Source organism: Mchenga conophoros, linkage group LG22 (assembly GCF_057382185.1).
Source record: "Mchenga conophoros isolate Kocher_MC1m ecotype Shallow Benthic linkage group LG22, M_conophoros_male_GT1.1, whole genome shotgun sequence".
Classification (NCBI taxonomy): Eukaryota; Metazoa; Chordata; class Actinopteri; order Cichliformes; family Cichlidae; genus Mchenga; species Mchenga conophoros.
In genome coordinates, this window is record NC_140546.1 from 7,113,261 (window position 1) to 7,179,290 (window position 66,030).

Below are 66,030 nucleotides of genomic sequence, written 5' to 3' on the forward strand. Positions count from 1 at the left end.
AACTGGATAAAACAGCAATCAGAACAAATTGGGATGAAAACAACAGAACAAGTGAGAGAAACACATTTAATTCATTTTATTTGATTTTATTATATGTGGCGTTTGTCCACTTTTTGTGTTTAAACTCGGGGAGATCCCAAAAACCATTTTTTTTCCATTGCCCTTAAAATTAATCCTATTTAAATTTCACATTCACTGTTTAGACTATGCAACCAGGACAGTGATCCTGGAATTTAATGTTTTTAATCAATAAAAAAAAATCATGTTTATTTATGTTTAGCCTCACAATTGCAGCGCTGTTACTAAATGAATTTAGGGGTGTTTTGGGGTGAGAAAAAGGCATGCATACAAATCTTACATAAATGCCTCCTACAATGAACTTCTTTAGCTGACAATAAAATATTTCAGGACCACTCTGGTCCTGAAATATTGTAGGATATTATTTTTTCCCCCACATAATCATCATAATTATTTCACATCAGTATAGCTTCATACAGAGATACTTTATTTTTTCCCCCTTACCAATATGTGATTTAAAGATTTCATGATGAATGAATATCATAGTAATGAGTTCATGTGTGTATTTCATCTTGTTGTTTTTCTGAGCAGAATTAATCTCCATCATTGTTGTTGTTCCTGTTCTCATCGCTATTGCTGCTGTTGGATTTGTTGTTTACAAAAGGAAAAAAGGTGAGAGCTTCAAACGGGCTGAACTGTTTCTTTAATCAAACTGAACATGTCTGCAATTATTTGTTTCCTTTTTATTTTGGCAACAGAAATTGCACCTCGTAAGTAAACTGTTATTACTTTACTTTGATCTGTGGATTTAAAAAAGGTTGTGGTATAATATTGTACAAGAGAGTCTTATTATATATGTATAAATCCAAAATAGGACCAGTGGAATAACTATGTGTTTTTGATCTTACAGCTCCCGTTGACGTCTATGAATCGTATGAGTCACTGAATTGAAATTGGAAACCCAGCCCACACAGCGCCACATGGAAAGCTATACACACCTGCAGTTAAACACATTAAAAGCAAAGATGTCACAGACTTTGAACTTGGACCCGGGATTTTGATGGGTTGTGATTACAGCATGTGATCCAAACTGCCTCGAAAATACTTTTGTTGTCTTAATGAACCAAATGTTGGCTGTCTCACAAACTTTTTCAATGTTTTTTTAAATTTTTAAAGTTTTGAGTCAGAGGCTTTAATCACTGGAAAAAGAGAAGAAGAAAAAAGATTGGTCAATTCTCCAAAAACACTGTTCTAAATTACTTCATGTTGGCTTGAGTCAGGAGTGTATGACGTCCAGTGTCTGCCCAGATAATACATCATTGTAAACAAATAATCTCAGTCAATATCTTATAATATATTGTTCGGGTACTATAAAGCACGATCAACATACCCATCTGTGATCTGGATTAACTTATGTATTCACTTAGTTACGGTATTTCGGATGACATGTCTGTTATCTGTCTTTAGATCTGTTTTGTCATTTAAATATTAAATTATAATATTTAATTACTGCAACTTATTTAATTGTGCATCATGAGCTTACCTGCAGATGCAGTCTGACAGAGAAGGAGCGGCACCATTAGCTTCTAGCGGGGTTTGAAGGCAGAGGCCTTGGCATTCCAGTCTTTGGTTGCCAAAACTGGCTTTGGGTACAAAACGTCACCTCTCTGTTGGGGAAGAAGCCTGAGCTATTACTTGAGGCTGAGGGATACTTGGGTTCTGGAACCAGCTAGAGACAACCCTTGACTTGCACTGGGGTTCCTGGTGGCTGAGTTTGACATGTGTCAAAGTCCAAGGTCATAGTCCTCAGTCCGAGAAGGGTGGAGCCTACTCCAGGTTAGGAATGAATGACAGTCATAGGACAGGGGCGTAATTACTTCAGAATCTTGTTCATTACTGAGGGAAGAGTGGGAGAGTGGGAGATTGACAGATTGGTGGGGCATCAGCAGCTATGCACACTACTAGACAGATGAGCATGAAAATGAAGAGATTCAGTATATGTTCCTACTCTACCCTCAACTCAGAGTACTTGAAACATAAAGGGTGACATCAAGAAAACCAGCCGTGGAACAACATACTTCTGCAATGCAATACACTGTCAGTGTTTTACTATTAAAGATTATAATGATGATCAAATAATGTAAATCTGAAAAGTTGATCAATTAATAAAAAAAAACAGCTTTATTGTCTTTTATGAGGCCCACCAAAATGTGTTTTTCTCTTCTTTTCTCTCATTAGTGGAGTATACATTATCTATTAGTTTAGTTATTACTTGAGTTATTTCTTTGGCTCTGCCTAATGTTCAGTAATTTACTTCTGAAACTGTCATGGTCTGTGTCAATAGAAAATTGTACTTAGTAGTCAGTATAATCTTTTAATAATATAAGTTTGCATATGGTAGAATACTGCATGTTGACCTTTTGATGACTTAGGCTGTTGTTCACTATAAGACTTTGTGTGCATTCCAGAGTGTTCTGGCATTCACACCCACATCCTGGGAGCATGGGAGAGGTCGTACCTTCTCTTATTGTTTTATGGTAGGATAAACGTAGCTATGTCTGTCTTAGTCTAAGTGCCTTTTGTTTAGATGAACTTCCAGACCAGCAGGTTTAGGTAAGTCTTTATGGGGTCACACTCTGACCACACACACACACACATATGAACATCCACATTCCAATGTAATGAACAAACACCCACTGATGTCTATAAATAAAGACCAGGGCAGTGGCAGAGCGCAAGTCCCTGAGCTCTCACTCCCGTGCGGGCGCTCTGTGGCTGCCCTTGCTGCAAGTAAAAACTGTGTTTCTCCTCTCTGATTCTCAGCTGAAGAAGTGTCTTAGAATACATCTCTTGACAGTCTGCGTGGCAGACCGTGGGGATGTGGGGAAAAGAGGACCCAAATGCTAGACTCTGTGCAGTGAACAGTGCGTTTATTTACAGTGCAGCAAAGATCGACAGCCAATAAATCCCTGTATGTTCCCGACTCCCGTTCCGTGTTTCCTCTTCGTGCCTGTGCTCCGTTACCTGTGAACCATCCACCTGCTGCTTCCTCATTCCCACAAATCCTCCTGGGGAAAAACACACAAAGGCAGCTTTTAGAAAAATCCACAATCGCAGCTGACTAGCACTTACAGGCTTACTAGAAAACTGACAGGGCGTCACATGTACAATCCAGCATCGACCCTAGCTCAGCCACAGTCTTAAATACAGCTCCCTTGACGAGCGTAATCTGCTGCAGCTGGCTGTGGATGATGAGTGTCAGGTGTGGCTACCTCTAGCACAGAAACACTTCCGGGGTCGCGATCCCTCAGGTGACCCGAAACATCCGGAAGCACACACGGAGAGAAAAAATAACAGGGCAAAAAAATAAAAAAACATTACAGACAATCCACAAAATGGGCAAAAAAATTTTTTCTCTCACCTTCATCAGTGTTAAATATTTTTTTGCCCCAGTTTGTTCTGATCACAGTTTTATTCAGTTTGGTGACAATGATGTCCTCACCACCAAAGAGATGAAACACACAATCGTACCGTCCCCAGTCTTCAGTTTTGACTGATGAAACATTCAGATCAACACTCATCTGAAAGGTCTCATCATTGTTTGGGAGGATCTCTCCAGGATTCACACCTCCATGGAGCTCCTCTCCATCTTTCCTCCAGAACATCAAGGGTCTGTTAGGATAGAAACCTGTCGTGTGGCAGCTGACTGGAGAGGAGGGAGTCTTCTGGAGGAGAGACACTGAGGGAAGAACTGGAAGAAGGAAAGGAATTCAACCAAACCTAATATTCAAAACAGAGTCGTTAGAGCCAAAGAATCATCATCTGAAGTCATGTCAACTTTTATGTAGCACTGTTCAGACAGAAGGTAATTGACAGAGCTTTGGAGAATAAATGGGAGAATAAATACAAAGATATATTTAAAACATGTAACGTATATGATGATATAATGCATACAACTTTTTATCACCAGCTTCCAGCAGCTGCATGAAGCTACATTATGACCTATTTTAAGCTAAATATCACCTGAAACACACTGAGATATACTAATGAAATTGTGAACACAAGAATACCAGAAAACATAATAAATATTATCTAAATCCATCCATCAGTTTTAACATTGCCAGAAGCCAATTTCACCAGTAGGTAGAGCTAAAAGAGAGGTTGCAAAACAGCTCCTTCACCGTTTGGAAACCATTGATGATGGTATATGTCACCTTGTTGCTTTGTGTTTAAGTGGTCATGTGATTGGCTTACCATGACTACTTTATTCTTCCTCAGTCAAACAGCAGCACTCATCCAATCCAATTCCAATCCGATTTTATTTATAAAGCACTTTAAAATACCCAGCACAGGAACAAAGTGCTGTACAGAAAATAAGTTAAAACAATAGAATAACAGAAAACAGCAAAATAAATAAATAAAACACATAAAACATAAAATTAAAACAGCCCTATATTAAAACAAAAACAAGATAAAACAGCATCGAATCACCTAAAAACAACTAAAATAAAAATAAAAACCCAACATCTCACGTGGTGTCAAAGGCCAGGGTAAAGAGGTGCGTTTTCAAGAGTGACTTAAAAACAGATAAAGAAGTGGCCTGTCTAATCTCTAAAGGAAGCTCGTTCCACAGTTTTGGAGCTGCTACAGCAAAAGCACGATCTCCTCTAAGTTTACGCCCAGTCCTGGGTATCTTCAGGAGCAGCTGATCAGCTGACCTGAGAGAGCGGGTGGGTGTATAAGGCTGTAGCAGCTCAGAGAGATAAGATGGGGCTAGGCCATGGAGAGCTTTAAAAGTAAATAAAAGAATTTTAAAATGAATCCTAAAAGAAATGGGCAGCCAGTGAAGTGAAGCTAAAACAGGGGAAATGTGCTCAAACTTTGGAGTGCCAAACTTTGACCCCCAGGTTTGTGACAGTTGGCTTAACATACTGGGCCAGGGAATCTACATACACATTGGGGGTCTCAGTGGGGCTACCAAAAACCATCACCTCTGTCTTTTTATCATTGAATTTTAAAAAGTTAACAGACATCCAAGCCTTAATGTCATCAAGACACTGAAGTAATGGCTGTATAAGGTATCTGCCTTTTTTCTTTAGAGGGACATAGATCTGACAGTCATCAGCATAAAAGTGGAAAGGAATACCGTGCTTTCTCAGTACAGAACCGAGGAAGCAGATATAAAGAGAAGAGGAGGGGACCTAGAACTGAGCCCTGTGGGACACCACACAAGAGGGGAGCGGAGGACGACACATAGTCACCGAGGCACTCATGCGATTGTTTTGCCCCCTTAGCTCCAGGTGTTGTGCTAGACAGTGATCGTGATTACCGTCCGCGGGAGCGCGCAGCTGCTTAAAGCTGTAGTGTCCAGATTACTTACAGCTACTTCCATGCAACTGAAATAAGATGCGGTAAGCTGAACACAGCTTCAACCGTCTGTTTGTTGAAAAATAGTAACGGACCGTGTTTTCTTGTTAGTAACTGTAACGGCGTCGTAACGATAGGAATAGTAATTACTTAGATTACTTGTTACTGAAAAAAGTAACGCCATTAGTAACGCCGTTACTTGTGACTGCTGTTGGCATCTGTGACCCTCAGCCTGCTCCCCGGGCATGCAACAGCATAGAGGATCGCACTGGCCACAACAGACTCATAGAAAATCCTCAGCATTTTCTGGCAGATGTTGAAGGACCTCAGTCGCCTCAAAAAATAGAGACGACACTGGCCCTTCCTGTAAAGTGCTGTGGTGTTTGTAGCCCAGTCCAGTTTATTGTCAATGTGTACTCCAAGGTATTTATAGTCCTCCACAATGTCAACACTGACCCCCTGGATTGAAACAGGGGTCAAGTGTTTCCTGGTCTTCCTGAAGTCCACTATCATTTCCTTGGTCTTTGCCACATTGAGCTGCAGATGATTCTGCTCACACCACGTGACAAAGGAGTCGACCACAGCCCGGTACTCTATCTCATCATCCCTGCTGATGCATCCAACCACCACGGAGCCATCAGAAAACTTCTGAAGATGGCAGGTCTCTGTGCAGTGGCTGAAGTCTAGAGGGTGAAGAGGAAGGGGGAGAGGACAGTCCCCTGTGGTCCCCTTTCCCACTGTATACATAAAGAGCAGGTCTTCAAAGATGATATTAACAGCTTCAAGCAGCACTTGACTGGAGGCACTGGAATAGATTATATGTATATTTCCACTAAATTAGATTTTTTTTCTTTTGCTGTGTTGGGAACTCTCTTTATGACATCAGCTTAGTAGATCAGATGGATCCCGAATATCACTCTGACATACTATACACTAAATTAAATATAAACTCTGGCCTCATTTTGTCTCTTGTACTAACTTCTATTTGATTTCTGATATTATTTGTGTGTATTCACATTAAAGTTAACCTATTGAGTCACAGGTTTGAATAAAGAAAATTGGTGGTGGAATAATATTCAGATAGTTCCTAATAGTTGTCGTGATCAATAGGACTTTGGCTCCCCCTGCTGGTCAAATCAAATACCACGTTAAAGGTTTGTTTTAAATGGAGCCATGACGTCTTGGTGCGTGCTCAATCATCCAGCTAAGTAAATCCCAAAAGGTTGATTCTGTTCATCCAGATGAACAGAATCAACCTTTTGGGATAGAGACATGCCGTTTTAAAGGAGGGATAGAGAGGATATTTAAGAAGGTGTGGACCACAGAGAAATCCTGTCCAACCATGATAAGACCGTCCAGATGATGAGCGATCTGAATCTTTGTGTGCTTCAGTTCTCTGTTGTAGAAAGAAACACTGTCATCACAATGGGCAAGTTAGTGGGGAAAAAAATACTACACACTGCAAGATAATTTCACGAGTTTGTCATTCAAAGAAAAGACAGGAAAATTTGGAGCAATGAGCACAAGGAAACAGGCAGGCTGGGAGCTGAGCAGCCAGATCTTCAGAGACATGGAGTGTGAGTTACCATAAATTAAAATTTAAGTTATTATCTAATAACACACTTACAGGCTGGCCTTGGACAGACTAAATATAGTTGATTTGGTAACTTTTGTAAAGTTACGTAAATTTGGTCAAATTTATAGTTTTGTCTGACAAAAAGTGTGAAATTCAAAGAGATTTATCATTAATGTCACATGTCTGGAAAAAAAAGTCTAAAATTCTGTTGCAGGGATTATTAAAATGTTGAAGAGTTTCATACACAACTGGCCACTTCATTAGGTTGAGTGTTGAACACTACGATCAGCCAAACATATGGCAACTACTCAACACTAGGCATTTAGATGTGGTCAAAACAGCCAAACGAAGTTCAAACCAAGTTTCAGAATGGGGACAAAGCTAACTTAAATGGCACTGAACGAGACATGTTTGTTCCGATATACATCAATTTTCCCACAAAACCATCTTCACGGTTCACAGACAATGGTCCCAAAAAAGAAACTATGCATTGGGTAACAGTTCTCGGTGTGGATGTTTCTAGCAGGAGAAGGTGATGCAAAATCTTAAATGATCTCAAACTGATATTTTGAACATGACAGTCAGTTCACTGTATTCAAATAGCATCCACCAAGTCTTGATCCAATAGAGCACCTTTGGGATGGGTTGGAATGGGATATTTGTATCATGGATCTGCATGGATTTGAATACAGCACCTGTGTGATGCTATCAGGTCAATATAGTGAAACAAATCTCTGAGGAATTTTACCAGCACCTTGTTGAATCTGTACTACAAACAATTAAGGCCAGTCTGAAGAAAAAAAAGGGGGGTAAAAGCTCGCTATTAGAAAGGTGTACTTAATGAAGTGGGCAGTGAGTGTAGCAGTAATTGTTTGTTTGCAAAAGACAAAAATAAAATTGTAACATTTTACAGTGTAATAAAGAAAAAGGGTATTAAACACTGGCAAAAACTTTAATCTTCAGTTGTTGTCTGTACAGGTGGCTATCGCTCAGGAAGGAGAAAGCTTTGCTATCCTCGTAGATGGGATGACTCTGCATATAATCTGCTGACTGTTGAGGACATTTTTGGACACTTGCCCACAATTAAAAGATATTGCATGAGCATTGTTTTGTATTGTATTTTATTGTTAAAACTCAAGGGTTAAGAAATTGTTTTCATGTTCTCATTTTTTAATTGATGAAAACTCACCTTGCCTCCATTATTTTAGGCTCAGATGGACCTATGCCCTCATGTAGTACTTAAGAAATGCTGTACTTAAATTAGCTACCTTGTACTTAAAATTACTTGTAGTGTAATCATCTACAAAAACAACTGGTCAGTGTTTAAATTCGGTTTATAAAGATTCTCTGAATTGGTGTGTTTAGTTAAGCACAGATTAAATTTGGCATTCTTCTGTAAACTACTCATTATCTTTATTTATTCACATAAACCAAGGATACTGCTGTTGCAGACCCCTTGTTCCTGTGCTGCCATGATAGGTTGCTTTTCTTTGCTTTAATAAACTCCTGGTTGCTTTGGCTGTATGTTTTGGGTCATTGTTCATTGGTCATTGTATTATGAAATGGCACCCAATCAATCTGACTGTATTGAGCTGGATTTGAGCAGACAGTATGCTTGCACTTCGCAGTGAACCGTCTGTATTTACATTCATGCAGTCTTCTCTTTATAGTAGACTTGAATATGGATATGCCGACCGCCTACCTCAGCTCTTTTAACTCAATAGTACATATTATTAAGGTTATGATGTAGAATAAATATACAAATATTTATTTTATTTTAGAGCGACACAGTATATTTGACACCCTTATCATTTGTTTATTATTTATTTTAATTTACATAGTTTACAAGATTGAATAGGTATAGGTACAAGTATTTTATGTAATCATTATATGAATATGAATCCTTTTACATTTTTACAGATCAAAAATTTTACAGATTAAACATCTACTGACCAAACTTCCAGCTTTGCAAAATTTTATACTGGGGCATCATGGTGACAAGAGAGCTGAATGTAAAAGCAAAGCTCTGGATTTACTGGTCGATTTACATCCCTTGCTCTTGCCCATCATCACAAGCTCTGGATGGTGACCAAAAGAAATGAGCTTTCTCCAAAGGGTAGCTGACCTCTCCCTTAGTGTTAGGGATGAATGGATCAATTGATGGATGGATCTTTTAAGATTTGTTTATTTAATTTTGATTCATAGCTCTAGAACAAAAATATGCAGTTTTGTAACACACCCACTATGACTTTGGGTGAAAAAAACTGTTGTTATTGTTCTACGATTAATGTAATAAGTAGATGGTCAATTAGGCATTGTCTTGGGAAAGGAAAATGTAGTTCCTCTCATTAATGTAAGGGGGTGCCAGAAGGTTGTCTTTCTAAATGAGGTTTGGCTCCCCTTCGTGGTTAAAGATTTATTTGTTAAACTGTGCATTTAAATGTGTGTGTTTCAACTCTAAATGTCACCAGACGTTAAACACAGTGACAAAGATCATTAATTCACAAGTTTACAATGATTATAACAAGTGAAGGCTTAATTAAAGACGTAGTAAAATGTTTAGATTCCAAAAAACACCACCACAAAAATAATATGTACAAATAGGAATACAGTAGGTTCTGGTTGTTTGACACATGAAATTTCCATGAAAATCCTGACATTGATGCTGCACATCATTAACATAATGTAATGTAACGTAACGTAACATAACGTAAAGTTACATAACACATACCATTACAGCAATTACAAGTACATTCTTTTTAAAGTTACTCAACAGTATATCCTGTGGGCAATCCAAGGAGTTTAAGAAAAAAAAGGTAAGTGAACAGGGTGCATCACATAGTTAATATAAATCTCTCCAAAATGCGTTCAGTATTACGGTCTTAACTTTAGTAAGACCTTCAAATTACAAACTGAAACCAGTGATAGTACTTCATCCTGTGAAATTGTATTGTTTAAGACATTTACTATTTAACTCTGTGCATAATCTGATATAAATGATCATAATGCAATATCTTTATCAGATATAAAAGGAATTTTAATCTTGTAGTTCAGTGAAAATTTCACCATCATTAATGTGATCAACGCTTGTTATCTTTAAGCCCATCCAAGAGTTTTGTGGAAAATCAGTGTTTGTGTAAGGTATGCCGACACGGCAGTAGTTTTCTGTGCTGTATACTTACTGATTTTATCTTTGACTACTTATACCAAAAAAGCAGCCAGCACAGAACCAATCTGACATACATTACCAAATACAAAACACACACAGTAACTAACACTGAGATTCTGTCACTGTTTTGGTTATTTTATGTGTTTTGTTTACTGCCAATTTCTCAATGGCAAACCACAATTCAATAGGTAATAAAAGAGGTAATAGGTAATTAAAAGTAATTATAAATTGCATTGGGAGCCACTGAAGTGATTTTAATACTGGAGTAATGTGGTTTAATTACCTTTAATTAAATTTCTTAAGTGAAAGCAGCTCTGGTAACCTTATTGAGGTGATTATCAAAACAAAATCACTGTCCAAAATGATGCGATGAGATCAAAGAAATTCATTTGGTTTTTTGCAAACAATTTTTTTAAATACTTTGCTGAGGAATGAAAGATTAGGAAGTCTGAGTCTTAATTATTAATTACAATGGATCTAAGTTTGTTTTTTGAGTAGTGATGTGATTACATCAGATTTAAGAGAAACAGGAAAAATGCCATGAATGTAGAGAACTGTTGATAATATTTACTAAATGTTTTCTAAAGCAATGACTTATAATTTGAATAGTTTGGTGGGGATCAAAGTCAAGCAAAGAGGCCCAAGCCTTTAACTGGTGAATATCTTCTTCCAGATCTTTAAAAATTGGAAATGATAATGTGGACATTGTGTTTGTAGTAGTAATTTGATCAGAATGTCAGTGATGGATAAATATGAGAGGCTAAGATATTTCCTCATCACATTCACTTATTAGCTGAATAAAATTCAGTTGGTATGATTTTGGAGGGATTAATTAGTTTATCAGTGGATGAAAATAGAAAAGCAGAATTAGACTCTTTATTGCTAATCATTTGGAACATGTAGTGTTGTCTGGCTAATTTTAGCTTGTTTTTATAGCAGTGAAGTCCTTACTGTAGATTTTAAAATTAATTTGTAGTTTATTTTTTCAATATTTTCTTTCACCTGTTCAGCAGATTCTTTTTGCCTGCTTTAACCTTTCACTGTTTCTTCAGGGTGCTTGAGGTGAACCCTGTATATTAATAGTTTTAACAGAGGCAACATGGTCAATAATCTAAGACACTGCATCATCATAGGAGGACATTATTGGTCATTTGCACTTTGAATAATAATTTCACAATCTCGTTGTACCTGTACAATGACAATAAAGGGCTTTTCTTTTCTATTCTGTTTTTAATAACTGTTTCAGCTGTACTGGCTTTGACATGATACTTATTGAAATCAAGGCCTCTGAAAAATAACCCTGACTTTTTGCTTGGGTAGGGTCGATCGTATACTGTTTAAACCAAAGCATTCTAAGAAACTGATAAACTGTTTAGTGTCAGAATTGTTACTGTTGTCAGTGGAAATAATAAAATAATCTTAAATAAAAATACAATCAAATTTACGGAGAAATACAGAAAATAAAATAATTAATTATAAAACTTAAATGTTAAACGGCAGAAGATACTATAGCAGCCAGATGAAAGAATGGAGAGCAGAACTGCTTACAGCACAATTAGGTTTGTGGATTTAGTTTCTCAGACTGCTCGGAGCCATCGTCTGGAGCTGTAATATCAAAAACAGACAGTCGGGAAGTATTCTGGTCTTTTCAAAGTATAATAAGCAGGTGATTGTTTGTTTCTGTTTGCAAACACAACCCTCTCTCTGCAGAAATATTAGTGGTTATCAAGCAAATGAGAGCATAAATAAGAAACGGAATGTGTTTTGGCAAAACACAATCAGGGTTTTGCATTTGTTCTTTTAATATCTTCACTCAAGACGAATTTCATTGGTTAAATTAGAATTACATTAATAATTACATTACAGTCTGCTGTAATTACGTAAGTACAATGGAAAACTATACATCGATGGAATCTGATCAAATGAAATTTCTTACCTTTCTCACCTTTCCTCCTTTTGTAAGCCAGAAATATCACAGCTGCAATGATGGTGAAAACTAGAACAAACCATAGAGCAAACCATAGAGCACGGTGCTCCATGGTGGTCCCGTCAGAGAGCTTCTCTGCTGAAGAAAAGAAAGCAACACTTTATAATACAGAGCAAAAATGTGTGCAGTTACTAAAGAATTTGTAATAACCACATCACATCTGATAATTGATGAGAATGACATCTCTGATTGAAACAAAGAGCTGCACAAAACAAGAAGCACATTTGAGAGATCAGACTGTGATGTTTGGCGAAAAGGCCTGGTTCGCAGTCTCTGCTCTAATTCATCCCAAAAGTGTTCATTGCAAAGGATTCTGTGCATGCAAGTCAAATTCTTCCACAGCAAACTTCCTCGTCCTTGTCTTTATGGACCTTGCTTTTTGTGGTGGGTATGAAGGGGCCATCCCCAAACTCTTTCCACAAAGTTAGGAGCATGAAATAGTCCGAAATGTCTCAGTATGCTGAAGCAGCATGCTTTACACCACTGCGTCCATTGCAGTGATGTAAGGCTTGGATGCAGCTACTCAAGCATGGAAACCCATTCCATGAAACTCTCTACAGCTGTGTTGCTGTCATTCCCTGTCACTTCCACTTTGATATATAATAGCACTAACAGTTGAATGTGGAATATTTAGTAGCAAGGAAATTTCATGACTGGACTTCTATCACAGTACCACGCTGGAGTTCACGGAGCGCCTTAGACAGACCCACTCTTTCACAAATGTTTGTAGATGCAGTCTGCATGCCTAGGTGCTTGATTGTATACACCTTTGGCCCTGGAAGCAACTGGAACACCTGAATTCAATGATTTGGATGGGTTTGTGAATACTTTTAGTAGTATAGTTTATATTTATATTTATACTTGTAGTTATTAATAAGTAAGACCAGGATTAAGGATTAAGGACTTGAATTTGAAAGCTAGAGGATGAAAGAAATATTTACAAAACCCCGCAGGATAAAGTCTCACCCCAGTTGGTCCTGATCACAGCTTGGTCCAGTTTGATGACAATGTCTTTGTTCACACCATAGAGCTGAAACACGCAGTCGTACCTCTCCCATTCTTCAGGAGTGACTGAAGGTTTCAGCTCAACACTCATCTGGAAGGACCCATCATTGTTAGGGAGGATCTCTCCTATGTCCAAGCCTTCATAAATATCCTCTCCATCTTTCCTCCAGAACATCGTGGCTTCGTGGGGATAGAAACCTGTAGCGTGGCAGCTGACTGGAGAGGAGGGAGTCTTCTGGAGGAGAGACACTGAAGGAAGAACTGGAGAGAGACAGACAGTTGTGTCATTATCTTTTGAATTTTACTGTACTTAAGAAATGGTGAAGCCTATGAATTAGGCCTGCTGCCATTTTACCTGCTGACTGCAAAAAGCTACTTCCATAGTGCACATATTTCTTTAAGAACTCGGGGCATTCGTGACTTAAAAGGTTTTGATTGATTTCTAATCGAGCTTTTTCAGTATCCCATCTCAGTTTGGTGATGACAGCCTGTGGTTTTGGAGCGATCCATGTCAGTGTCTGCAGGTCCAATGCTAAAAAGTCTTCTCCATCATAACCATACTGATTGAACCCATTAATCTGTCCAGTCTCATCATCCCATTCACAGCCACTCATCCTCTGCATTATATAAACACCTGAAAAGAGAGACAGCAACAATAACTGCAATCACCAGTGAGATGTAAGCAGAGTTAAAAGGTGATATCGCACCTACTGAGAAAGAATATACCACAAAGAATTAACACGGGGTTGTTTCTTTGTAGTGTTCTTTCTTTCTGATGAACAGTTTATCAGGATTCACATTTTGTGTTCTTTGGATTCATTCACTGCTTCTTCTTTGCTATTTTTTATGTTAGCAGTGTGGTGGGAAAAATACCATCAAAAAAGACCTTCAAATTGTCATGTGCTTTGAATTATTTTCTTAGAGGGATTTTATAATAATCGGGATAATATTTCAGCAGTAACAAGTGAAATGACCTTCACATACCTTCACTTTGGTTGAAACGTTGTCTCAAGCTGTCAATGTTAGCCTTGAAGAAGTGTTGAGTACCCAGACATTCTGAATTATACCGTTCCACCTGCTGAGGATGATCCTCAAAGAATTTAACCCAGTCTTTTGTAACCTCCACCCCTCTTATGTTATTACAGTCACCTATCTGAACTTCATCAACAAATGCAACAACCACAAACTCTGGGATGCTCTGGGCTCCAGGGCTTTCAGTGGAGAAGAACTTCAAGGAATGTTTTACTGTGAAATTGATGGGACATTCAATTATTACATATTTTCGTGTATCATTTAAGTAGGTTAAATATGACCTTAATTCAGGTCATTTTTCACTGTAAAAACATAAATCTATCAGTGATACATCAGTGAACATAAAAAGAGACGGAAAACAATGATGTGTAATAGGAAAGGAAGAGAGCAGAAGAGACAGGATAATAGTCACACTGTGGAAGAGAACCAGAGTTTAGTAATAACTAATGATCAAATGCATAGTGGTTTATAAACACAGAGAGTGAAAAGAGGTGAGTGAAGAAGAAATGTTTAGTGCATCATGGGAAGCCCCCCGAAACCTAGACTGATTGCAGCCTAACCAAGGGATGATTCTCTCACTGCCATCTTATAAATCTTCCTTTTCACTCTTGCTGATGTCTTTCTTTCCTAAATGACCCCTGACCCTCATCTTCATCCTGCCTGCACTCTCTTCTTCACCTCCCTTGTCTACTGTCTGCTGCTTTGGATGGTTAATCCCAGGTATTCAAAGTCATTCACCTTCACTACTTCTGCTCCTTGAATCTTCACCATTCCACCTGTCTCCCTCTCATTCAAACACATGTATTCTGTTTTTGCTTCTACTAACTTTCATTCTCCTTCTCTCCAGAGCATATCTCCATTTCTGGAGTTTCTCTTTCACCTGCTCCCCACTCTCACTCCTCTACCTCATATGTAAACCTGCTCATCACCACTGCAAACAAAGGATCAGAGCCAAAGGGAAGATCCCTGATGCAATTCCACCCCCACCTTGAACCCATCAGTCACTTCTACCTCAACACTGTTTGACTGCCCTCATACATGTCCTGCACCACCCTTCTCTCTCACTCCTCCACATAGCTCCTTCTTAACTTCTCTAAACTTCTCCATCAGCATGCTTAAAGCAAATGTCACATCTGTATTGCTCTTTCTCAGCATGAAGCCATACTGTGTGCATAATGTTCTGTACTAATTTAATAACACCCTATTACTTTCCTGTCAGCTACAGTGCAGCTTGTGAGCCACACAAGATGACATGGGAGAGGATACGTTCAAAGAAAAATGTTTAACAGAACAACAGCAGCTGCTAGCAAGTTTACTCTCCTTTGTGCCCTTAAGAAATGTGCCTTTTTCAAAAAGGAGGTGGTGTAAATACTCCATGTGAGGTCCTGTGAAATGGAAAATGTATGTGCCCAAGAATTTGAAGTTGCTCACTCTCTCGATCAAAAAGTAAATAATATGTCGACAGCTCATAGTGAAACTAAAAAAGATTACATCTCTTGCAATTCAAGTTGTTGTAGGTTAAGGAGAACACTTTTTAAGACTTAACTTGAACTATGATCTTACCTGAAGATGCAACATGACAGCAGAGGAGTAATATGAAGACATTCTTCATCTTTTTTCTTAATTTTTCATTTTTATCAGTGCAAGAAAAACAATTTGGCTTAGTTGCCCGTTTCATTTCCTGATGGGCTGTGCCAAAGTTTTGAGTGATAAAAAAGTTAAACATTAAACAGACTAATAACCTTCAAGAGCCTCCTTGTTCTTTTCTTTTTACCACGCATGCGCACTGCTTGTTCTACCCACAGTATTTGGTAAATACTCAAAACTTCGAAACAGGAAAATATGTCTCATATAGCCAATGCCAAAATACATTGGCTATGCATTTTTTTAAAGTTCCTATGACATTAAATTGTTTAGCTCAAAGACAAATGATCAACTTAGTTAATTGGGCTAGACAATTTATAATTTTTCATGACAAAATATTTCAGTAAGCTGTACCAACTTCCATGATCCTTGGTTTTGTACCAAGCATTTTCTGTTTTGGACTCTTAGTTTCGGTTTAATATTTTCTGTTTGACTTTGTTTTAGTTTTCAGTTTGAATAGGTTGTTTTCATTCTGATTCCGTATTCATAGTTTTCTTTGTCAGTTATTCTCAAGTTTTTTCCTGTCCCCTCATGTACCCCATACCTAGTTTGTGTTTCTGTTAGGTCTCCCGTGTTTATTCAGTTTTGTCGTTGTTTACGTGTTTTAGTCTCAGAGTTTAGGCTTGCTTTGTTATTTTGATAGTCTCTCGTATCGTGTGCATTACGTTCAGTTTCGCAGTCCCTCTTGCTTTTTGATTGATTCCATTCACCTGCACCTTGTTTTCCGCAGCTGTGTCACTTTCCCTTATTTGGTACAACTAGTACTACTAATAGTACTAAAATAAAAAAATACTTGCACTCAATAAAAAACAAAACAAATATGATTATATCGTAAGGAGAATCCAATGCACGCATTACAGAAAAATACATTATTTTTAATACAGGGGGAAAATTAACTGTCTGCCCTACAAGGTAAATACATAAATATTTGAGAACAGGTCACAGAACTAAATAGTTGTTATCCTAGAAACACACAGTACCAGTCAACTTCAAGCTTTACTTCACAGACACATATTTATTTCAGTTTAAACCATTAAAAAATGGCAACAACACAGTGAAAAAGAATTAATCATTACAATTTGTAAGTTCACAGTGATCAAAACACATAGTCATTTGTTCCTGTTTTGTCCGGAAATAAGTGTAGTCTTATTTAATCCCATAGTTTTTTAAAATTCAGTTAAGTGAGAAACAAAATCAGACAGACTTTATTAATCCCAGAGGGAAATTGAGTAGACCGCAAACATGTATTTGTGCTTAAAATACCATACGACTCTCTAAAAGGTGGGACACCACAATATCACAAACACATGACTTACACTATCCAAATGCATGTCTCCTTGCTATAATGTAACTACAGCAGAAATATAAAATGTATATAAACCTATACATAAATATAAAAGAAACTTAGAGGAGCCTCTTAATGTGCTATTTTTGCAATATGAATAAACTTGAAATTTCCATGGAAATTGCATCACTGATGCTGCAACATCATCACCTCATAACAGCAATTATACATATATGCTTTATACAGTTATTGCACAGCATATGTTGAGGAGCCTGAGCAGTTTAAGACAAAAGAACTAAGTCAACTGTGTACATCAGATGGTTTATATTCCTCAGCTCAACATACTTTCATTTTTACATTTTAGTAAGCAATACCAGATACAGGCTGAAACTGATAAAAGTATTTCACTTTGTCAAATCAGATTGGTCAGTAAGGTTTATATATATTTGGTATAAATGATCATAACACAACATCTTTATCAGATAGACATTTTTCACTAATCCAAGAGTATAAATTCAATGTTTCTGGAAAAAGGATGTTAGCAAGGACTTTTCTATGCTGTATACTTGCAACTTGCAACAATAAAGCAGCTTCAGATGTTTTGCTGTTGTGTAGCACACTTCATTGCCAGATTAGCTGTGGGTAATTTAAACAACTGTGTTTTGAACGTATGTCTTTGAACTGTGGATGATACTGCAGCAGCTACAGAGCGAACTCATACAGACAGTGGAGAACAGAACTGCTTACAAGACAGTCACGTTTGTAGATTTAGCTTCTCAGACTGCTCAGACCCATCGTCAGAAGCTATAAGATAAAAGCATAGCGTATGAATACTTTTCTAAACTTCTCAAAGGTATAATATGCAGTAATTGCTGGTTTCTGTTTGCAAACATGGTTTAGGTTTACTCATTTAATAATTTAATGATGCACTATATTTGACAAAAAACAAATACAATAAAAGCAAGTTTTACTTACAGGGTGGTGAACATTTATCTAAAAAAAAAAAAAAACAAGAAATTTTATCAGTTGTCATATTTTCTTTTCACTGCACATACATATCTTTTGTGCCTTCCACCTACTGAATACTGTATCCCACATTATCATTTCCCTTTGTATTTACATGACTGTGGCTCTAAGCCTTATACTGTTGCTTTAGATTTCTGTGTTTTGGGTATTTGCAGTCAAACTCATTGGGCCGAATGGATTAAGACATGACTAAAAAACAAAATTTAATATTCTCACCTTTCTTCTTTTTGCAAGCTGCAAATGCCACAGCTGTGATGAGGATGAAAGCTAGGAAAACCACTGCAGCACTAATGAAGATCACCGTGTCAGTGGGCTTTACTGTTGAACAAGAAATGGCAACACTTTGTCATACAGAGCAGAAAAGTCGAATCAAGGCAACAGTCACCCAGACAAAACAATAGTTTCAAAACCATTACAGGATGCAGTCTTACCCATGTTTGTCTTGATCACTGCTTTGTCCAGTTTTGTGATGATATCTTCGTTCACACCAGAGAGATGAAAGACACAGTCATACCTCTGCCAGTCTTCATGTGGGACTGATGAAAGTTCCAGATCAACGCTCATCTGGAAGGTCCCATCATTATTGGGAAAGATCTCTCCAGGATCCACACCTTCACAAAGCTTCTCTCCATCTTTCCTCCAAAACATCTTGGCTCTGTCAGGATAGAAACCTGTAGCGTGGCAGCTGACTGGAGAGGAGGGAGTCCTCTGGAGGAGAGACACTGAAGGAAGAGCTGGAGAGAGATTGGCAGTTGTATAATTTTCTTTTTAATCATACTCTGCTTTAGAAACAAGAAAGTCATTTAAGTTTATGTAACTGTACCTGTTGTCTGCAAAAAGCTTCTGCCATACTGCACATATTTCTTCAACAACTCATGGCATTCATAGATTAAAAAGTTTTTGTTATATTCTAATCGGGGTTCTTCAGTATCCCATCTCAGTTTGGTGACGACAGCCTGTGGTTTTGGAGCAATCCATGTCAGTGTCTCCAGGTCCAATGCTAAAAAGTCTTCTCCATCATAACCATACTGATTGAACCCATTAATCTGTCCAGTCTCATCATCCCATTCACAGCCACTCATCCTCTGCAAAATATGAACACCTGAAAAAGGAGACAGAATGCCACAAAGTAATACTGCAGACAGAAAAACAGAGGATGAATGGGTAGTGCCACTGGTATAAAATATACTTTATAAACTTATGAGCAATGTGGAAAGGTCACACTTTTAATTTCAGCAGTAACAACTAGAACAAATGCATACCTTCACTTTGGTTGAAACGTTGCCTTAAACTATCAATGCGACCCTTGAATGAATGATGACTATCCAAACATTGAAACGTGTACCACTCCAGCCGCCGCGGATAATCCTTAAAGAGTTTTTTAATCCAGTCAGTTTTAAGATCTGGTCCCCTTCTGTTGCTATTGCAGCTTCCTATCTGAACTTCATCAAGAAGAGCAACAGCCACAAACTCTGGGATGCTCTGGGCTCCAGAGGTTTCAGTGGAGAAATACTTCAAGGAGTGTTTTACTGTGAAATTATAAAATAATTGTGACTTAGAATTAGGTATATACTTTCTTGTATGACTGTTTGTAATATATTTAAGGAATGTCTTGACATTAATTACTAAAATTAATTTTGATATTATTTATTGAAGTATTCATCATTCAGTAACCCACATAATCCTTTTGATGAGGTACACATGTCTACAGGAGGATGGGGTAAATAAACTTGAATTTCAATCAGTCATAAATTAAAAATAATTAAACAGGGCTCTATGTATCCAGCCCCCCGAGAAAGATTTCTGGGGCTGCTTACATTCCTCCGGCCTTGAGAAGAGGTAAATAAAATTCCAACAGCTCATAGTGAAACTAAAAGTCTGTCACTTGAAATTCAGGGTAATATAAGTAAAGGGAAACATTACGATATTTGAAATATAATCTTACCTAGAGACGCAGCATGACAGCAGAGGAGTAATATGAACAGATTCTTCATCTTATTTTGCATTTTTAAATTTGCTAAATCCAGAAAAACAACTGAGACTTCATGAGCGACTTGTCCAAGTTCATTTTTTGATGGGCTGGTCCAAAGTTTTGAGTCATAAAGAATTAAATATTAACCAGCATATACTTTGAATACAGTAAATTACTGTGTTTGGTCCATGGGTCATGTTCTGATATCAGTTGTTCACATCTCTTGTTTAACAGCGACTGGAACAAAAGGTCCTAATTTCCTGAATCATTTTTGAACAGCAGCCTCTGAAGAACCTCTACTAAAAAGACTTCCTACAAATTCTTTAATATTATGAATTAGAAAAAGGTGCTTAGAGTGATTATGGGCAAAAAAAACAAAAACCCTCCTCACCTCATTATGAGAAATTAAAAAAAAACAATCTTTTCAATTAAAGGGATTGTGTGTTGGCACTTCAACAGCTTAAAAATATTAAAGAGAAAATATAGAATGAAAATTAACCTCTTAAGCCCCAAGCCTACTTGATCTCCTGCCTTTTGCCCCTATATCAGGGGGTGTTAGGGCCTAAGAGGTTAAGAACTGTACAAAAAAATAAATAAAATTAAGTCCATAATTTTCTAATATTACTGTACTCATTTGAAAACTATAGATGCCGCTTGCTGAGGTTCATTTATCTGTGATGGAAATGAAAAAGCAGAGACGAAAAAGTTTTACAACACAATTATTAATTGAAGTTCAAAAAGGAGAAACTACAGAAAGAACTTAAAGAGAAAAGGAATTTGAGGAACAAGCAATTAGTCAATTAGACTCCAATAAACAACATAGAAGAACAGAGTCCCTACAATGATAGAAAGCAGAACGGGATCCTGTGATACCAGTCTATGCACTGGTGATGGGGAAGATGAAGCAGGTGGAGGCCTGGATAAGACGCTCTGAGTGACCATGTTGAAGTAGAGGGGAGAAGGTGGATCGCATGAGATGAGAATCTGGCAGGTGAAATGTTGATAGAAGAAAACTGAGATTTAGAGGCTGATTGGCTCACCTAAGGCAGCAAGAAAATGATTGGACTACGGTAGTGATGACAGAGTTTGACACCATGGAAAAGCATGAAGAAGATCAGACAGGAAACCCAAATGAAAGAAAGCAGTCAGACAAGTAGATATAGATCTTCTTTATTAAATTTATTTGAAATTTAAACAGTAAAGTTATGAGCAAAACAGTGGCAATTAATCACCTGCCTCAAATGAACACAAAGGGAGTCCAAGTTATACTGGTTGAAAATGAGCTGCTTTGTACGCAAGACTGGTATTTTTCCAGAACCTGCAGAGGAGGTGAACATCACTGGAGTAGGTTATGTGACACTGTGGAAGCAACTGGTGACATTCTGGAGAAATGTAAGGCAATAAGGTCCTGGTATTTATATAAAGCAGACGTACATTTTACAATAAACAGATGCTTCTGTTTCTTACACTCAATAAAATATAATGAAATAAAAGCATTGGGGATAAAGATAATGGATTAAAAACACATGCAGAGTCACCAACGATATATAGGATAGTAAAGATTAGGATAATTCTGTGTTATTATTATTGATATCATTGTTTGCTGGGTCTGTTTTTGTTTCACCTCGTTCAGGTCCTAATTAACAGCTCATGGCTCACATACCATATATCATAAAACCAGGAAACAGTCCTGCATTCAACACGCTTCTCTTCAGCTCCATGCCTTTCCCCAACAAAATTAAGACGTTTCTTTCTTACTTTGTGTTATTTTGTTTTGTTCTGTTTTGTTTTGTGTTATTTTATGTTACTTCACTCTTGTTATGCTGCATTTTTCATGTCATGTGCACTTCATGTTTGTGTGTGAATTTAAATGTTAGGGACACTTAAATGTGTAGCATGACATAACCACATATTACTCACAGGAAAAGGCAAAATAAATAATAACCAAGTTACAAAATGAATATTAAATTTATGGGAAAAAAACTGACCCTGCAGCAGGTCACATGGTAAAACCAAGGATACACATGGTGTTATTTCTTTGCCTTAAACAGAAAAACACTCTCTGAAGTTCTTCCTCACATCATCAAGTGGAGTAACCGAATTCTCAGATTTTGTGGCTGTTGTTTTGCTTAATGAAGTAGAGATGGCTTACTATGACAGCAGCACCGAGTGTCAAGGCACTTGTGTGAAGGCAAGAGAGGACCCAAACGCACGGCTCAAGACACACGAGTATAAACTCAAAAGGCAGGTCTTTATTAATAGGAACATAAAAAGTCATACAAAACTATACTGGGAGAAACTAAAGCTGAGGCACTGAGAAGACACGAGGGAATGCACACAACCTAGAGGGACGACACAACACAGAACAAAGGGACACTCTGACATAAATACACAGAAGGTAATGAGGGAAGTGGGAACACACGGGGAACACAGCTGAGGGCAATTACTCATGACAGAGCGGGGAGGACACGAAACTGAAAATACTGACACCAAGATGCGGACCTTAAACACAACACAGAGTACACAGAGAGAAGCACAGGGAGAGGCAGAGAACATGAAGGGATACACGAGGGGATGAGGAGAACACAGAACACAGAACACAAAGAGTGGGAACACGGTACCAGAACAAACACCACAATATAAGCACGGACACAGGGGGAATCCAAATACCAACCAATCCTATGAACATAAAGAACAAAATACAAAACCACAGGAAAACTAAGAACACTGGGTCAAAATGACCCAGGACCATGACACCGAGAAAATTGAGCTGACGCAACACTGGATTAGCACCGTAATGAGCACCGAATTTTGGAAAAACTTTGTTATGAAGGCTTACCCTGAAAACCTTCAGAAATATTTAAAGTTCTGGAAAAGCTCTCAGCAGAAAACAGGTAAACAGGACACAGCAATGCTCCTCTGTGGTTTTAATGTGCAGTAACTTTTCAGCAGCTCACAATCTTTTCTCCCTGTTTCCCTGTACACAGCTTATGGTTCACTTTTCTTCTGTTCTCGGGATTTTATCTGTCTTTGTCTTTGATTCCCAGAAAGTTGATTCTGTTGATGTGGACGTAGCATTTTCAATGTAGAGAAATGTTTCTCCTGCTTTGCTTACCTGGATGATTGAGCATGCATCGAGACATTTGTCTCTTATTCTTCCCTCTTAGCCTTTTGTTCCCCTGGTGTGCAGGGTATATACTTGACTACTTATTTTACTTTCTGGTGATATTGGATTTACTGTAATTTGTGTACTGGGAGTACCTTGCCACTTGTCAAGATGGCAGTGAATCTCTCCTTCACTGCAGTTCTTCTTTCAGTGTCTCTCCTCCAGAAGACTCCCTCCTCTCCAGTCAGCTGTGACGCTACAGTTTTGTATCCTGACAGAGGCGTGATGCTCTGGAGGAAAGATGGAGAGGAGATTGATGAAGGTGTGAAAAAAGAAGAGAAGATCCCAAACCATGACAGGACCTTCCAGACGAGTGTCGATCTGAATGTTTCATCAGTCACATCTTAGACTGGAGGAGATAGGACTGTGTGTTTCAGCTCTCTAATGACAGCATCATCACCAAACTTGACAAAGGAAACAAACTGAGGTAAGTCTAAAGCTAGATTTTTCACACAGTCATCTAACAAGCGCTCGTTAAAAATGCCATGTGTTGTTTTTGTTCAGCAGAGAACCAAACTGACATTATTATTGTCATCATGGCTGCTCTGGGATTTTTTGTTGTCGTCATCATCGCTTGCAACGTCGCATTAATGAAAATGATGAAAATTAAGTGACAATCTTGTTTAATGTTTGAGTCTAAAACTGTCCAAAAAAAGTAAACAAACAGGGAAAATATTTGCTTTTGTTTGTCATACATATGTGTCATACACGTTGTCACTCTCACGTAGTTAAATTTTTATATTTACACATTTCCCATACATGTGTTTTCTGTTATGATAGGCTGTGTGGCAGGCAGGCAGGAAAAAGGACCCAAAAAGCAGGAGTCTCAAAGACAGGACTGGAACTCAAAACGCAGCTTTTATTGCTGGCAAAACCTCATAAAATAAAACTCACAAAAAACAAACTCAGGCACTGGAACATGACAAACACACAACATGTAGAGGGCACAACACGACAGACAGCAAAGGAAAACACAGCACTTATATACACAGGGAGTAATCAGAAGATGGGAAACAGGAGGGAGACACAGTTGGATTAGGGCTAAGGAGACAGGGGGAAGTAAAACTGAATATAATGTCATAGGACTTGGAACCATCAAAATAAAACAGGAAACAAGAAACAAATCACAAAGATGCAAATTTGACGCTGAACTAAACCTAGCATAATAATCAAAATAGCACAACTTAAAGAACCAGAGCATAAATCCTAATATAGAAAAAACACCAAAATATAAGAAAAATGAACCAGAACCATGACATTTTCACTTACGCATTTCTACAGTTTGCTCTTATGCACATGCATTCAATATGCAATTAATCTTACAAATGATATATGTATGTAAGAGAAGAATGTATGTGTGTGAAAGAATATAGTGGAAACAGAAGGAAGGCTGTACCACTGTGATTGGTCTAGAAACACGTGCGGGATCACGTTCTGTGATGTGGTGTCTATCAGCATGGAAGGGGGAGAAGAAATCTGAGTACTTGGGGTTTTATAAAAATGTTTTATTGTCTCCTGAAACTGTCATATCCTTGTCTTCATCACTTGATTTTTAGGCAGACAAGTGACAGCGAGGTAGCTTCAACAAACCAAGTAGCTACATGAAGTCAGACTGGAGTGGAGAAGGCTTTGTGATATCAGACCCAGAAACACTACCGTTCAAGGAAAAGGTAAGAACAAACAAGCTGTTGATTAACTGTACATTTGGGAAATACTAAATATCATAATTTTAAAAATATTTTTAGCACTGTAGTTGAATTGGGGCATTTGTGTTTTATATTATTGTATTTTATTATATTACATTTTTATATTACTTATTTTTATTCAAGACTCACTGAAGTTAAATTGTCAAAGCTCTTAACATTTTGTGTTTATGCACATGCTTTTGCCATACACTCAGCTCATATATAGAATAGCAACTTTCAGAGGGCCCACTGTGCAACTTTTACACAACATGAACTGTGACCTCAGTAACATTTTATTTTATTTTATTTTTAAAAACTATGACAGTTAAGTGTAATTATAAGTTGGGCGAGAGTACTCAATAATAATAGTATAGGTAAATGCAGTAAATGATGAAGAAATATGAAATATAGTTTCTGTGTTGTTGTTGTTGTAGGGCCAAGACACATTATCATGATCAAAGATGTCATCCTTCTTCCACGGCCATCAAGCAGTGTTGTTGTCAAGTGTTAACCATTCCTCGCCGTCAGTCCCCTGACCGTGGTCGGGAGACACGAGGGGAGATGCTTCCTCCAGGGCCGAAGTTTGTCCTCCTTCGGGGTTAACTCCCTTCACTTTTGTGGAGTAGTGAGGCAGACAGAAATCAGCCGAGGCACCGGAGAGTACTGAAGAGATGAGGCTTTAATAACAGTACTGCACACTTCGAAAACACACTGCATAGCCTGTAGCCCGTTAGAACACTGCTCCCGGTTGCCCTCTCTACCCATGACACACTCTCTCACTCTCTTTTTCCTCTTTCGCTCCCCGCGTTTCCTTCACGCGCATGCTCACACACACATCACATACACTCCTTACTGCACCCAGTCACACACAAGACAGCAATTCCCGCAACACAAGGATCGCACAAAGAAGCATTAATATGAACAAAGAGAAATATTGTAATGTAATGTACTGTAATGTATCCACTGAATCTCTATGTCATGAGATGGGCAAGATTCCAGATAAGTTTTGAACTCTCCATAGCCTCTGAACCTCTGAGCTTCTAAAGAACAAAATAATCTGTAGCTTCTCTTTGAATTTGTTCAAGACATTTAATACAATATCTTTTAAAAGTTCTGTCATGACACTTGAATGTTTTGTAAGGTTAGTTGTGTGGACTTTTTTCAGTTTATTTTAGTTTCCTGAAGCACAGAAGCTCGTATTTCATTACTTGGAGCTTTTCAATACAGTCATCTTTGGTGGCATCTGGTGGACAAACATATGAAGGACAGTTTGAAACTACAACTTCTTCATTATGATCACTCATTCAACAGAGCTGAATTGACAGCTTCTGTTTGCATATGTCTGACATCAGGCTGATCTGGTGCTTTGAGCATATATTTTTTTGGGGGGGTGAAAAAATTACGTTACGTCTATTTTATTGATAAATCACTCCTGGTTTAAAGATGAGCCATGGTGTGTTCTCCTTTTGCTTGTGACATCTTGATGCGTTTTCATTATTTATAAAAAATAAACTATATATAATAATGTACAACACAATCTTATAATAGGTTGGAGAGTGCTTGTGCTAATTATGTAATTAACTAGTGGAGTAGTACGTTTGTATATAATATACTATAATTATAAGATATGTATTGTGCATTTTTTATGCACATTTTAGGTGGATGAGTTAAAAAAAAAAAGACGGCAGATGGCTCAAATGAGGTGGCCGAAGAGTAAACACTACTTTTGTTTACATGTCGGCAAAGTCACGTGACATTAGTGATGTTAAGACTTAATACGGTTCTGTTTTTAAAGCCTTTAAACGATACGCTGTTCAAAGGTTGACTTTAATCTTACAGAGATTTTATGAATAATTAATGTCAGTAACATATCCCCATATACCAATGTGTGCTCACAGTCTACTACACTAGTGTGTATGTGGTGAGTTCACTCTACCAGTTCTGCCCCTAGAGAAAATGCCTCTCCTGCTCTATCTTAACTTTGCTGTGGTGGCCCAGTGTAGAGATTTATTAACCATGTGACTGACTCTTTTAGTTCTGCTTTAAGTGTAAATACAACAGGTCTTACTTTGCTTTTAAAAAATAATGTAAATGTAATCTTACCTAGTGATGCAGAGGTAAGATGAACACTAATATGAACACTATTTTCATCTCAGTTTGAATTAGGGGGGTTATATGTATTTGAATTTGAGTTCTGTTCCCTTTCAGATGAGGTCTGGGCTAGAGCTACTACAGCTGTGGCAAAACAAGTGTAATATAAAATATGTGTCCATCCATCCATCCATTCGCTTCCACTTATCCTTCTCAGGGTCGCGCTGGAGCCTATCCCAGCTGTCATAGGGCGAGAGGCGGGGTACACCCTGGACAGGTCGCCAGTCTGTCGCAGGGCCAACACACAGGGACAGACAACCATTCGCACTCACATTCACTCGCACATTCACACCTAATGGCAATTTGGATTTTCCAATTAACCTATCCCCACTAACTGCATGTTTTTGGACGGTGGGAGGAAGCCGGAGTACCCGGAGGGAACCCACGCAAACACGGGGAGAACATGCAAACTCCACACAGAAAGACCCCGGCCTGATGGTGGAATTGAACTCAGGATCTTCTTGCTGTGCGGCAACAGTGCTAACCACCGTGCTGCCTTAAAATATGTGGGATGTGTGCAATATATCACAGGAAGACTCATAGACATTTGAAAAAAAAAAGAAGTCATTTAGGTGCATACGCTGTCATTTTTTTTTTAAATAAAAAGGTCAATCATTTCCAAAAGATAAAAGACAGGTGGTCTACACAGCTTATTATAATACAGATCAACATCACAAATCACAAATATTTGAAATAGTATTTCAAATAAAGATATTTCTTTTCCATTTGGGATATTAAGAGCTATCAGTTTATAACGTATTAAATTAAATGCTCTTTTGGTACTAAAGGTTGGCATCAGTATCCTGAACTGAGCTTGTGAGCTAAATGATATGGCAGTTAATGTAAAATGCTGTTTTACTTGGGGATGAAATATAAGAATACAATGTACACTCAGCAGACAAACTTTCCATGTTTTCTTAATTCCTTGTATTTCCAAGCAGTGTGTTCATCACAAGCTTAATCACTATTTGTGACTTTTTGTAAGAGCTGAATATAAATGTAAAATATTAAAGAGCTAACATGTGTGAAAATTTACTTTTTCAGTTAAGTATGGCCATTTCTGTTGAGGTCTGTATTACAAAGCAGTGTCGGCTCGTCCGGGTGACTTCTGGGATAATCTTCTGTACAACCAAGATAGTTCACTTCTTTCTGGGTTGTACTGCCATGGCAACTTATGCTGACAAAATAGTCATAAACAGAGTAGGTTATGATCCAGATTATAAATCAGCAGGCTGTAACAATTAAAGTCTCACTATTGTCCCACCAAACAAGCCTTTTAGTGTTCTTAATCTTCTTTCTTCATCACTTTTCTCTCAACACTTCCTGATAATAAAAAAAAAACCTGCTCACAGTGTTTCTATTTTTAAATTGATTTTGCTTTTGCTTCATAGGTTAAATGTGTTGTTTGCTTGAACTGTGACATTCATCACTCCCTTATCTGAGTTTTAATGTCATAGCCACCTTCAAATGTTTATCAATAATCCAATATTGAGAACAGCTTTTGGTTTGTGAAAACAAAGAACAAATGGTAAAACAACCTCTTCATGATTTCAGAAAAGTAACGAGTTATTTAATTTCATAAAATGTGCAGAATTAAAAATCTTTAAAATCTTTAAAGACATTTGCATTGTGTCCTGCACTGGATGCAGCTATATTAATTTTTTGAGATTGAAGAGTATATAGTATGCAACAAACTGTGCAAATGAAAACACAGAAAGAAGAAAACACAAAAAGAAAGATAGAAGGAAAGAAAACAAAACTATAAGGAATTCAAGAAAATTAGATATAATCTTGCTAAATATGAGGAAGGAATGGCATGTAGTTTAAAAAAAAAAAAACACCGTGGAGCAACCTACCATTTAGCTCCAATTGCAAAATTAGTGCGAAGCCTTCTGTTTTCACTGAGTTACACAAGTAAGTGTTCAGAATGACTAGATGTAACATTTATCTGAAACAATGTGTTTCTTGTTGAGTTTAAGGAATTCCATTTACTGTTGTGGTTATATAGCTGTTATAGTTTGTTCCTGATAATGCTGTGGTGTTATTTACAGTTGTTGTTGTGGTAGAAAAGAGATGCTGTATAAAGAGTGAAGTTATTTACAGGCCTATATGTACCAGCTGGAGTGGGAGTCACAAGTTTGATTCCTACCCGGTATCCAGTAAGGGTCCTGGCTAGACCAGCTATGCTAAAAACCAAGCCCTGGAATGGCGTGGCTTCATCTGCAGCTCGGACACAAGTATTTTGCTACATGTTGTATGTAGTCTGTATGATTGTGTATGTGACAAATAAAGGTTAGTTTCTTGCTTACCTTGGATACATAGTGTTTGTCTTTTAAACCATCTCTAGTATGATGATAATCATCATACAAATACTCTGCTAGTGTGACTGTTCACAGTATAAGAAACATTTATTAATGGTGTCTTTTTGGTCTAAAACTAGGGCCTAAATCCATGCAGTCAGGGGTGGGGCTTTATTTTGTTGGACACACCATGCAGCCAATCACATGCAAAGACAGAGTAGGGTCATACCATTATCTGTAAGAAGAAGGGGGGCAGACGTTCCCAAGCCAGCAAGTATCGTGGTAAGGCCAGATACACTGAGAGATGGTGGAGCCGGATTTAAATGTAAGAGTTTTGGGGAAAAGCGAAGAAACGTGCAAAAGCATAAAAGGAGAAACATCTGGCTTCATTTTAATGATACTGGGTGTCCAAGTGTCTAAATGAGTCTCACAGGCATGAATGAAGATTTCAGAGATTTAAATAGGCAGATTTTTGCTAAATGAGTTGAACAGGGCAGAATTGTTTTTTAAATAAATGTTTATTCATCTACATTCATCACCAAAAAGTGCAAAATATGCAAATAAATCTAAAATCCTAAAGCATTTCTCAATTGCATTTCTTGGTTACAAACAGCCATTAAACCTTCTTTTAATGTAAATTTATATATAAATTACTGACTTCATTTTGCATTTCTATAATTAATACCTTTTTTCCCCATGAATACCATCACCAGGGAAGTAGAGAAAAGGGGAAAAAAAAAAAAAGGGGGGGGGGGGGAACCAATTATCTGGTGTAACGGCTCTAACATATGATGTGAGCCAATAATGGAAGGAAACGGCAACCTCGGACAAGTTGAATGCATGATATGTAACTGCAACTCCTCCTTTTTATATGCAAAAAATTTTTTGCTCTAGCTTATTTGGTTGCAATTCTACCGGGATTTAATGAGAACACTCCCACTTAGAAGGGTTAAATAGCTCTGTATTTTCTGTGAGATATGTATACCAACCCAGAATGATCACAGATCCATCCTGGCCAGCCCACTGAAAATTTCCTGGCTCCGCCACTGCTCATGGAGCCTTGGAATTGTCATAATGTTTCTTCACTTTTACACCGCTCTTTGCTGCATGAATGACATAAAAAATAAAGCTAGTGCAAGTCACTTAAATGATTAAAAAATCTTTTTAAAATAATAAGAGGAAAAAAATTCTACAAACCATCAGGTTTACATTAAAGAACAAAAGAGTTAATTAAAAATAGAATACTATATAGATGAGGAAGTCTCTTGATTGAGTCTCACAGAGACTTCAGTGCTGTTCTCAGGAGCTGTAAGGTCCACAGAAAAAAGTACAATATTATTAAAATCATTGTTTCATATCCAGATTTTTCGGTTTTAAGTTCTTTACAATTAAACAAATAAAGTCTAACATGTACTATGCTGCAAAAAATTATATAACTGAGCCGTGCACTGCAGCTGCTCACTGCACTGATGAACTTAGCTCCTTTGAAACTCTCACCTTTCTTCTTTTTGTAAACAGCAAATCCAACGGTGGCAATGATGATGAAAATAAGAAGAGCAACGACTATAGCAATGACTGGAGCTGTTGTGTCAGAGGGATTATCTGCTCAGTAGAAAACACAGAAGATAAAATGTGCAAATTAAGCAGGTTAGAAGAGAAGATGTCCATTCTGTGGTGGATTTCTATTAACAACATAATGGTGAGGGGAGTTGATTACACTACGTGAGTCTCAACGAATGTAACTATACATGTAATGTATACATATAAATTAAATAATAATATAAGTTAATAATAAGTTTGTCATTTTTGTTTTCTGTTATGATTTCCATTAGTTTTTATTATGGTAATAACTAATTGAGATCAGAGTCCAAATAAAAAACAGGACAAAACATTCAAATATCAACCAACAGTATCAGCAGACAAAATAAATGTGTTTCTCCCAACTTAATCATTACCGGTTCTCTCACTCCTGTTGGATCTGATTCGTGTTCTATCCAGTTTTGTGATGATGTTCCTAACACCAGAGAGCTCAAACACACAGTCGTATCTGTTCCAGTCTTCAGGTGTGACTGATGAAACATTCAGTTCAACAATTGTCTGGAAGGTCCCATCATTGTTGGGGATGATTTCTCCAAGATCCACACCATCATGAATCTCCACTCCATCTTTTTTCCACAACATCACGGCACTGTCAGGATAGAAACCTGTAGCGTGGCAGCTGACTGGAGAGGAGAGAGTCTTCTGGAGAAGAGACACTGAGGGAGGAACTGGAGAGAGGGAAGGTGGGAAAGAAATGAAGAGAGAATGGATGAACGTAAACACGAGTGAGAAAAAATTGGTGAAGAAAGGCAAGAAGAACAAAGATGAAAAACTTTAATATGAAGATATTAACAAAAATATATTTGATGAGAAAAACACCACAATAGCAGTGGAAAATGTGGAACTCAAGAAAAAAACTGAAAAAAAGATTGAATATGCAATTCAAAACTTCAAATTACTTTAATCATTAGAGCCAAAGAGTCACCAGCTTTTCAGCAGCTCCATAAGGCTGTATTACCAATACCATGGGTTCCGTTCATAGAAATCTCTTTCAACCGTGAACATTTATATAAAACGACCAGTTTTGACATCTAGCCCATTTTAAACTCATCAACAGTTTAAAATGGGGAAATTACCAAAATCGGTGGCACAAGTTGCATTCCATCAGTGCAAACAAGGCAACCAACGCCTAGTAAAATCCAAAAATAGATATTGGTTAAAGCCAAAGTCAAATATCCATTCATCTCTGTGTGAGAATGAAAGAAGCTTTAGGACAGAAGCTCTCTCCATTCATCTCATACAGAGATGAATGGAGAGAGCTTCAGTCCTAAAGCTTCTTTCATTCCTGTTTGCATTACTGCCATCTTGTGATCATAGTTTGGTATTTTCTGGAATCACAATTAACTCTGTTCCCCAGTATGTCTGTGAAGGATCTCAGTCATCCAGGTCATTGTAGTCTAAGGAGATTTGAAAGAAAAGCGCTTGGACTTCTATAAGTTATAAGTTCAATAAGGAAGATCTATGGCCTCACATCTGTCCATTCCAAGGTGCTGCCGGCTAAATCTAAGCTTTATCACTTTATCACTCCCACTTTCCCACACTGTCAAGGCGTTTGCGTTATCACTGGTCTAGTCCAATCACCTTCTCCCAGCCCTCTCCAGGCCAATCAGTGTTCATGCCTCATACTTTAAATCTCACAGCGCATCTGTCTTTCTCCTTCGCAGACACAGTTGTGCACCTCCTCCCCATCTCCACTGTTCATGACTCAGGCTCCATTCAAGCCACCTTCATCTCCACCACCAGCATCTAGGCTCTGGGCAGTCCTGCTCTAATCCCTTTTACAGCTGGGGTTCTGCTCTGCCGAGACAGGCCATTGGGGTCTAACCGCCAAACACCTTAATCTATATTCTATTGATCAATAAATCATGTTCATTCTTTTTAATGATCGCTCCTTATTGAACTGGGACCTGTTTGGAGCCTGTGTTTTAAGGGTTTGTCTGTGTATTGTTAGGGTTGAGCTTGTCAAGTGAAAAAAAAATTTCTGGTTGTTTGCACACTGTCGATTGGCCAGGTAAAAAAAGAGTCATTTTCGCAACATGGAAAATTCTGACTTTAAGCTCAACACAGCTGTTACCTTTTTTGTTCAAAGAGCTGCTCCCATAGTCCAAAAAAATCTTCAGTTTCGGATGAAACATACTGAAGAGGTTTTCAACGTATTTAATTAGATTTCTGTGATCATTCAGCATCTGTTCGCTAATTTGAAGCTCTGGTTTCAGTGTGATGATTGTCTTTGTCTTCGGATCAAATTCAAAAATGCCTTCTCCGTTAAAACCAAACTGTAAAAAGCATGAAACCTCTCCAGAGTTTTCATTCACATTGCAGCCAATTATGCTCTGTAAAATGTGAACACCTGGAAAGAGAAAGAGAAACAAAGATTACAATTACGTGTCATTTGTACATTGCGTGACACATTTCTTCTATCAAAATTCTACATTGTCTTTATTGACCGTAAATAAAATCGTGGATGATTTAAAAGTCTGATGTGCCCGTTTTTTAAGATTAAGATTCAGAACAATTAAATAATTAGAACAAGTAAATACATGTTTTACATCAGGATTCCTGGTTTCAATTAAGATTAATTAAGTTAATTATTTTAACGAATTTTATAATTAATCAGTTTTGTGTAGATACATACATGATAATATGACATAGTATATCAAAGAAAGTACTGCACCTTCATTTTGGTTTAAAAGCTGCTTCCAATTAGAAATCAAGCTTTTGAAAAAAATTGGCTGATGCTCAAAACACTCATGAGTGTACCCCAACAACATGTCAGGGTTGTCATCAAACATTTTTTTCACCCAGTCCTGTCTTGGTTCTACTATCTTCTTGCTGGCATCGCAATAAAGCACCTCCGTGTCATCAACCACTGCAACATACATAAGCTCTGAGATGTTTGGGTCTCCAGAGGAGCCAGTGACAAGATACTTCAGAGAATGACTCACTGTAGGACAAACAAATGTTTATGATGTTTGCAAATAACAGAAAATACAGAAATAAAACAATTATGACTCATCCATTATGATGCAGTAAAAGAAGCGGAAAAAGTAACAAACACCTTGAGGGGATTGTTGTGATTTGGTGGTAAATAGCTGATTTGAATTGAACTTAATAACAGCGTCTACAGTAGGGCTGAGGGAGTGTTATTGTTTATTATATCAATAAACAACAATAATAATAAAACTTGACAATAAAGAATCTTAATCTTAATCTTACTTTGGTAAAGGTGTGTGGCCAAAGGACTGTGAAGTAGTCTGGCTCGAATGTCAAGGAAAGTGTCAAGGTAAGCAAACTCAGCAGACATTTGGGGTTCCCATAGATGAGCGATTTATTTACAGTGACCTCCATTATATTGAAAATTAACAGAACTCACCCAAATTAACATATGACAAAAATTTAAAAACACAGCTCACCTCTACTTCTTCCTCTGAATCAAACTGAGACTGACTATATAGGGCTGTCAATTTACCTTCAGTTAGTCTAGGCAGTACCGCTAACTTGAGCTGAGAAATCTAAAATTCAACACAAAGGGCTGAGATTCACATAAAGCTGCAGCACAATGCTTACACAAACAAACCCAGGATAGTACTTTGACAAAATTAATCATAGCAAATAAACATATGTAGAAAATAATGTGATTAATGTGCAAAAATGTAATACTGCTGAGACAAGTGGAGAGTGTTCCAACTGCTCATCCGCTTTGTCACAAGGACCAACATTGTAAAACAGTCATACATGCTTTTGAACAGGATTATTTGAGCCTATAATAATGGGCATGGATGTAATTTTGAGCTTTTAATGATTTCTTTGAGCTGTTATTTTTCCAAGGTGAAGTGATTGTGTGAGTGAGCACTAATTTGTACATAATGCATTTCAACGGGAAGGTGTCACCATTGCAACCAAGAAAAATAAAGCTTAGCTGTTTTAAACAAATCCACGGTGTTCTTTCTAAACGTAGGCCAGTACGCCTAACCCTAACCAAGTCTTCTTTTTTTTTTTTTAATTCCATAAACCTAACCAAATCATCAAAACATATTTTAAACAAAATATTTTTAAAAAACATTTTTTTAAAAAAAGTCTTTAAAAATGTTTGTTTCATGTTTTGAAAATATTAGTTCCAGGTCCATGCACACATATGAGCATAAACTGGTGAAAATTCATAATCAGGGACACAAATGTAAAGAAATTTGTGATGAGGAATATGAAAAATAAATGTAATTTGAGCCATGAAACAATCAATAGATTTTGAGTTTTTGTTGGTATTTTTTTTCCTTTCACCAATAGGATAAGGCAGTTGAATGTTGATATTTGTTCTTTTTTGCTGAGGGTCTTTATTCTGTCCGTGCTGTAGAAGCAGTCTTTTAGTTTAGTTCAGTTTATTTCAGAGAGCACTAAGGGAGTGCCTTCAGTCCCTAATTTGATCCCACATCTTCTAAAAAAATATCCCAATTCAAAGATTAATTGTTTTCTAGCAGATGAAAAAAAAATTGCCAAATACTTTTAAATCATCCTCTGCTGAGCAACCTGTGAACCGTAAATAACCTTATTTGACTTCATACTGCACCCACAGCAGTATCTTTTAACATGGGCATGTTTTACTCACTTTGATCAAGTGTGACTCTGCCTCTTGTTTATGAGCTATTAACACCAGAAGTGTAAGCAGGGGGGAAAAGGGGAAAAAGGGGGGAGGAAAAAAAAGAAAAAAAAAGGTAGCACTTTTGATTACAGCTCAGTAATAGTCGTGGTAATAGTAGGGTAACAAGGTGGAAACAAGAACGTTAAATGTGATCATTTCCAAGTTGAAAGGGTGGTATACCCAGATTATAGCCATCTACTTCCAGTGAATTTTGTAGTGGTTTATTTCTAACAATAGACATTAAATATTCCAATATGTTAATATGTTTTGGGCAGAAAACAGGAATTAATTATTTTACTTTATACACAAATTATAATGGTTAATCTTTTTTTCCCCCCTCCTCAATAGGACAGTCTGTATCTGGGGAATTGTTGCTCAAAGAACTGCCAATTACATCACTTGCTTTTATATTGTTTTTCTTTCAAAACTTGATCGGCTTGGTGCTTTCTTCTGCAGGACAGGCTGGCTCTCTGGATGGTTAGAGGTCAATCAATGATGAAGGCGGGGCAGGACGGTGGTGGAGAATCGGGGGAAATTGGATGGCATCCTATTTTTGTGTACTGACACTTTAAATATGTGGTCTTTCCTACCTGAAATATTTTTACCATGTCATGTATTGGCATGTCATCCATGTATAAAATATCCTGTGAAAGAGGATACTCTTTCAGTTAATTCCAGACTTGCTTGTTTTAATCAGTTATTATCTTGGCATTAAATTCCTGCTTTTAACAGACGTTCTCCTGGGGGTGCAGTACATGAGTAATGGGTTATAGAGGATGAAGTCCCTTAATGCAGCAAATAATATTTTCTGTTGAAAATTTAAGAAAATGTTTAACACTAGAGAATTTGAGATATTTTAATGAATTTAGAGTGAATGGAGCTCACCTATCAGACTGTCTCACTTTCTTAGCTACATTCCAGTAATTAATCCATTAAGACTACATTTGTTTAATTACACTTTGGATTCCAGTGTTTAAGTGATGACCAATATAGACCATCCAATCAACAAATTTTAAAAAAAAAAAAAAAAAAAAAAAAAAAAAAAAAAAAAAAAAAAGAAAGAAAACCACCATGTGCATTTAATAAATAGAAGCTTTATTATCAAAAACATTAATTTGCTCATTACAAATGACTCTGGTTCATAAAAACACGGCAATCTTGGAACTCAGTGCTTAGAAGCACCAGGTAAGTGACCTGTTGAAACTGATGTGAAGTGCACTAAAACATCATCTAGTCCTGGACATGTAACCTAGGTGTTTTAAGAAACAGCTCAACACAATGTCCAAACATCAATATCGCGCTTTGCATCGCTATTTCTGCAGAAATATGTTTCCTCAAAAATGTACGAGTCCTTACTTGATTCTCCTATAGAAACTGATTCTTGTGAATCCTTGAGAAGGGGTGCATTGTCCTTTGTTTACAATCTTTTGTTATTATTTATCAGTGATAATCACCACAGCAGTATCTGATTTGGAATAGTTTTATGCCAAATAGTATGGCAATTCTCCAGCTGGAATTGAACCAGCAACATTTTGTATGCTTGGCAAATGAAAACTTTTCTGGTTTTGGGTATCTTTAAACTTAATTATATTTTGTAATGATCAATGCTCTACCATGTACATATCTGTTTTTAAAGGTTCTGTGTGTTTAGATTAAGTAGCTTCTGAAGTGTCTCTTTCCGCATCTAATACACACCATCCTGAACACACAGACTTGACTAGCTGTCCAAAAGTTACTGTGCTCACAAGAGCAGTGCATTTATTTAGATCTGTTGTAAATACATTGTTAGTCTTTTTAACTAAAAACTGTTACAGTTAGATTTACCTGTCTGCTGATACATTTTAGTTGCATTTTACTAAGAATAGCATTGCCAAGTGAATGTTATATATTTTTTGATTGTGGTTCATGATCTTACCTGCAGATGCAGTGTGACAAAGGAGGAACAGGATCACTAGCTTCACCACCATGTTCAGCGTGTTAGAGTTAAACTGAAAAATTAACAAGAGTCATTTGGTTTTACAGGCTTGTTCAGTTTGAAGGTATTTCCTGGTTCAGGTTGCGTCTTCAGGTATGTTAAACTTCAACTGAAACCAAACACAACTTTAACTCTTACCCTACACTTGTCATGATAGGCTGTGTGGCAGGTAGGCAGGAAAAAGCACAGAAAACGTAGGACTGGAACTCAAAACGCAGCTTTTATTGCTGGCAAAACCTCCTCATAAAATAAAACTCACAAAAATCAAAACTCAGAACAGAGGCACTGGACCATGACAAACACACAGCATGTAGAGGTTACAACACAACAAAAGCAAACACAGGGCTTAAATACACAGTGGAGTAATAAGGGAATGGAAAACAGTAGGGAGACACAGCTGGGAGAAATTAGGGCTAAGGAGACAGGGGGAAGTAAAACTGAATATAATGACATAGGACTGGGACTATCAAAATAAAACGGGAAACATGAAACAAATCAGAAAGATGCAAATTTGACACTGAACTCAACGTAGAATAATAATCAAAAAAGCACAATTTAAAGAACCAGAGCATCAATTCTAATACAGAAAAAACACCAAAATATAAGAAACAGAAAATGCTGGGTCAAAATGACCCAGAACGGGTCATGCTATTTAAATTGGACTGCCAGCATCTTCTTTTGTTTTATTAAAGAGGGTTAAAACTTTTTTTGTACCTGTTCCTGCCTGTATGCACATGTGTGCACGCGTGTGTGTGTGAAACAGGTGGGAAAAGAAATTTGTTAATTTTCTGCTGTCCCGCAGCAGAGTGAACACCTCCTCTGTATAAAGAAATCATTTGACGAAAATGAACTTGATTCATTGAAATACAGAGTTTTACTAATCTATCGTTCACTAGCCGAGTAGAGTTCAGCAATGTTATGAACCCGCCTGTGTCAAAATGCTGGTGGTGGCACAAATGAAGCAGGTGGGCACTTGGAACATGACGTGGAGATGGGGAAGATGCATGCTGCACTAATGTGAATCTGAAAGGCAGAATGACAGAAGAGCACAATGAACAGCGGCTGGTGGCTCACAGAAAGAAAATGATTGGGCCAGAGCGATGGTCACAAAATAAAGTTTGACAACACTCACTGCAAAAGTTGACTTATATGCAAATATAAGGAAAAAAATATTTAATTTGAGAAGATCCAGACTACAGTCAAGTGAAATAGCCTGCCAGTGCAGTAAGTTACTTAAAGTTGGTAAGGTTTCTTGAAATAAGAAACAATATCTAGACTTTAGAGAAGTAAGAAATATCTTAAAAGAAGTGTTGAAACACTCATTCCAAGTACACCACCGGTCAAAAGTGTTAGAACACCTCAATTTTTCCATTTATTTTTTGCAGTAGAAGTTGTTCAAGTCCAATGAATAGTTTGAAATATTATAAAGGGTAAGTTGTGAAGTGCCAGGGGTTAAAAAAAATGTAAGGTTACTGAAAAATAATGCACATTTTAGAATTAGGCCTTTTTTAGCGAACACCAAATGGGTCAACAATTTAAAGCTGTTCTGCATCAATGGAGCGTGATCGAGCCTTGAAAGCTGGTGCTACTAATTCCTACAGGTGTTCCAACTTTTCTGGATTACTTACAACCCCCTCTGCCTGCATAAAAGCAGTGATGGCTGCGCTGATTGCTGTCATCAGAGCGACCTATTTAGCAGTGTGGCTAACCTCCAGTCGACGTTGGGTTGTTGAGTTACTTCTCGGCAATAGAACAGGGATGAGCCTCGCTTGTTTGTTTTAAAATTGCCTGCCAACACGTGTGTTTTTTTTTGGGGGGGGGGTTGTCCCCAGGGATTGGAGAGCAGAAACTGATTCACGGGAGAAGTACAAGAGAGGAGCCACGAGTCAGAGCATGAGCACGGGATTGTGAATAGAAGCACGGGTTGAAGCACAGATTGTTGGAGCTGTTTTTTTTCGCTAGCACAGACATTCGCACAGTGTGGAGGACTTTCTGAAGCCTCAGTACTTGTAAATTGTACATATTTATTCGTATTAATCACTGTAAATAAATTCACTGTTTTCTCTTGGAAGAGTTCAGTGTTTGGGTCCCCTTTCTTCCCACCGATCCATGACAACTGTACTGCAGAAAGTAGCGTGTTGCTGCAAAAATGGTGAGGAAAAGGGGAATTAACAATGGAAGAGAGAAAGACCATCATAACACTTAAAAATGTAGGAAATTGCAAAGAAAGTCAAAATGTCAGTGAATACAGTTTCATTCATAACTAAAAGGCTCTCAGAAACTGGGACAAACTCTGATAGGAAGAGGTCTGGCACAGCCAAAGCCATAACTGGCTCAGAGGACAAGTATCTGAGGGTTAACAGCTTGCGTGATAGGTGGCTCACAGGACAAAAGCTTAATAGTGGTTGTAGTAAGTAAGTATCAGTTTCAACTCAAGAGAAGACTTTGAGCTGCAGGTTTGACAGGACGAGTTGCAGCAAGAAGGCCACTGCTAAGACATCAGAATAAGACAAAGAGGCTTGCCTGGGCCATGAAACGTCGCCATTGGACTACTGAAGACTGGAAGAAGGTATTATGGACTGATGAATCAGAATTTGAAATCTTAGTTCATCATGCAGGATCGTTGTACATCTTCAAGTAGGCAAAAGGATGGTTCCATAGTGTGTGGCAGCAACTGTCAAACATGGAGGAGGAAGTGTGATTACCTGGGGCTGTTTTGCTGGATCCAGGGTCGGTGACTTTCACATAGCGAGAGGCACCCTGAACCAAAACGGCTACGACAGCATTCTGCAGCACCATGCAATACCCGCTTGTATGCGCCTAGTTGGTCCTACAGCAAGATAATGACCCAAAACATAAGTTTAAGCACTGCCAGAACTGATTCAGGAAAAAGGAACATGATTGAAAGCATGAAAACATGGAGTGTCCAGCACAGTTCGAACACCCCATCGAGCTGGTTTGGAATGAACTGGACAGAAGAGTGAAAGCAAAGCAACCTGCAAGTGCCACACATTTATGGGAACTTCTGCAACAGATATGGGAAGAACTTTCTGAAGAATATTTGATTTCTATTGTAGAAAGAATGCCACAGGTGTGTTATATCTGCCAAAGGTGGCTACTTTGATGAGTTTAGAATAAATTTTGTTCTATAAATTGAATCTATGATTTCTTTTTTTTTAGCTCCAATTGCTTATTTGTGCTATGCTTTCATTTCACAGTGTAATGACTTTAAACGGAATAATTTTCAATAAAAACTGGATAAATTTGAGTGTTCCAAAACTTTTTGACCGCTAGTGTACTTTATTAAGTCAAAAAAAAAAAACCCTCAAAAGTAGCCTGTCAGTGCTTCTTTCTCACTTTGAGAAAGAAGCATTCTTCTGGTCACCAGTCTATCACAGCTAAAAAGCATATACAATTTAGAATCATCATTAAACTTAACTGCATATCTTTGGATTGCAGGAGTGGACACATTACCCAGAAAAAACCTACAGGAAGAGGCCCAAGCCAGATGGTGGAGTCAACCCTGGATCTTCTTGCTGTAAGGCAGCAGTCCCCAACTACGGACTGGTTTAATATCAGACAATATTTTCAGGGACCGGCCTTTAAGGTGTTGCAGATAAATACAACAAAATAAAAAGATATTATGAAGACAAATATTGTGTATTTTGTAAATATAAGGATATAAATATGGGGCGATCGTGGCTCAAGAGTTGGGAGTTCGCCTTGTAATCGGAAGGTTGCCGGTTCGAGCTCCGGCTTGGACAGTCTCGGTCGTTGTGTCCTTGGGCAAGACACTTCACCTGTTGCCTACTGGTGGTGGTCAGAGGGCCTGGTGGTGCCAGTGTCCGGCAGCCTCGCCTCTGTCAGTGCGCCCCAGGGTGGCTGTGGCTACAATGTAGCTGCCATCACCAGTGTGTGAATGTGTGCGTGAATGGGTGGATGACTGGATATGTAAAGTGCTTTGGGGTCCTTAGGGACTAGAAAAGCGCTATATAAATACAGGACATTTACCATTTACCATAAATAAATATAACCATAAGTATGACAAGGGACAAATTGTGATGGCTTGACAACTGGGTCATCTCTAAAACTGCAGATCTTGGGCTGTTCCCAGTATGCAGTGGTCAGCATCTATCAAAAGTGATCCAAGGGAGAAACAGTGGTTAACCAGCAACGGGGTAATGGGTGACTAATTCTCACTGATCTACATGGGGAGCGAAGGGTGGCCTGTGTGATCCAATCCAACAGATGAGCTGATGTGGCTCAAACTGCTAAATAAATAAATAATGCTTGTTCTAATAGAAAGTTGTCAGAATACAGAGTACATTGCAGTCTGCTGTGTATGGGGCTGCATAGCTGCAAACCAGTCAGGGTGCCCATGCTGACCCCTGTCCACTGTTGACAGTTCAGCGAACTGGAAAATATTAAGCATCAGAACTGGACGGTGAGGCAAAGGAAGAAGGTAGCGTGGTCTGATGAATCATGTTTTCTTTTACATCACGTGCTGCCAGGTGTTGCCAACTATCGGAAGAACGGTAGCCAGTGGAGGCAGTTCTGAGTATACTACAAGCAGTATTAAAATAAGTCAGTGTACATCAGGTAGTTAACATAGATCTTCAAGATACATACTGTCTCAACGTTTAGTAAGACCTTTCAACTACAATCAAACAAGTAATAGCACATCACCCTGTCAAACTGCATTGTTCACTAAGACAAGTGAAGATTTACTATTTAACTCTGTGCACAATTTCATATAAAGGACCATAATGCAACATGATATAAATGGAAACTTCACTCTTCAGTCATTTTTAAGCCAATCCAAGAGTTTTGTGGAAACTCAGTGTTTCTGAAAAAATATGCTGGTAATGACTTTCCTATGGTGTATATTCACCAGTTTTTATCTTTGTATCGATAAAGCTGGTTTACTGGTTTACCATTCGTTAACAAGACAAAGACACACAGCAACTAACACTAAGATTCTGTTGCTGGCACACTTCAGATGTTTTGGTGATCCTTTTATTTACCATTTCTACAGTTCTACAGTTTCTAATTGACCAACGATAAGACATTGTTAGATGCGTAGAGTATGTTTACAACAATGACTCAGTGAAGCTGATTCAAATTACAAATCTGTGAATCAGACAGACCACTGGAAAAAGGTCAGTTGAAATATTTGACCATGCGCTAATTTACAGATAGTGCTACAACACTGTCTACAACATTCAACCAGAAGAAGGGGGACGTGCAGAACCACTGGCAGGTCAAATTTTGGCTACTATTACTCGTGAGTAATTTAATCAAAGTTTCTTTTAACATATGTCTTTGAACTGTGGAAGATACTGCAGCAGTTAGAGTAAATTCATAGAGCTTGGAGAGCAGAACTGGCTGCTGGACAGCCCCCCTTGTGGATTCATCAACAAATCTAACAGCCGCAAACTCAGGGATGCTATGAGCTCCAGAGGTTTCAGTGGAGATATACCTCTAGGAGTGTCTTACTGTAAAATTAAAAAATTAATGTGACTTTGAATTAGGAACATTGTTTTTACATACTGTCTTGTTGTATAATTAAGGAATGTTTTTGTCATTAATTATTCAAATTAAGTTTTCTTTTCACAGCAGACAGTTTTCAGTGGAACCATTGTTTTGGGTTATAATCATTCAAGATTCATTGATGTATTCAGCATTCAGTAACCTGCTGAATCCTTTTGATGAATCACATTTGTCTACATAAGGCTGAGGTAAATAAACTCGCATTTTAATCAGTCATGAACTGCAATAATAAAACAGGGGTCTATGAAAACAGTCCCCTCAAGAAAACCTGACTTTTCTGGGACTGTGTAGTTCCTCCAACCTTGAGAATAGGTAAATAAAATCTCAACACCTCACTGTGAAACTCAAAGTCTTACAACAAAATTATTTATTGCACTTTAGTACGGAGAGCCCACTTAAAAAAACTGAACATGATTTAAAGAGAAACAGAATTTGAGGAATGAGCAATCTGTCAATTAGACTCCAATGAAGCAGGGCAGGATTACCTAGAGTCTACACATTGGTGGAGAGGGAAATGAACCAGGTGGAGGCTTGGATAAGGGTCTCTGTGTGAGTAAGGAGGCAGGTCACATGAGTGTGAGTCTGAAGGGCAAAATGATGACAGAGGAAAACTGAGACTTGAACCACAGAAGGCAGCAAGAACATAATTGGACTACAGTAACGATGACAGAGTTTAATAGCATGGAAAAGCATGAGGAAAAATAGACAAGAAACACAAATGTACAGGAATGCAGTCAGACAAGTGACTCCAGATCTTCTTTTTTAATCTCACACGTAAGCGTCATGAACAGGAAATAAAAATAAAAACAAACCAAAAAAAAAAGAAAAAAACAGAGGCAAATAAATACCTACCTAAAATAACCACAAAGGGACTCTACCAGTTATTCTGCTTGGTAAGCAAGACTAGCATTTTTCCAACACCTGCAGAGGAGGCGGAGCTCATGGGAGTTGGTTAAGTGATATCATGCAAGCACAAAACAGCAGGTGACATTCTGGAGACAGTTAAGGCAATAAGCATAAGTGCATATGTTATGGGGAGCTTTATTTTAGAAGGAACTAGGAATATTGAAAGGTGTATATAGGTTTTAGAGTTACATATGCACCTCACCATTTGACGTCTATTTGAGGGTAGGTCTTTTGTATTTTAGCAGGACAATGAAAAACCACATAATGCAACTATTTAAAGTCTGGGTAATATGATAACCACAAACTCTTCAGCAGCTGAACACCTACGCTACAAGTCAAAGATGTTTTTATGTTTCAGGTACATGGGCCAGACGTGGCCGTCAAAAAGGCCAGGTGGGTCTGGTACCAGGTAGTTTCATGACACACTTACTCATTTAATGGTTTTTCTTTATTTTCACTACTTCAACACTAGAAAGCGAGAGCATATTTCTCCTGTTTTGGCTTCCCTTCATTGGCTTCCTGTTAAATCCAGAATTGAATTCAAAATCCTGCTCCTCACATACAAGGTCTTAAATAATCAGGCCCCATCTTATCTTAATGACCTTGTAGTACCATATCACCCTATTAGAGCACTTCGCTCTCGCTCTGCAGGCCTACTTGTTGTTCCTAGAGTATTTAAAAGTAGAATGGGAGGCAGAGCCTTCAGTTTTCAGGCCCCTCTTCTGTGGAACCAGCTTCCAGTTTGGATTCAGGAGACAGACACTATCTCTACTTTTAAGATTAGGCTTCAAACTTTCCTTTTTGCTAAAGCATATAGTTAGGGCTGGACCAGGTGACCCTGAATCCTCCCTTAGTTATGCTGCAATAGACATAGGCTGCCGGGGGATTCCCATGATGCATTGAGTCTTTCCTTTCCAGTCACCATTCTCACTCACTATGAGTTAATAGACCTCTCTGCATTGAATCATATCTGTTATTAATCTGTCTCTCTTCCACAGCATGTCTTTATCCTGTCTTCCTTCTCTCACCCCCCCTCATATGATTGTTGGGTTTTTCTCTGTATCTATTATTGTATGATCTACTGTACAATATAAAGCGCCTTGAGGCAACTGTTGTTGTGATTTGGCGCTATACAGGGAGTGCAGAATTATTAGGCAAGTTGTATTTTTGAGGAATAATTTTATTATTGAACAACAACCATGTTCTCAATGAACCCAAAAAACTCATTAATATCAAAGCTGAATGTTTTTGGAAGTAGTTTTTAGTTTGTTTTTAGTTTTAGCTATTTTAGGGGGATATCTGTGTGTGCAGGTGACTATTACTGTGCATAATTATTAGGCAACTTAACAAAAAACAAATATATACCCATTTCAATTATTTATTTTTACCAGTGAAACCAATATAACATCTCCACATTCACAAATATACATTTCTGACATTCAAAAACAAAACAAAAACAAATCAGCGACCAATATAGCCACCTTTCTTTGCAAGGACACTCAAAAGCCTGCCATCCATGGATTCTGTCAGTGTTTTGATCTGTTCACCATCAACATTGCGTGCAGCAGCAATCACAGCCTCCCAGACACTGTTCAGAGAGGTGTACTGTTTTCCCTCCTTGTAAATCTCACATTTGATGATGGACCACAGGTTCTCAATGGGGTTCAGATCAGGTGAACAAGGTGGCCATGTCATTAGTTTTTCTTCTTTTATACCCTTTCTTGCCAGCCACGCTGTGGAGTACTTGGACGCGTGTGATGGAGCATTGTCCTGCATGAAAATCATGTTTTTCTTGAAGGATGCAGACTTCTTCCTGTACCACTGCTTGAAGAAGGTGTCTTCCAGAAACTGGCAGTAGGACTGGGAGTTGAGCTTGACTCCATCCTCAACCCGAAAAGGCCCCACAAGCTCATCTTTGATGATACCAGCCCAAACCAGTACTCCACCTCCACCTTGCTGGCGTCTGAGTCGGACTGGAGCTCTCTGCCCTTTACCAATCCAGCCACGGGCCCATCCATCTGGCCCATCAAGACTCACTCTCATTTCATCAGTCCATAAAACCTTAGAAAAACCAGTCTTGAGATATTTCTTGGCCCAGTCTTGACGTTTCAGCTTGTGTGTCTTGTTCAGTGGTGGTCGTCTTTCAGCCTTTCTTACCTTGGCCATGTCTCTGAGTATTGCACATCTTGTGCTTTTGGGCACTCCAGTGATGTTGCAGCTCTGAAATATGGCCAAACTGGTGGCAAGTGGCATCTTGGCAGCTGCACGCTTGACTTTTCTCAGTTCATGGGCAGTTATTTTGCGCCTTGGTTTTTCTACACGCTTCTTGCGACCCTGTTGACTATTTTGAATGAAACGCTTGATTGTTCGATGATCACGCTTCAGAAGCTTTGCAATTTTGAGACTGCTGCATCCCTCTGCAAGATATCTCACTATTTTTGACTTTTTGAGCCTGTCAAGTCCTTCTTTTGACCCATTTTGCCAAAGCAAAGGAAGTTGCCTAATAATTATGCACACCTGATATAGGGTGTTGATGTCATTAGACCACACCCCTTCTCATTACAGAGATGCACATCACCTAATATGCTTAATTGGTAGTAGGCTTTCGAGCCTATACAGCTTGGAGTAAGACAACATGCATGAAGAGGATGATGTGGACAAAATACTCATTTGCCTAATAATTCTGCACTCCCTGTATAAATAAAACTGAGTTGAATTGAATTGAATTTTAGATACAAACTGAAGACATCAGATATATCAAGCAAGATATATGGAATAATGCAGCGGAGAAAAACATGATAAATAACTCTAAACATGTCATAGTCCTGGGTCGGTGACCCAGTGTTTTCTGTTTGGTATCATTAATCTTTGATTTCTAGATGTGTCACAGGCTGGGTCTCCGACCCAGCACTCTGAGTTTTCTTTGCATTTTTTGATATGTTATTAGTTTGTGTTATTTCCTATTTTTCCTTTAGTTTAGGCAGTTATTGGTTATTGTTCCTGGGTTTTCTATGTTTTGGGGTTTGGTATTTATTCATCACGTGTTGGGTCTGTTGAGTTGTGTTGTCATGTTTAGTTGTTAGTATTTCCTGTTTTATTTTGACAATGCCATGTGTTCTTTGTTCATTGTATTTAGCTTTCTTCTCCTGGTCCTGTCATTAGGTTTATGTCTGTCAGCTGTTCCCCCATGTGTCCCCACTTCCCCTGATCACCTCATGTTTGTATTTAAGCCTTTTGTTTTCTTCATGCCATTGTCGGTTCGTCTGTTTATCTCACCAGGGTCACAGTTTTAGTCATGGTCTTAGCCTGTTTACCTCACCTCAGTCATAGTTCTAGTTTTCGTTTGTTATGTATTATTAGTCTTAGTCATGGTCTTTGTTTATTATTTTTCCACCACAGTCATAGTTTAGGTTTTGGTCTCAGTACCATTTAGTATTTTGTTTCTTAGTGTTTTTGCCTGTTTGTTTTTGGTCTCTTGGTTCATTTCCCTGCCGTCATCGCATTAAAGGTTCACCTTTCTGTTAATCATTACAATTCCTCGTCATCATCTGCTTTTGGGTCCTGTTTCCACACACATCGGCGCACCCCGCCGTGACAAGATGTGTCTTTGTTAGTTCTTAGGGTTTTGATTCTTAGGGTTTTGCTATTCCTAGCTTTGTCCCTCCCCCGGTGCTCCATTCATGTCCCTGAGTTTGTGTTTGTAAAACAGTTTGCGTTTTCCTGTTTTACTTTGAAGGTCTGTGTCTTGTCATGCCCATTAGGTTCAGCTGTGTATCATTTCCTGATTACCTTGTGTGTAATCATAGTGTGTGTCTACCTATGCTCGTCATCAGTTCGTCTGTGTAACTCGGTGTATCTCTGTGTCTCTCTGCATTCTCTGTTCATCGTTCTCCATCCTCCATCCCATGTTTCTCCCCAAACATTATAGGTTCATGTTTGTTTTCTAGTTTTCAGTCTAGGTTATTTCTTAGTTCCTTACTCGTCATCCTTGCCTCTGTTTGTCATCATCCACTGTAAATAAAAGCTCACGCCCATCCCTCCCTTGGTCTGCATCTTGGGTCCTCCTTTACAAACACCACACGACTGCTGCCGCAGCTGTGACAAAACATGTCTTATGACATATTTGGATTACTCAAATTAGCCACTCTTTTCTTTGTTGACAGCACTACAAACCCTTGGCTTTCTCTCAGTGTGCATCATGAATGGTTTTCACTTCACGCGTGTGCCTTGTCAGGGTCATTTGTGGAATTTCTTGCCATTTTTAATGGGGTTGAGATCATCAGCTGTGTTGTACAGAAGTCAGGTTGGTACACAGCTGACAGCCCTATTTGACAACTGTTATACTGTCATATTATGGCAAGAACAAATCAGCTAGGTAAGAGAAACGACAGTCCATTGTTATTTTAAAAACTGAAGGTCAGTCAATCCAGAAAATTGCTAAAACTTTGAATGTGTCACCAAGTGCAGTCACAAAAACCATCAAGTGCTATGATGAAACTGGCTCACATGAGGACCGCCCCAGGAAAGGTAGACCAAGACCTCTGCTGCTGAGGATAAATTCATCCGAGTCACCAGCTTCAGAAATCCCAAGTTAACAGCACCTCAGATTAGAGCCCAGGTAAATGCCACACAGAGTTCCAGTAGCAGACACAGCTCAACATCAACTGCTTAGAGGAGACTGTGTGAATCAGGCCTTTATGGTCAAATAACTGCTGAGAAACCACGACTAAGGGAAAGCAACAGGCAGGAAAGATTTATTTGGGCCAAGAAACACAAGGAATGGACACTAGACCAGTGGAAATCTGTGCTTTGGTCTGATGAGTCCAAATTTGAGAGCTTTTGTTCCACCCGCTGTGTCTTTGTGTGACACAGAAAAGGTGAATGGATGGTCTCTACATGCATAGCTCCCGCCTCCAAGCATGGAGGAGGAGGTGTGCTGGTGACACTGTCGGGGATTCATTCAAAATTGAAGGCACACTGAAACAGCATGGCTACCACAGCATCCTGCAGCGACATGCTGTCCCATCCAGTTTGCTTTTAGTTGGACCATGATTTATTTTTCAACAGGACAATGACCCCAAACACACCTTCAGGCTGTGTAAGGGCTACTTGACTGAGAAGGAGAGTGATGGAGTCCTGTCTCCACAGTCATGAGATGGTTTGGGATGAGATGGACCGCAGAGTGAAGGCAAAAGGGGCCAACAAGTGGCTCAGCATCCCAAGCTCAAGCCCAGCATCTCTGGGAACTCCATTTCAGGTGACGACCTCATGAAGCCCATTGAGAGAATCCCAAGAGTGTGCAAAGCAGTAATCAAAGCAAAGGGTGGCTATTTTGGAGAAAATGTAAAACACATTTTGAGTTATTTCACACTTTTTTGTTTATTACATATTTCCCAGATTTTGTAGCTGCTGCTTTACCTAACGAAGTAGAGATGGCTTACCGTGACAAGAAAATGTAGCTCAGGCAAGACCGGATGAGCACCATATTAGATGATCACTGGAACAGCAGCACACAGAACTGTAAACAGATCTTTAAATCCGAAAGTAACAAGTTTAAGGAACGCTTTAACCACACTGGAGGTACGTCAGAAAAAATGTTTTTCCTGGCTTGATGTCAAACAGTTGTAGCTATACAGGTTTTTACAGAAGCACAAAGTGACAATCTGCTCACAGATTAAAGAATACTTTCTCTGTTTTAATCTCTAATGGATGAGTGCTCTGGGATATCATTGTACTTTACTCCTTTACTCTACTGGTCTCTCGGTTGTCCGTGTAGTTCAGCAGATGGCTGGTTGTGAATGGGATGATGACCGGGGACATTATTGGTTATCAACAGTTATGATGGAGAAGACTTTTATATCTTTGGACCTGAAGACTCTAACATGGATTACTCCAGTGCCACAGACTGTTGTCACAAACCCACATAGCAAACAGGTCTGGCCCGGATCTGGTGTCAAGCCGGCACTGCTGGCTGACTTCTGGCATGGTAAGTGGTATGTCAACCAGATGTGGGCCAGACCTGGCGTAGATGGCACTGTCTATGCGATTGCATGCCACATCTGGACAGATTGTGGTTTGGTGTATGTGGCCCAGACCCATAGAAAACAGGTCTGGCCCGGATCCGGCATCAAGCTGGCACTTCTGACTGACTGGTGTCATGGCAGGGTGTCTGTCAACCAGATGTGGGCCAGGTCTGGCAATGATGGCAATATTTATGTTCCTATTTTCCTATTTTAGTTAAAAGACCCAAATGCCAAGTTGCAATACTATACTGCTGTGGTAGCCAACATTTCAAATGCAGGTTTGACAGGTTTGTGAGTGTACACTTTATACAAAACCTAGTTTTCTCTGAAAAGAGATTCATCATGTTGCTTTTGCACTATTATGTTCTGTCATATGTTGTTATTACATGGCTTGATTAACTTTGTGGTGATTATGGACATCTTATCACAAGACACGGAGAAGCTGCATTCAGCTTTTATGCTCCTTATATCTGGAACAAACTCCCAGAAAGCCTCAGATCAGCTGAAACACTCAGTTTATTTAAATCCAGGTTGAAGACTCACCTATTCTCAGCTGCATTTGAATAAAGCACCAAATCCACACTTTTAAGCTTAAATTTCAAAACGTACATTAACTACTGATCTTATCTATTTCTGATTTTATCTGTTTTGATTTTATATACTGTTTTGTTTGCTTGTTAATTAGTTAAGCTTAAATTTCAAAACTTACATTAACTACTGATTTTATCTACTGTTCTGATTTTATCTGTTTTGATTTTATATACTGTTTTGTTTGTTTGTTTGTTTGTTTGTTTGTTAAGTGGGTTAGAGCTCTGGGTAGCTCCCCAGCTGGGTCTAGACTGGGTCTAGAGAGTATTTTAAATTCAGGGAATTTAAAATAGAAAGTAGCTCGTCCACAGAAGGACTGGTAGCTCCCCTTACAATAAGGGTTCAGATCGCGCGAACAGGTGTGAAATGTGTGTGTTTAGTTAGTTTGTTTGTTTGCTTGTTTTAATCAATTTTAAATCATACTTTTTATTTGTTTTTGTTTCTAATGTCTCTGTAAAGCACTTTGAATCACCTTGTTGTTGAATTGTGCTATACAAATAAATTTGCCTTGCCTTGCCTTGCCTTGCCACTCACACATCACAAACACTATATTCTAATATCTGTTTACTTCCCACCGTCATCTTTGAAGAAAGAAACTGTAAATGGCTAAAGAGTCAGCATTCACCTGTAATGAGTCATTCACATGTGAACAATGACTCAGTGGGGATGTTTCCATTGGCTGCCTCTAACTTTATTCCAGCTTTGCTACATTTTTAAAACAGCATCCATTTGTTTTCTATTGAACAACGACATCTACAGATTTTTTAGAAATTTACTTCAAACGTGTAATTTTCACTTTTGGACTTTTGGAGTCACTGTTTTCTGATGTTTAGGTACACTGAAATTTTAAACTTGCTGTGTGGATTTCTTATACTTCTTTTTTTACTGACTTCCTGATTGTATTTTTAAATCTCATCTTGTTCTAATATGATACATAATCAACTGGTGAAAACAGATTTCATGAACAGAAACACATACACACTAAATGTGCAAGGATGAACGAAACCTGTAACAAACGCATGCATACCAACAGTTTTCATTTCGGTGAATCCTCAGGCTCAGTGTGTGTTTTCCCATGTTACCACCAGAGGGCAACACAAATCGACATCTCTGCCATAAGGAAAGTCCCAACTGAGGAAACAGGCTGTCAGTGTGTTTCCACACCTCTGGCTTTTCAGAGGGTTTGTTTTTTTTAAGGAAAACATTAAATTTGGCAGTGAGATTAGTCTTTTATTGTTTTTTTTTTCGTTCTAGGGGAGTTATACGTATCAGAGGAAAGGTAGCTTCAGTCTTGTCATTGTCAGAATAATGATCCAGTAAAATAATAAGCAGATATTCATATACAGTGGCTTGCAAAAGTATACGGCCCCCTTGAACTTTCCCACATTTTGTCACATTACAGCCACAAACATGAGTCAATTTTATTGGAATTCCATGTGAAAGACCAACACAAAGTGGTGCACACGTGAGAAGTGGAACGAAAATCATACATGATTCCAAACATTTTTTACAAATAAATAACTGAAAAGTTCAAAAGTTCAGATCAACACTCATCTGAAAGTTAGGTTTCAAAAGCAGTAATGATTTGGCAAACATTGCTAGATTCAATTCACTCAAGAATGCATTTGTGTACAAAAATTCTCACCGCTATCTGAAACGGTTGGAAGTCACACACATGCATTATCATGTGTGTTATAGTGTATCATCATAATCCAACTCAATTGGCACTTGGTGGTCAAAACAGAAGCTCTTGTGATCTTGTTTGTATAATTATGACTGGATTCCTTGTAAAGTTACATTCAGTGCCATGCTGCATTAATAAAAGTGTGATTTCACCGTGTTGAACTGCTCTTGTCTCTTAACAAAGGGTGCAAATATTTTCTAACTTCATGCATAATTTGATGTAAATGGCAATAATTCACCAGTGACCCCCCAGGTTCTTGCAAACTGGTAATTATTTTAACAGGATTAATCTATATAAAAGTATAAACTTAAATATAGCGTTACATCTTTAGTACTTAGAAACAACTTCCTTGATGCGCCCCGAAGGGAGGGAGCATGTAATCTGTTCTGTTTGTCTGTCTGGTCACACCAAATATGAAAATCAGTAAAAACTTTATATTACGCACAATTTTGATGGATCGTGTTCATGTTGCCCCTGAAAACAGGGGAAAGAATCACGAGAGTGATTTTGACTTGCTTCTCTCATGCAGTTGTTTATTGCAATGAAAATGAACATAAATATTTCACATCCTGTACTGCTCAATGTCACAGAGTGGAAGGAAAAGCTAAATAATAAACCAAAATACTAAAGTGGTTACTAAACATATATCGGAACATGTTTCCTCACCAAATGGATAATAATAGCAACATTTCTAGCTCCTGCCGTTAGCTCAATGGCTGTTATACAATACAAAACTGAGGATCAAAACCGCCGTGACTATGTGCACAAAACAAACTGTAATATAATGCTTCTAAAGCTTACAAACAATGAAGAGTTACATCTTGATGCATGCTCAATCATCCAGGTAAGTAAATCTCCAAAAGTTGATTCTGTTCATCTGGGGATAAGGGAATCATCTCAGGTTTTTACAGCTTATAGAAAGATTTCAGCCAATTCAGCATGTTGTAATGAAGACATCAAACAACAGCAGTAAAGTTTTAGTATAACCCTTGCCATCCGTGGGGCGCTGCGCTCTCCGAGTCCTCCTGTTTGTTCAGTGTTTTTTGGAAAGAAATGTTAGCCAGGGCACCTGAAGTGCAGAAGCACTCAGAGAGCACAACTCCTGCTGAAGGGCGTGGCCTTGACCTAGACACAGTTTTTACAAAATTACATCAGCTTAAGCTGTCATTGCTGTCAACCATAATGACATGTCACACAAAAAATAAGACTGATGTTCTGCTGCTGGTTAATGGTGTTGGCAATGGAGGATATATTACCCCACAGCGTCCCTGATTGTTATCAGCAACTACTATGTTGCCCACCATGTCCACTCCTTTATGACCAGCGTGTCAACATGTTGTCCTTCCAGCAGGATAACACGACATGTCACAAAGTGAGTTCACAAGTTACTGAGTCTGTAATGCCCTCTGCAGTCACCGGCTCTCAGTCTAATAGAGAACCTTTTGAGATGTGGTGGGAAGGGAGACACGACAGTCAGCCTTGTTGATTTAGTCGCTCTGACAGCTCAGATCCTTTGTCAGGAGCTGAAAAGAAAAATCAAAAACCTTCAGTCTGGATTTCTCTTTATCTGTTTGTAAAATGTTCCGCAGCTCAATAAGTAAAAATGAAAACCTCTCAATTTTTCAGTTCAAGTGAGGCAGAGCAAGTGAGCTAGACTATAAATGAGAAAGAGAAACTGCATCAGCAAGAATTCATTTATAAAAAATAATTATCTTTTTCACTCTAAGGCACAAACAGACATGGGTCATGCATGCGAAGGTTAACCTGGCACCATGTTTTGCTGCAGATCATAAAAAAGTCACAAGTTGTTTTTTTACATAGTGACAGATACACTGTAAAGATACACTGTAAAGATACACTGTAAAGATTTATTTAGTTCCCTTAAAAAAATTGTGCAAAGTCGTTGCCTCAAAAAAGTTTACTTAAGAAAATCAACTTAGAGCAACTTATTCATTCAGAGTCTAGGTTTGGATATCTTTTTTTCCGTTAATGAATAAAACAATTTAAAAATTGCAATTTTCTTTTACTCAGCTTATCTTGGTCTAATATTAAATGCTTGATTAAAACCAGAGTGTTTGATGCATCACAGTATTAAACAGATCTATATGATAATAAAGGAATCTGAAGCAAATGTCTTGAAAAAGGATGGGAATAAATCCATTGGTAATATTATTAAAATCCTTGTTTTAAATCCAGAGTGCATGTCACAAAGTGAGACAAGGAAGGGGAACTTACAAGATGTTGGCCGTCTGTCTGAAATTTAAAAAACAAACAAACAAGAAAAACAAAACAAAAGGCAAATGAGTTTTTAACATTTCGAAGTGCCTGAAAATCTCGTGTTTTCCTCACATAAATTCAGAAAGAACCATGTCTAATGTAAAAAGTACAACAGAAATAATCTAACTGAGCATTTCCCATCTGCTACTGGTTGACTGGTGAACTCAGTTTCTTTGAATCTCTCACCTTTCCTCTTTTTCCAAACAGCAAATCCAGCAGCAGCAATGAGATTGAGAACAACAAAAACAACGACTGCAGCGATGGTGTTGAACAGCATGTCAGAGGACGTCTCTGCTCAGTAAAGAAAAACAAATGAAAATAAACATATAGGATAAAATGTGCAGTTAAAGTAGTTTAAAACAAAAGTATATCGATCCATCCGCTCTAATGACATAGATAACAATATCACACTGGGTCCTGCAGGAAAAAAATGACAACGGGTAGTGAGAGCAGCGGAGAGGATTGTGGGGACCTCTCTTGCCTCCCTCCCCAGGAGATCTACTGCGCCTGCCTCATCCAGAAGGTCCTCTCCATTACAGGTGACTCCACTCATCCCTTCAACAGCTTCTTCAGAAACGGCAGACTGAGAGACAGCTTCGTCCACCAAGCTGTCAGGATGCTGACCAACTCTGCATCGAGAAGGGGGGCCCGAGGGTACATCTTTCGCCATCTTACAATGCTGTGATTGCAGCCATTCCCCAACTCTCTGTGAATGGTACTCATGGCCATTCGAGAATCTGTGTCTTTGATTAGTAGTCGTTGATCAATGGTCATAAGAATTTGCATACTAACAATCATGGAACTAACCCCCCAACCCATTGTTCATTCAGTGGTGCTAGTTTCCTTCGCTGTGAAAATGTACTGTTTATAAGGTTGGAGAAACCCGCAGTCAGCTGAGACTGAAGAAGTCACTTGGATGAGTGACAAAACGTTTCTCCCACTGAAAATGTCCAGATGAACAGAATCAACCTTTTGGAATTTACTTACCTGGATGATTGAGCACGCATCAGGACATTATTTTATTAATATCTTTAAAATGATAGCAGCACAAACGAAAATTTTTGCAGCACAAACCAGCACAAACGTAGCACAAATGTTTGACATCATTTTCCTTTGATTTGGGTAATTGGGGGGGGGGCTGGTTGACCTTTTGACCTTTACATTTTCGTTAATATCTTTAAAACAGAAGCAGCACAAACGACAATTTTAGCAGCACAAACCAGCACAAACATAGCACAGTTGAATGATACCAGTTTTGTTTGATTCCATTAATGTGGGGGGTCTGGTTGACCTCTGATGACCTCTAGAAATTTTTATTAATATCTTTAAAATGATAGGAGCACAAACGAAAATTTTTGCAGCACAAACCAGCACAAACGTAGCACAAACGTTTGATACCACTTTTGTCGGATTTGAAGAAGGTGGGGGGGCCAACTTCACTCACATTTGCAACTGTTGTGATTTGATGCTAGAATCGAATTAAGTTAGAATATTATTATTAACAAAAGAGAGAAAATTATTATATTTTACAATCACTGAAAAAAATAGAAAGATTTTTTTCCTCTGTTAGGATCTCCATTAGTTATTCCTACAGTAACAGTTATTCTTCTTTGTGTCCAAAAAATAACAAGGCAAAACAATCAGAAACATTATAGACAATCAATCCACAATACGGGCAAAAAAAATGTTTCTCTCACCTTCATCAGTGTTAAATATTTTTTTGCCCCAGTTTGTTCTGATCACAGTTTTATTGAGTTTGGTGACAAGGATGTCCTCACCACCAGAGAGATGAAACACAGTCGTACCTCCCCCAGTCTTCAGGTGTGACTGATGAAATATTCAGATCAACACTCATCTGAAAGGTCTCATCATTGTTTGGGAGGATGTCTCCAGGATCCACACCTTCATGAAGCTCCTCTCCATCTTTCCTCCAGAACATCAAGGGTCTGTTAGGATAGAAACCTGTAGCGTGGCAGCTGACTGGAGAGGAGGGAGTCTTCTGGAGGAGAGACACTGAGGGAAGAACTGGAAGAAGGAAAGGAATTCAACCAAAACCTAATATTCAAAACAGAGTCGTTAGAGCCAAACAATCATCATCTTAAGTCATGTCAAGTTTATTTGTGTAGCACTGTTCAGACAGAAGGTAATTCAGAGTTCTTTAGAGAGGGGAGGATAAATACAAGAGACATTTAAAACATCTAATGTATATGATCATATAACACATATAACTTTTCATCACCAGCTTCTAGCAGCTGCATAAGGCTACAATATGACATCTTTTAGACTAAAAATAACCCGAAACACTCTGAGATATAGTAATGAAATTGTGAACACAAGAATACTTAATACTTAATGAAAAATCATGAGTTTCAGTTCATGTCAATAATAGTCTTTCAACCACAAACATAATAAATATTATCTTAATCCATCCATCAATTTTAACATCACCTGAAGCCAAATTCACCACCAGGTGGAGCTAAAAGAGAAGCTGCAAAATGGCTCATTCACTGTTTGGAAACCACTGATGAACTACAGCATGACTGTATTAAGATCTTTCACTGAACAAGTTGACCTGCTGACTGTAAATTTTACTCACAAAAACATTAAATTACTGTATAAATGTTCTCAGTTAAAAGTAAAAAGGAGGTTATTAAATGGTACTGTTTAAACTTCCTGTTTCATTTTGACAATTGCTTTTCTTGAGACATTTCACTAATTTCCTCCTTATCTTGTTAGTCCTCTTGTCTGTTATTCAGAAATCAGTCGCAGTACATCATGCTGGAGGATGTCTCAGTTCCTAAAATGCATATGAACAAGAAAGGAGGCTGGAAGAGGAGCTATAATCAAAATGGCCATGGTGAGAGATGGCCTCTTCTTTTGTTGTTTCAATTATTTAAGATGATCAGACTTTCTGCCCTTCACTGACTCTGTGTGTGATTGAAGGCATGATATCTTGTCACATTGCAGAGAGGCCCTAAATATGTATATAAGATGTTTTTGATCCAAAACCTAAAACTGCAGTTATCAGGAAAACTTCATATCAGTTTTCATACCTTCTAAATCATTCAATTTTAAATCTACTTAAATGTTTTTGCCATTTTCTCTTTCAATGATAACTATTTTTCAAAAGATAATACAAAGTAAAACAAACACTACTGCATCAGGTCATGTGATTCTACCTGTTCTCTGCAGAGAGCTGTTGCCACTCTCCACGTACATCTTCAGCCACTCTGGACAAATCTTAGTGAGGATTTTTTCACGGTCTTTCATTCTGGTTGTGTCAGCATCCCAACTCTGTTTGACAATGTCAGCCTCTGGTTTCAGTGCGATCCACGTCAGCGTCTTCAGATCCAATTTAAGAAAGTCTTCTCCATCATATCCGTACTGTAAAAGCCCCGTAACCTCTCCGGTGTTTTCATCCCATTCACAGCCTTCTATCATCTGTAAAATATGGACAGCTGAGGCGAGAGAGAAAACAGAGATTACAGCGAACATCTCAAACTCAGAGGCTATAAACTGTAAGAAGCACAATAAAGACATAATGCAAGACATAAAACAGAGACATGATCTATAATTTTTAAAGTTAAAACATAACATTGTTAATACAAGACTAAAATTGAGAACAATTATTTTTATGAATTATTTTATTCTTTTTAGGGCACACTAGTGAGGTTTGATGATTACAAAATGTATTATTATACCTAATAAATAACTAATTATGCTAACAATCTTTTACATTAATCAGTTTTGTTTATGCATATACATGATTTATGATGATTTGGCAAAACAAATAACAGAAAACACTGCACCTCTGCTTTGGTTTAACTGCTGCTTCAAACTAGAAATCCATAATCTGAATAGATTTGGCCGATCCACAAAACAATAATCAGTGAGCGACTCCAACATCTGAGGGTTGGTATCTAATATTTTCTTCGCCCAGTCCTGTCTTGCTTCCAGTATCTTGTTGCTGCTGTCACAGTAGTAAGCCATCTGAATGCCATCAATTACTGGGAAACCCACAAACTCAGAGATGTTTGGGTTTCCAGAGGAACCAGTGTCAAAACTAACCAATGAGTGTTTCACTGTGGGACAAAAATGTTTATAATGTTAGTAAACAAATAAATGAAATATATAAACATTAATCAGAAATAGGATTAATTCGGTATGAATCAGACTCCACAGCAGGTGTGTGTGATCAATTATGACGCATGTACAATGATATATTTGTACTTTTGAGTACTTATAAATGTGTGTACCCAAACCTGAACAAATAATGAAAATTAATGTGCACATTTATGTTTAGCTTCACAAATCTGATCATTGACACTTTCAAAAACTTCACTGTGCATAAAAAAGTCTATGAATATTTGTGGCATTCTTTTTGCTAACTTACAGAGCATTAAATGCCAGTGCACAGATTACCTGATTATATCACCTGATTTATTTGGGAGGGATAACAAATGTAAGCTGCGTTCAAGTGCTGGATTTCCCCCAGATTCCTGTGTTTTATATTTATTTAGAAAATAAAAGATTCATTCTATTTATCTTGATGCATGCTCAAAAACCCAGGTCAGAAAATCCCAGAGTTGATTCTGTTCATCTGGACGTAGCATTCTCAGAGAAAAACTCATCCAAGTGACTTCTGCTGACTGCAGGTTTTCCCAACCTTAAAAGCAACATAACCTTCGATCCTGACCTTTTACCATTCACAGAGTTTGGGAATGTCTGCAATCATTTATGTGTGATCATGACAGTCTGAAAAAAATAATTGTGGCTTATTGTCAGGAAACAGTGCAAGTTTCGGTTGTTATGCAACTTTACTATTTATAAAATTGGGGGAATCTGGAGTCAGCTGAGACTGAAGAAGTCACTCGGATGAGTGATGAAATATTTCTCCGACTGAAAACGCTACGTCCAGATGAACAGAATCAGCTGTTTTATTTGAAAAAACAAACAAACATAAAAAATACAGATAAGGCCAAATATTCCAGATGTCCACCACATTAACACACACATTTGTAAAACATTGTATGTGTTCAGATTCCTTTGTATGTGGACTGGAGCACACATTTATGAGCACTGAAAACTGCACCGAAATATTAATACTCATTTGTAAATCTTAGTTAACACTTGTGTATGACATCATATACATTTGTAACCCTGCTGAGACAAATTTAACACTTTACAAATAGGACAGTTTAAGGAGGAAATACTTCACAAAATGTCATTTCTCATTATACAACTTCGACCACTGCAAATTAACAATACATTACACATACTATACAAAGAGCGTGTGTTACATTTCTTCAGAGCCCAACTGGTAAGCATAAGGAGAAGTAAACAAAATGACAACTCATAAAAGTTAGCCATATTCAAGCTGTAATAATAAAGTAAACTACTTTTAATATTTAACGTATGATCTTACCTGGACATACCACATTAGAGCAGAGGAGTAATAGATACACATGTTTCATGTTGCTTTTGTGTTGCTGTGTTTATCGTGAGAGTCTGTTTTTTCTGCCTTCAAACTGGGTAAAGCCAGCCCCCACAGGAAACTACCTGATTTCAAAATAAAAGCTACTTTCTGAGGGTTGTGATTTTGGCATTAAAGGTCTGTAATAAGTAGGTCTGTAATAAATTAAGTTAGTCTATAATAAATTATAACTTAATAAATAAATACATAACAAAATACAGTGCCTTAAAAATGAATACATTTAAAATTACAAATAAAATAATATTAAAATAGCACATCTACCATCTCCAAACTAGTAACCACGTTTAAGAATAAGACTTGCACGGCCATTACAAGGAAATTATCAGAGCAGTCCATTCAGTTATACTGAAACTGGATCTAAGCAAAACCTGGACCAGATGAGCTGATGATAAACGCCTTCAACGAATGTCTCTTCAAACATATTAAGTAAAAGTAAAAGTAAAAATCTAAAAACAGAAACAGGATTTTAATTACAAGGGAATTTGTAATTTAAAGAGACACAGTTTACAAAATACACTTGAATATGAAGTGTAAAAATAAACATCTATGCACTTTTCATAATGTTCCTATGAGATCATATATGACTGTGTTACTGTTAAAACTGAATTTTCATGTTTTAACTGTTTAGAGTGGAATTAAATGGAAATAACCTGTAACCTTCTGGATTGTTAAACTTCTGAGTGTTTTCGGATATATGCTTATGGTTCACTAAAATGAAGCTAACTGTTATTTTCATGTGGGATCTTTATAAACCTTTCCTAGATTATGTTATGTCACTGTGACAGTAATGTGAACTCAAGAGAGCCCAGGCAAAACTGGTTAAGAGAATTAAAGCCAGATGAGTGACAACACTGTATACATTAATAGACATTTTTTTCCTACCTAATAAAGTGGCCACTCACTGGCCACTTTATTAGGTACACCTTGCTACTAGCGGGCTGCATCTCTTTTTTCCTTCAGGACTGCCTTAATTCTTTGTAGTTTAGATTTAAGAAGATGCTGGAAATATTCCTGGAGTTTTTCACCATATTGACATGTGACAGCATCACACAGGTCCTGCAGTCACATTGATATGCATGATGCATGCGCATTGATATCCATGATGCAAATCTCCCATCCCAACTTGATGGATGCTATTTGAATACAGTGAACTGACTGTCATGTTCAAAATACCAGTTTGAGATAATTTCAGATTTAGTATCACCTTCTCCTGCTAGAAACATCCACACCAACAAGGTATCTTCACACTGAGAACTGTTGCTCACACTGTAGCTTCACCTTTTTTTGCAACATTTTCTGTAAACTGTAGAACTGGCTTTGTGGGAGCCGTTTGATGTATCTTTCTTCCCAGTAGGCTGTTTTATCAGACTTTTTGTCAAAGTAAACCATAAATTTGACAAAATTAATGTAACTTTACAAAGTTACAGACTCAGTTATATTTAGTCTGTTCATGCCAGCTTCTACATGTGTTATTAGATAATAACCTAAACTTTAACTCACAGTGACATGGTGTCATGCCCCCATTTGTCCTTGGACAGAACTCCGTGGACTAAACGCTGCATCGTCTCTGAAGATCTGCATGCTCAGCTGCTAGCCTGCCTGTTTCCTCCGTGCTCATTGCTACATATTTTCCTATGATTTCTATGGTTAATAAACTTGTGAAATTATCTTGCAGTGTCCAGTGTTTGGGTCTTATTCTCTGCTGCCTGTGATGAATATTTAAAGGCACTGAAGGAAAAAAAGCAACAACAAAAAAAGATGTGTAGATGAAGCAGTTTAGAACAAAATGACGTAATTGTTTATTGGTGGACTTTTCAGTCACTTATACACTGCACGGTTTTCCTCAAGTTTTTGCTTTTTTCCACTGACTTGATGGCGGCGTTGCGCTCTACACCACACCTTCTTAAATATGTCCTCTCTATCTCTCCTTTAGAACATCATAGCTTTATTAGAATCAAACCTGCAACGTGGTATCTGATTTAACCACGAGGGGGAGCCAAAGCGTCATTCATCACTAATTTTCTTTCTTAAAGTCAAATAGGTTTACTTTAATATGAATAAACAAATAATATCAGAAATTGCAGTCACACTGAAAAAAGACCACATTTTGGATTTACTTAATTCAATATTAGACATTGGTTGCACACAGATGTTTTTCTTTGGCAGTAACTTAAACAATTGAGTTAAATCAATGCAAGTTATTCAAACATGAGTCAATTTTGTCAGTTACACCCAAGATAATTACATAAATTCAAGAGATGGCCAGTAGAAGACATGAAATTAGGCTATAGTAGTAAAGTAAATTAATGTGAGATTCAGGATCCATCTGATCTGCTGAGCTGTCGTCATAAAGAGCCAGTGTAAATATAATCATCTAATTATAATCCTAATCTATAATCATAAACAGGCTTTTATTTGTTTGATTAGGCATTAATAAAACTGAATAAAGGTGTCATCTGAGGGAAAATACACAAAAGGGACCAAAACGCAAATGTAGTTTTGGACCACATGAGTTCAGTTTTTCCCCCAAAATTTTCTCAACAGTATCTCTTTTTTCTATCAGTCACTTAGTGTCCATAACCCACCCCTTTTGGGAATCGTGAATGTTTCAGTGATTAATACTGTTTGGTTTTACCTAAATGTAATTGTCTTTGTCACAAACAACAAAAAAAAGTTTCTTTTAACTTTTAGAATTTTAAAATTATTATTTTATATTTTCCCCTGTGTAGTCCAGTTAGTTTTGCCTTAGTTTCCTCCTGCCTTTTGTTTTGTATCGCTCTCCAGCCTATATAAACAGCTCACTCTTGGTTTAAGTCAAGTTTTGGTTTCCACACATCTGCTTTTAGGTCCAATCATCAACCTCCACATAGCTCACCTTTTGTACAGATATATGCCACAGTTCCAGCAGTAGTTAAGGTAAGGAAACCAATCACAGCAGCAATGATGCAGATAATCAAAATAGCTGGTTTCTCAGCCAAACAAAGAAAAACAATTATTAAGAACAGGGACTATTTCCAGATATCCAAGCTGACTTTGGGTGAAAGGTAAAGTACATCCCGGACAGGTACACTATATTGTCAAAGGCTCAGTGAATTCCGCATGGTATTGTGATAGGATACCACCTGTGCAACAAGTCTAGTTATGAAATTTTCTCATTACTTCATTTTCAACAGTCAGCTGTTAGAGGTATTATAACGATATGGAAGTAATTGGGTATGACACCAACTCAACCATGGTCATAGAGCAAGGTCAGCAAAAGCTGAGATGCCTAGTGTACAGAGTGCAGACTGTCTGCAGAGCCAATTGCTACACACTTCCAAACTTTATGTGGCCTTCAGATCTGCTCGAGAACAGTGCTGTCAGGGACTAAGCAGTAAAGCATAGAGGACACAGGGGTTTAATTCAAAAGTGGGGTTTTATTTACCCCAAAACATGAAAAACATTTAACAAATCCAGAAACTTAAACAGACAGACTAATAAAAGAGGTAAAAGCGATAAACTTAACTCAAAATAACCACTAGTAAAACCTCAAACAATCATAAGACAAGATGAACTGACACATAAGGGAACCTATATACTGGCTTAGCTAAACCATAGGACACACAAGGGGAAGACAAAATGGCTGCCATATAATCAACTAACACAAAACAGGCTTGTGGTTCAATCCAATGAGGCCGTCAGCAGTACTTCAGGTCTCTCAGCCCTGAGCCACACCTGTTGCCAACCAGGAAGGAGAAGCCAAACCATCAGTTCAAGAAAAGTTTATTAATACAACATAAATCTGAATTTTGACTTTGCAGTGTTGATATGAGTGCAAACATTGTGTGATGGAAAAAATAAACTAATCTAATAATGAAACAATATCTTGGGCAATGAGTACAATATATATAAAGTAGTGGCTGCAAAATAAACTAAAGTGAAGCAAACTTGGGGTGAGGTTTGGATCTCACCTGAGAGCCTGAGAATTAAGAATTGGATATCACTTCACTTAAGTTCATATGAGTGTGAAAGCACAACGGGAACACTTTTCGCAATATCGTTTAGGTCCATCACAGAGAAACAATCACATTCACACCTACAGCCTATTTAGAACTGACAAAATTCTACAAAAAAATAAAATAAAATAAAAAATCAAGAGGTCCTCAGTTTGACTCTTAATTTTTGCTGCATGTTAGTTTCCTGTTTTTTCCTGCCAGTCTCAGTCCATCTGTACTGAAACTATCCAATGAAGGCTAATTGTCACACATTTTCTTTTAAAATCTTTTGATTTATTGGTTTATTATTATTAACTTTCTGAAACAATATATTAACTGGATTGTGGGATAGAAGATAAAATCTTCAAGAAATCACATAAAATCTTTTTTCACTTTCAGAATTTACATTTGTTCTGATTGCTGCCTTCTCCAATTTGGTGATGATTGATGATCCTTTACATCAAAAAGCTGAAACACACAGTCATATCTCCACCACTCTTGGGACATGACTGATGAAATCTTGAGGAGAACACTCAACTGATAGGTTCCATCAAGATTAGGGAGGATCTCTTTGCGCTCGTATCTGTACCTGAGCTGTGGTAACGCACAATTTTCCCTGCCGTAGGATCAATGAAGTCTTATCTTATATTTCTCACCTGTAAGTGAGCAGCATTTTAGGAGATAAGTTATTTAACTACACTTCACAGAGATCTTTTTTTGGTAAATATATTGTGGCAAACTTAAGCAAAGTAGGAGAAAGAGATCTCTATTTTAACCTGCAGCTCCTGTGTTTCATAGACCGCTCAACTACAGGAATGCTGCTTTTATTAGGAGCACCACATAACAGTGGAGAGAGGTGATTAGCGGGTACAGCAGTCTCAGTCATGGTGTCCTTGCTGGCCACAATCAATACAGAACACACAGCTGCAATAATGTTATACGTTAACAATATCAACACAAGATAACTGCAGTAGCTGTTATAATGCTGTAACTCAATACGTGAATGTCAGGTGAACAGTCCCATGAGTCTTTGGGCTAGTAGCTTCTCCCCTTAGCCCACAACGATATATATCTGCATCTGACTTATCACTAACTTGTTTGCATTTAGTCAGTGATTTTTGAAAGTCTCTCTTTCTTGTGGTTTACTGTGTAAAGCAGGTTGCAGACTGCACATTTGTCATATGGGAATCCTTTTTTAAGCCGATTAATTTTTTAATTTGAAACACAAGTTGACTATTTATTTTGCCTAGATAATATATTGCCTAATGATACTCAGAACTAAACACACATTTTTGAAAACTTTCATTTATACTTCTAAAATTTTCATAAATGCAACAAATCTGTGACTAAAAACCATCATGGCTCCATTAAAGACACTCATGTGATGGATTCCCTCAAAACTGTAGCCCTCCTTGGGACACTCCCTAAGACTACATCCGCTTCTCAGCCTGCTGATCCTGAGACTATAGTTCCTCCCTGGGTGAGGTTGGCTAGGGCCCTGCTAGTCCCTGTTCCCAGAGCAGTATGGTTCCAGCCATTCCCGGCAACTGTCCTTGTTCCCCTGGAGAGAGAGGCAAGGCTTCACCTTCGGCTTCCTTCACCAGACACAGCTGTAAGCCCTGCACAGTCCCAGCTGTCAGAGGAGTCATGTGAAGGCCCATTTTTACTTTTATTGTAAGTAGAGCTCGAAAACTAAGTAACTAATCAGTGTTTCCCCTGCACCTTCATACACCAGGGCCACGTCCTGCTAAACTTGTTATTCCTGTATCATCATCTTGGAGAGCATGCAGAGGAAGAGGGCCCACGTGACCTTGCTAAGCTTCACTGAATTGGTGCGTTTAGGATAATTGGAGCTAAAAAATAAACTTGTCATTCATCTGTATGCTAATTGTTATCTTTATTTATTCACATAAACCAAGGATACTGGTGTGGCAGACCCCT

The 66,030-nt window shown here is 38.0% G+C and overlaps 4 protein-coding genes and 1 pseudogene across 10 annotated transcripts in view; 1 reads left to right on the top strand and 4 right to left on the bottom strand.

Annotated features, from left to right (window-relative positions):
• Positions 1–2,189, top strand: part of LOC146548692 (major histocompatibility complex class I-related protein 1-like) — an 8,038-nt gene extending 5,849 nt beyond the window's left edge. For both annotated transcript variants that reach the window (XM_085263068.1, XM_085263069.1), the window contains 3 exons: positions 1–51; positions 610–690; positions 929–2,189. The exon at positions 1–51 is cut by the window's left edge. In XM_085263068.1, the coding sequence (XP_085119194.1) occupies positions 1–51; positions 610–690; positions 929–969 (173 nt within the window). In that variant the 3' untranslated portion in view covers positions 970–2,189. The remainder of the gene's footprint in view (positions 52–609; positions 691–928) is intronic.
• Positions 2,190–8,805: 6,616 nt separating this feature from the next.
• On the bottom strand, positions 8,806–15,840 carry LOC146548693 (major histocompatibility complex class I-related protein 1-like). 3 transcript variants are annotated; one of them, XM_085263060.1, is made up of 6 exons: positions 15,718–15,840; positions 14,107–14,367; positions 13,478–13,756; positions 13,084–13,383; positions 12,067–12,192; positions 8,806–11,735 (listed from the first exon to the last, which is right to left on the bottom strand). In XM_085263060.1, the coding sequence occupies exons 1-6, from the start codon at positions 15,830–15,832 to the stop codon at positions 11,686–11,688; spliced, it is 1,131 nt and encodes a 376-aa protein (XP_085119186.1). In that variant the 5' UTR covers positions 15,833–15,840; the 3' UTR covers positions 8,806–11,685. The 3 variants fall into 3 exon arrangements, with proteins under 3 accessions (XP_085119186.1, XP_085119185.1, XP_085119187.1); XM_085263059.1 differs by having other exon boundaries at positions 12,067–12,195; XM_085263061.1 differs by lacking the exons at positions 8,806–11,735; positions 12,067–12,192 and having other exon boundaries at positions 12,895–13,383.
• Positions 15,841–16,546: 706 nt separating this feature from the next.
• Positions 16,547–20,188, bottom strand: LOC146548694 (major histocompatibility complex class I-related protein 1-like). The gene is made up of 7 exons (XM_085263067.1): positions 20,055–20,188; positions 19,372–19,638; positions 18,933–19,211; positions 18,541–18,843; positions 18,326–18,427; positions 18,059–18,076; positions 16,547–17,887 (listed from the first exon to the last, which is right to left on the bottom strand). The coding sequence occupies exons 1-7, from the start codon at positions 20,113–20,115 to the stop codon at positions 17,838–17,840; spliced, it is 1,080 nt and encodes a 359-aa protein (XP_085119193.1). The 5' UTR covers positions 20,116–20,188; the 3' UTR covers positions 16,547–17,837.
• Positions 20,189–29,999: 9,811 nt separating this feature from the next.
• LOC146548695 (major histocompatibility complex class I-related protein 1-like) lies at positions 30,000–37,869 on the bottom strand. Of its 3 annotated transcripts, none has more exons than XM_085263071.1 (7): positions 37,732–37,869; positions 37,534–37,606; positions 33,657–33,851; positions 33,057–33,332; positions 31,339–31,650; positions 30,881–30,985; positions 30,000–30,689 (listed from the first exon to the last, which is right to left on the bottom strand). In XM_085263071.1, the coding sequence occupies exons 2-7, from the start codon at positions 37,583–37,585 to the stop codon at positions 30,628–30,630; spliced, it is 1,002 nt and encodes a 333-aa protein (XP_085119197.1). In that variant the 5' UTR covers positions 37,586–37,606; positions 37,732–37,869; the 3' UTR covers positions 30,000–30,627. The 3 variants fall into 3 exon arrangements, with proteins under 3 accessions (XP_085119197.1, XP_085119196.1, XP_085119198.1); XM_085263070.1 differs by having other exon boundaries at positions 33,657–33,926; XM_085263072.1 differs by lacking the exon at positions 33,657–33,851 and having other exon boundaries at positions 37,534–37,869.
• A 14,019-nt stretch (positions 37,870–51,888) lies between these two features.
• LOC146548696 (major histocompatibility complex class I-related protein 1-like) lies at positions 51,889–60,143 on the bottom strand (annotated as a pseudogene). Its single transcript, XR_014890491.1, has 7 exons — positions 60,047–60,143; positions 58,431–58,703; positions 57,801–58,079; positions 56,319–56,646; positions 54,808–54,912; positions 54,580–54,597; positions 51,889–53,867 (listed from the first exon to the last, which is right to left on the bottom strand). The product of XR_014890491.1 is annotated as a major histocompatibility complex class I-related protein 1-like (transcript).
• Positions 60,144–66,030: the final 5,887 nt, after the last annotated feature.

Coding starts and splice junctions, on each gene's coding strand:
- LOC146548693 (XM_085263059.1), bottom strand. CDS start 15,832: ATGAAACGGGCAACTAAGCCAAATTGTTTTTCTTGCACTGATAAAAAT. Junction 14,368..15,717: donor CTGTCATGTTGCATCTTCAG/GTAAGATCATAG, acceptor TCAATTTCACAG/TAAAACATTCCTTGAAGTTC. Junction 13,757..14,106: donor ACGTTTCAACCAAAGTGAAG/GTATGTGAAGGT, acceptor CTCTCTTTTCAG/GTGTTTATATAATGCAGAGG.
- LOC146548694 (XM_085263067.1), bottom strand. CDS start 20,115: ATGCAAAATAAGATGAAGAATCTGTTCATATTACTCCTCTGCTGTCAT. Junction 19,639..20,054: donor CTGTCATGCTGCGTCTCTAG/GTAAGATTATAT, acceptor ATAATTTCACAG/TAAAACACTCCTTGAAGTAT. Junction 19,212..19,371: donor ACGTTTCAACCAAAGTGAAG/GTATGCATTTGT, acceptor CTCCTTTTTCAG/GTGTTCATATTTTGCAGAGG.
- LOC146548695 (XM_085263070.1), bottom strand. CDS start 37,585: ATGGTGGTGAAGCTAGTGATCCTGTTCCTCCTTTGTCACACTGCATCT. Junction 33,333..33,656: donor GCTTTTAAACCAAAATGAAG/GTGCAGTACTTT, acceptor TTCTCTTTCCAG/GTGTTCACATTTTACAGAGC. Junction 31,651..33,056: donor CAGCTCTTTGAACAAAAAAG/GTAACAGCTGTG, acceptor CCCTCTCTCCAG/TTCCTCCCTCAGTGTCTCTT.